Source organism: Gossypium arboreum, chromosome 12 (genome assembly GCF_025698485.1).
Source record: "Gossypium arboreum isolate Shixiya-1 chromosome 12, ASM2569848v2, whole genome shotgun sequence".
NCBI lineage: Eukaryota > Viridiplantae > Streptophyta > Magnoliopsida > Malvales > Malvaceae > Gossypium > Gossypium arboreum.
Genome location: NC_069081.1, coordinates 100,775,777 through 100,847,865, shown reverse-complemented (window position 1 = coordinate 100,847,865; position 72,089 = coordinate 100,775,777). Strand labels below are relative to the sequence as shown.

Below are 72,089 nucleotides of genomic sequence, written 5' to 3'. Positions count from 1 at the left end.
GCTAAATTTTTAATATACAAAGTGTATAGAAAATTAAAGCATATTTTAATTTTGAAATTCTAATTTTATAATTTAACATAAATAAATAATCAAGCTTAAACCTATGGAATTCCAAATTATCATCCAACTTGCTTCGTGAGGAAGTTTACAAAAAGGAAAAGAAATCAATCCAACAAAAAGTCAACAACCAGCTTCGATCCCTATTGATTTCGAGGACCAAGGTGCAGCCATGAATAAACCCTGCCCAAGGAATTAATTTGATGGAAATCTCAAAAACATATGCTTAGAACCTCCCACCAGCTTTTCCCGCTTCCTCGAAGGTCACAGAAACAATGTCGCCAAATGCCTATATTTAGCTTAAACCCTACCGATTCCAAGGGCATAGCTACTATCAATAGCACTCAAAGCAAGCTCAAGTTGGAGAGTTGCTCCAGTCTATCCCAAATTCATTCTCACTTAATTTAAAATGTTAGAATTTTAAGAAAATCAAAGCTCGAGACCGTTTTAATCCAAAAAAAGAAAATCAAATTTATAATTGAAAATGCATAATATAATTATATAATAATATTAAAATAAAATTAAAAAGAAATAAATCACAATTGTTATTTAACTTAAAAGCAAAAAAAAACACCCTTATAAAATAATGAAAAATCATTAAACCTCAATAAAAAATTACACCCAATTTAATACACATCATCACTCATTGAAATTATTATAAATACTGGTTCAATTCTCACTGTTATAGCCAATTTTGGCCTGGCCAACAAGAAATAAAAACCCAAATTAATTCCAAAATATAAAATTCCCAAAACAAAGTCCATTTTACAAAAAAGAAAAAAGAAAAAAACAGCAGGCCCAATTTCCTTCAGCCACCAACCTTCTCACGCGCATCACCACTGTTCGGGGCGCCAATCACCGGCCTTCCACGCCTCTGACACTCCCATGACCTGCAAACATTTGGAAAAGAGGAAAATGGCAGCAAGAAGCACAAGCGAAGAGAGAGAATAAAATAACAATATTTTAATATGGGAATCGGCTATAAAGCCGAAATGAAACTGATTGTAATGGGAGTGGACACAGACATTTGAATAAAAGAACAGAACAAAATTTAAAGGTTGATCTCGATTTACTTTTACTTTGTTTTCATTTCGTTCTTTCATCTCTTTAAATTTCTTTTGTTTATACTACAAAGAAAAAAAAAAAGAAAAGGGTAAAAATCAAAGAAGGGACTTACCGAATCAAAGTGACCGTCGTCAAGGTCGCCTCCTCCGCTGGTCGGATTCGACCAAGAGGTCGTAGAGGGTTCCTTCTTTGGATCTTCTTTGGTCGAGGAAGTTTTTGCTGCTAAGTTCGCCTTAACAGGGGCTTAAAAGCTCGGGTACACCCCAACCACCGCTGTGGTGGCGGCTGCAAGTGAAGGCGGCAATGAAGGTTCTAAGAACCCTAGCCGAAATGAGCAGAGAGGGAAAGAGGGTAAAGGCCCTCTGTTTTCTTTTTTTTGAAATAGAAGCTGAAATGAAAAAGGGAGAAAGAATGGCTTAAATGGCCAGGAAAACAGCAGCAGTTTTTTTTAAGGCTAAAATGGGATATTTTTTTCACGGTCCCTCTTATTTTCCTGCACCATTTGATTTAGTCCTTTTGCATTTTCTTTTTTTAATTTCGCCCACTTATTTCATTTCATTTCCGTTCTAGTCCTCGGCCTGAGTGGTTGAAATGCAGCGCATTTGAGACTTGGGATAATGTCCCATTTCGTCCTCATAACTTTGAATGCATTTTGATGTAGTCCATGGCACTTACTGTTATTATAATTTGTACCTTTTCTTTCATTTTGATTTTAATTTAATCATTTCCTCTTTATTTCAAACTATTCCATTATATTTTATTATATGCTCATTTGCGATTTATTTAAATATTATTTTATTTAGTTTCAAACTTTATATGGTATTTGTATATTCGTCCTTTTTATTTAAAAAAACTGTTTTATATTTATTTACTTTAAGGTTTTTTACATATTAATTATCTTAATGCATACATATATTACATGTTTTGTCTTCATTTTTATTAGACTATTTGTTTTTTATGTTCCATTATTGTGCATATTCATTCTTAAATCTTTCACATTATGTTTTAAACCTTTTATTGATCTGTTTTGGGTCTTTTATACTATTTTACCTCACATTAAGATCCTTATTCATATTAGTTATTATAGATTGCTACGTTTTACTCCAAAGTACCATTTTTATTTTAAATCGTTCCATGTACTATTTATTTAAAATTATTGGGTTATCTTAAACCTTTTATTCATTTATTTTAGTATTCTATGTATTATAAGTTTTGTATTACCCATTTTTAAACTTTATGTACTCATGTCTATATTATTTGTCATAAAATTTATGTATATATACCATTTATTTTAAGTTTCTATATGTTTGCTATTATTCCCAAAACTGTTTTTGCCATATATCTATTTCAAATTATTACGTTGTTTGTTCTTTAGTTATTATGAATTATGTATTTCTATTAATTTTTATATATCATATCTAAAGCGTTATTATAAAGTATATTTATATTGTCTATTTTAAATCCTTTTACGTATTATACATTTTAAACTTCATATTTATAATTTTAAATTAACTTATATATTATTTAGTTCAAAGTTATTTTACACCTTATTTTAAAACCATTCTACTTATTCTATGTTATCTATTTTACACTTTTAATTATATATATATCACCCATTTTAAAATTATTCATATGAATCTTTTGTAACTTGCTTTATAATATAGGTTTTAAAATTCTCTTACATCATTCATTTCATAAACTTGCTTTATGTGTCATTCATTTTAAATTGTTTTATTATTTATTGTAAAATTTTATATATGCTATCAATTTCAAATCATTATATCTATTTTATATATATACTAATTTTTTCTTTGACGTATTGTATCTTATCTATTTTAAATTTTCTTTTACATATATTCTTTTTGTACATTATCGATTTTTTTTCTTTTCTTCACATCATTTATTTTAAATTCATTTCTTACCATCATAAAATTTGTTTTATACTTTATTCATTTTAATTTGCTTTATTTTTTAAAAAAAATGGTTATATCTTATTTAATTCATTTGTCTTTGATTACTAGTGATTAATGCCTAAGTGATATATGTTATGTGAATGTTACCATTGTATGTATTATATTTGGTTTATTCGTTTATTTATTTTCATTATTGTCATTTGCTTGTATAAACATTGTATTTCATGTTGTATTAGCTTCACTATTGTTTCGATATATCTTTGTTTTATCTAGCCTAAGTCGTCATCATTCATTAAGCCCAATACATTTATCCAATAAATCATTTTATTTCAACCTAACAAATACGATTTCGTATTAAATATCGTATTAACTTACTGGTATTCAAAATGAAATTTTCCAAATAAGGCAATGTTTTGCATTTTAGAGCATCAAGGAATCGTGTCCTAACTTACGGGTTTCGATTTGTCTTATTGTTTCTAAATGGCAAAATATCCTTTTCAAGTTTTAAAACACATGAAATTCTCATTCAAATTAGGGGACAACTTTATGCTCGGAATTCATGGTATTGTGTCCTAACTTACGGGATGTGATACTCTGATATCTCGAGACAAGGAAATCTCTAAACAATCGATTCAAGCTAACTCAAGCATTTTTAAAATCGACGTCAATAAAAAGGATTGAATTTTAAAATCCATTCCCGATTTTCGACTTTCAACATTAAGACATTAACTAATCAATTCGGTACCAATTTTTGGGCGTGTCGAGGGTGCTAATCCTTCCTCGCACGTAATTGACTCCCGAACCCATCCTCTCAAGTTTCGTAGACCAAAGGCACTATTTTAGTAAACTAAAATTGATTTATTAAAACAAAGGTGATCCGATCACACCTAATAAAGATCGGTGGCGACTCCCGTTTTAATTTCGCTTTCAAAACCAAAGTCGATTCCCAGTTTTTTTCAAAAAAATGGTTTCGACAGCTTGGCGACTCCACTGGGAATTCGAGAGTCAAGCCTTAAATTGGTTAATTTTTGTTTTTTCGAAAATTGAAAATCGGTTTTAAATTATCTGCATTGCATATTGTTTGTTATTTTCGTGGCCTTCTTCATAATACGCTTGATTTAAGTAGTTTAGTTCTATGATGTTTCTTTGCATATTGCATCGCATTATTGGTCAATTTCACCGTCTTAAGTGAAAGTGAGAAACTACTCCTTCGTGAGGTCTTCACCTCCGTATAGGATAGTGGATCGCCGGGATACATCCGTATTCTGCGTCTTCGTGAGGTTTTCATCTCAGATAGCCGTAGGGAAATGTATTCCCGAATCGAACTCGGTTCGCATGAGCCTATAATGGGCGAGGGTCGAGGAATCACTTTGGTTCGTGTACCTTTACCTTAGAACCGAACTACATGTAATGAGCCCTAGGAGCCTACTCCTAGGTAGAACCACACCGAACCCTAGTGGTTACCCTATTAGGCGTTTATTTACTCCTTATTTGTTTTGAATTCTATTCTTTGTACTAACTTGTTGTGTTTTGATTGTTTTCGCATGGCATTTCATCATAAAAGGGTGTTGATTTACGTTCGATTACTAAATAGAAGAATTTAGCATGGAAAAAGGATTTCTTGATAGAGTGGAGGATAATGCGGCCGTCCGAGTGTGGTCTGAGAGAACGCAACAAGAGAAAGGAGATAGTTTGACCGAGGGATATGAATCGGAGTTGTGGGATTTCACTCGCATCAGTGTGACTCAAAATAACCTGCAAGAGTTAAAGGATATATGGAATAGTTGGAATGGTGAAGTCAAGCAACTCTTTTACTGTAACTATGGCGATTTACCCTATTTGCTCGATGTAAAGGTGGATAAGTACTTGTTAGGGCTCTCGCAGCTTTTGGAACCTCACATAGCTTGCTTCACCTTGGAGAAGTTGATTTAGTACCTCTGTTGAGGAATACATGGCGTTACTTAATTGCCCAAAGATTCAGGCTGACACGGCCTATTCAAGACATGTCAACATCCCTCCCTTTTTGAAGAAGTTGATGAATGTAACGGGGATGAGCGAGCAATGGGTTGCAGCCCGCATCAAGCAAAAAGGGGATAGTAAATGTATTCCTTGGAGGAATTTGAGGGACTTGATTCTTGCGCACCCGGATTCGAAGAAAAAGGTTGATGTTTTTGCCTTAAGCCTCTACGGTTTGATCATCTTTCCCAATGCGCTAGGACACATAGATGAAGCGGTCTCAGATCTATTCGACCGGCTTGATAAAGGTACTACACCTGTCCCAAAGCAATACTAGCGAAACTTTCGGATCCTTGAATGCATGCTGGGAGAGCGGGCGAGGAAGATTTATTGGTTGTGCTCACTTTTTTAGCTTGGTTCCACGACCATTTCGGAAGGTGGAGAAGGTCTCCTATCGGGTCTTCTAAGGATTATTCCCCATTAAGGAATTCGTGGCCACACCGAGGCGAGACGACATCTCGTAAGAGAAATGGATAACTATTCTCCAGAATTTGCGGGCCGAAGACGTTGAATGGAGAGCTCCGTAGTTGATTCCTGATGAGATCTTATATAGGTGCGGCGATTTTGACTGGGTCCCTCTGGCCGGAATATGGGGAGCCATTGGATACGCCCCACTGATGGTGTTAAGGCAATATCGATCAAGGCAATTTATACCGGTGACACAGGGTTTGGCACAATGTGAGTTCTCCTATAAAGACAATAATTATAAAAAGAGGGTTTACGAGATATCGATGCATAGAACCAAGCTCAAGAATGAAAGGATTTACCACAGGCCGATGACCACCCCGAGTATGAATGGTGGTGGGGTAAGAGAGTCAACGACAACATTCCTAAACCGAATCAAGGAACACTCAACCGATAGAAGAGCATTTACGAGTTATCCCATCCGAGTTAGAGATCATTAAACAAGACTTTGAGAAAAGGAACTCGAGTTGGAAGGAAGATAGAGCGACTAGAAGAAGAAAAATGAAATTGGGATTAGACGTCGATATCCACAAGCTAGAGGCTGAAAAGTTAAGGAAAGGAAAGAACAAAGCCGAGGAAGGTTTGGATAGTTTGAAAACCGATTATAAGAAGTCTGCAGATGTCAATAAGAACTACCGGTTTAGGCAAAACGTCGAGCAATGGCGCCAAGAGATCAAAGTGGAAAAGACTAGAGCCGACCATTGGGAGAAAAGGTTTCAAGATGTCGAATACGAGAGGACACTCGAAAAAGAGTTTGTTAGAAAGCCAAAACGAAAAGGAGAAGTTACGAGCTCGGTGGTTGAATTAGAAAGATCACTTCATCAACATCGTAACCGTAATTCCGTAATTGAATTGAAAGTTAGTCTAAGTAGGATCGAAGAGTTGAAAGAGGAAAGTAGAAGAACTCGAGACCGCATTACAAGATAGTAAAATTCGAGTGGAACTGCTTAAGGCAAACAACGACCATTGCAGGGAACAGCTTCACCACTCTCAGAACCAGATTAGAGATAGAGATTACGTCATGGGCGAAGCTGTGGCTCAGGTTCGAGAGGTAGCCGATCACTTGCAAACCTTGGCAGTCCAAGCTGATGTATTAAGCCTAATATACGAGTCGGAATCAAATCGAGGCCGAAAACTAGCTTGGCTCCTTAGAAAAATTAAGGCTTTGGGCATTAGGGCAAAGTCGTATATGTAATCATCCGTTCTATGTAAAGAAATTTTTCTTCTAGTGAAGTTCTTCTAATGAAATTGAATTAGAATCAACGCCTTTTCTTTGCATTCATTCATTTGCATTACATTTCATCATGTGCATTAAATTTCGCGAAAAGACCCTGATTAAACAAAATTATTTCAGTTAATCTGGAAACCAACGAGAATCAACCAACCGAACACAGCTACTATACCCGCCATAAAACCAAGGCAATGGATCAGAGATTAGAGAGAATAGAACAAATGCAAAGGGAAATGCAAGAGCAATTACAAGCACAGATGCAAGAGCAACTGGCTAAGATACAACAAGATATGAAGGAAAAAATGGAAGAATCCCAAAATAATCTAATAGGCCAGTTGGCGCAGTTGCTGGCTAGAGAACGCGAGAAAGGGAAGAGCACCATGGGGAACGATAATGAAGACCCTATCTATCCTCCAGGCTTTGCTTCGATAAACACTCAACCACAATCGGAGGTGCATCCACGAATGGTATCCATCACTATTAAGCCCCAGCAATACCAGGCCAATGCCTCGACACCAATAAACATTCCTATAGGATCAGGCTCTAATCCCGGGGATAATCCAACTAATCCATTTGTCCCGGACCTTGATGACATAGCAGAAATGGAGAAAGGAAAAGTAGATATGGCAAAACAACTCGATAATCGGTGCAAATGGCTTGAGGAAAAATTCAAAGCAATGGAAGTGGCGACATCGTGTGGCGGGATAGATGCTAAGGACTTAAGCTTAGTCCCGATCTGGTCTTCCCACCAAAATTTAAAATCCGGAGTTCGAAAAATATAACGGACGAGCTGCCTGAAGCTCATATTACGATGTTCGTCAAGGATGACAGGTATGTTAACAATGATCAGCTGTTGATCCACTGTTTCCAGGTCTGATCGGATCTGCGACCAAGTGGTATAACCAGCTCAGCCGTGCCCAAATTGGTTCGTGGAAAGACTTGGCTCAAGCTTTCATGAAACAATACGGTCACGTGACGGACATAGCACCTGACTGAATTACCCTACAAAACATGGAAAAGAAGTCGAGTGAAACCTTCAAACAGTATGCACAACGGTGGAGGAAATAGCGATGCAAGTTCACCACCCTCTTGGAGAAGGAAACGACCATGTTATTTATCAACACTCTAAAGGCCCCATTTATTAACCACATGTTAGGAAGTGCTACCAAAAGCTTCTCAGACATAGTAATGTCCGGGGAGATGATAGAAAATGCGGTGAGATGTGGGAAAATTGAGGTGGGAGAAAGTGCCAAAAGATCGGTTCCTAGAAGGAAAGAAAGTGAAGTAAACAATGCAAGCATATACAATAAAAGTTATTCCAAGCCAGTCACAGTGAGCCAACCAAGGGCAGTGACTACTAGCCATCAGGGCCCTACAAGGCAGGATTCCAACCCAAGGCCTAACACAGAAAGAGTTCAATTCACGCCAATTCCAATGACGTATAAGGAGCTTTACAAGAACCTGTTCGACGCACATGTAGTGTCCCCATTTTACCTAAAACCCATGCAACCTCCATTCCCTAAGTGGTATGACGCAAATGCTCAATGCGAATACCATGCAGGAATCTCGGGACACACAATTGAAAACTGCACGGCCTTCAAGAAATTGGTCGAAAGGTTCATAAAGATGGGCATTGTGAAGTTCGATGATCCCACAGGACCTAATGTGGCGGGAAATCCGTTACCCAGTCATTCAGATGAAGGGGTAAACGCGATAGTCGAAAATGAAGGGAGGAGAACCAAGATAGATATATCAGAGGTAAAGACTCCATTGAAGTGGGTTTGGAAGAAAATGGTAGAAGAAGGTTTACTTACACAGGGTTTAGGGGAGAAGCCCAAAGGAGCAAAATACTACTGTGAATATCACAACGAAGAGGGTCATGAGATCCAGGAGTGCAATGAATTCAGGGCAATGGTACAGATATTGATGGAAAATAAAGAGATTGAATTCTTTGAGTATACTGAGGGCCCCGAGGGAGAAGATGTGTGCACGTCAGAGCAAGGGCCAACCAACAATGTCCGAGGGGTCAATCACCCGGTCATAATTATATCCCGACCAAGTGTCGGTGAAGTCGAGTACCAATTGCGCCTAAAGGTCATAATTCAAAAGCCCATTGCTTTCCTTATAAGGATAGCAAAGGGTTCCGTGGAATTACGACGCAATGTAACGATCCCGGGAAGGGAGAATCCAATTGTCGCTTTTGAGAAAGGTCAAGACGAAGGTTTCTATACACGCAGCGGAAGGCGTTATACTCCGAACACCAAGGAAGAATCAGCTAAAGGAAAATCCGTGGTCATTGAACAAGAAAAGGAAAAGACGACCAGACCCGAATCACCCGTCAATGAGCCTGTAACTGAAAAAGAGGCTAAGAAATTCTTAAAATTCTTAAAACACAGCGAGTACAGCGTTGTGGAACAATTGCACAAACAGCCAGCTCGTATATCCGTACTAGCCTTGCTCTTGAGTTCAAATACTTATCGAAGGGCATTGATGAAGGTTTTAAATGAAACATATGTTGCGGATGACATCTCTGTCAACAAACTCGATCGCCTAGTCAATAACATCAGCGCGGATAATTTTATTTTCTTTAATGATGATGAAATACCATCGGGAGGCATGGGATCTACAAAGGCCCTACACATTACCACTCGCTGCAAAGGATACACATTGCCGGGGGTATTGATTGATAATGGATCGGCATTGAATGTCATGCCCTTGTCCACATTAAATAGGTTGCCAGTGGATAACTCTCACATGAAGACATGTCAAAACGTCGTGAGAGCATTCGATGGTACGAAAAGGAGAGTAATGGGAAGAATCGAGATACCTCTCTTGATTGGCCCAAATACATACGAGGTGGACTTTTTAGTAATGGACATCAAGCCCTCATACAATTGCCTGTTAGGGAGACCGTGGATTCACTCGGCGAGGGGAAGTGTGTCATCCTCTACACCAAAAGTTGAAGTTGGTAATCGAGGTAGGTTGGTAACGATAAACGCGGAGGAAGATATCATTGCATCTCTCACCAGTGGACGCACCGTACGTGGGTATAGACGATGAGGCGATAGAATGTTCTTTTCGATCACTAGAATTTGTCAATGCTACATTCATCGTCGAAGGAAACAAGATCCCAGCACCTAGAATATCCAAAACTACAAGGATGGGCCTACGATTAACTGTTGGCAAAGGAGCTTTGCCAGGGAAAAGACTGGGAAGATGCCTCCAAGGAAGGATCGAGGTACCAGTATTGAAGGAAAAACGAGACTGCTTTGGCTTAGGATTTAAGCCAGATGCGAAGCAAAAGAAGAAAAAGAGCTGGAGAAAAGGCAAGAGATGAGGAGAGCGCGTTTGTGTGGTGATGAGGTCAAGTGGGAGCCGATAACCTTCCCTCATCTATCCAAAACATTCGTCTCAGGAGGGACTATTCACTCTAAAGAAAGATCGACAAGGAAAGAGCCCGCCGAAGAAATATTGAACAGTTTGAGCATTAACGCCATATCCAAGGGGAAAACTGAAGAAAATTTAGCTGGAATTCGCCCTTACATCCCTGGAAGTGTTTTGAACAATTGGACCGTGGAGGAGATCCCTGTAACTTTTAGGGTTAACTCAGAGTAATGTTCAAAACAAGCTTATTGCTCTAAGCCTAGGGGCAATAAGAATCCTTTTATGAAATAGGCATATGTCCAAATATCGTTATTTCAATAAAAAATGCATTTTTGCGCATCATCTTGAGTGAATATTCTTTTATTCTTTCCAATTCATTCATAGTCATACCATACAAATAAAATATTCTTAGATTCATTGTTCTTTGGATTTCTTTCTTCATCCATAACAGGTTCCCAGATATCAATGATATGAGCGATATTGCCAAGGACTCAGAAATTCCTTTCGAACAAGACTTGTGTATAGAGGACACGGAGGATTTTGAAGATGACCAAAATTATGGCCTATCTCCTGATTTGTTAAGAATGGTAGAACAAGAGGAGAAACAAATCTTACATCACAAAGAGTCGGTAGAAATTGTGAGCTTAGGAGAAGGAAAAGAGGTGAAAATTAGAGCTAGTATCGCTGCAAAAACAAAGCGAGACCTCATCGAGTTACTCTGGGAATTCAAGGATGTCTTCGCCTGGTCATATAAAGACATGCCCGGATTGAATACCGATATCGTGATACATCGACTCCCTATAAAGGAAGAATGCAAGCCAGTTCAACAGAAACTCCGAAGGATGAGTCCCGATGTTTTGTTGAAAATAAAAGAAGAGGTCAAGAAGCAGTTCGACGCCAGTTTCTTACAAGTGGTCAAGTACTCAGAATGGGTGGCCAATATAGTCCCAGTTCCTAAGAAAGATGGAAAGGTACGGATGTGCGTAGATTATCGAGATCTAAACAAAGCCAGCCCAAAAGATAACTTTCCGTTGCCTCACATTGATAAATTAGTGGATAACACGGCGGGTTACTCACTTTTCTCGTTCATGAACGGCTTCTTGGGATACAACCAGATAAAGATGCATCCGGAAGACATGGAAAAGACCACATTCGTAACCATGTGGGGAACATTTTGTTATAAAGTTATGCCATTTGGGCTAAAAAATGCGGGAGCAACATATCAGAGAGCCATGGTAACTTTATTCCATGATATGATGCACAAGGAGATCGAAGTTTACGTCGATGACATGATTGCAAAATCCAGAACAGAAATGAGCATGTGCAGGTCCTGAAGAAACTATTCTTAAGGTTAAGGAAGTTCCAACTAAAACTCAACCCCGCAAAGTGTACATTCGGAGCCCAGTCAGGAAAACTGTTGGGATTTGTGGTCAGTGAAAAAGGAATTGAGATCGACCCAGATAAAGTCAGGGCTAGACAAGAATTACCTCCACCACGTACTCAAAAAGAAGTTCGAGGTTTCCTAGGAAGGCTGAATTACATCGCTCGGTTCATCTCACAACTGACAGAAAAATGCGATCCGATATTTCGTCTCCTTAGGAAGCATAATCCAGGTGTTTGGGATGAGGAGTGCCAGAGAACTTTTGACAAGGTCAAGCATTACCTATCCAATGCCCCAGTACTGATGCCACCTTGTTCGGATAAACCACTGATATTGTACTTGACGGTGTTCGAGAATTCCATGGGATGCGTGCTAGGCCAACATGACGAGACTGGAAGAAAAGAAAGAGCAATATACTATCTCAGCAAGAAATTCACGGAATGTGAAACGAGATATTTGCCGATCGAGAAGTTGTGTTGTGCTTTGATTTGGACAACCCGAAGACTGAGGCAATATATGTTGTACTACACAACTTGGCTCATCTCAAAACTAGACCCTTTGAAATACATGATGGAATCAAACGCTTTGAACGGAAGAATGGCTCGTTGGCAAATTCTACTTTTTGAGTTCGACATAGTCTACGTGAATCAAAAGGCTGTAAAGGGGAGTGCAATAGCAGACTTTCTGGCCAGTAGAGCTCTAGAAGATTATGAGCCATTGAGCTTTGATTTTCCGAATGAAGATCTAATGTATGTTGCAACCACGTAAGAAGACTCTCAAGAAGGCCACCCTTGGAAGTGAATTTTGACGAGCTTCAAATGTCAGAGGTAATGGAATCGGGCGATCTTGGTATCCCCAAACGGAGATCATTATCCTTTTGCCAAGAAATTAGATTTTGACCGCACAAACAACATGGCGGAATACGAGGCATGCATCATGGGCATCCGTGCACCATAGAACGTAAAATAAAAGTATTAGAGGTATACGGAGATTCTGCGCTAGTGATCTATCGACTTAAAGGTGAATGGGAGACAAGAGATCCCAAGTCGATCGCTTATCGAAGACCGGTTCTTGAGTTAATCGAGGAGTTTGACGATATCACTTTCGCTATCTCCTCGAGATGAAAACCAAATGGTCGATGCCTTGGCAACTTTAGCTTCTATGATCAAAGTGAACAAGCAAGAGGATATGAAGCCTATCCAAATGAGCATTTATGAGGCTCCGGCTCATTGCTGCAACGTCGAAGAAGAAGAAGAGAAAGATGACCATCCTTGGTATCAGGATATCTTATGATATGTGAAGAGTCGTGAATACCCAGACCAAGCGACTGAGAATGACAAGAGGATATTAAGAAGGTTGGCCAGTGACTATGTCTTGGATGGAGAAATCCTGTATAAAAGAAGAAAAGACCAAGTGCTCCTAAGATGTGTTGACGCTGTCGAGGCTAAGCAAATCCTAGAAGAGGTTCATGAGGGTGTCTGTGGAACCTATGCTAATGGTTTCACCATGGCCAGACAGATCATGAGATTCGGATATTATTGGTCTACTATGGAAGGAGATTGCATCAACTATGCCAAGAAGTGCCATAAATGCCAAATCTATGGAGATAAAATTCATGTACCTCATTCACCCCTTCACGCCATGACTTCTCCATGGCCTTTCTCCATGTGGGGCATGGATGTCATTGGGCCAATCTCACCAAAGGCGTCTAATGGACATCGTTTCATCTTTGTGGTTATAGATTACTTCACCAAATGGGTGGAGGCCACTTCTTACGCCAACGTCACAAAGTCGGTAGTCAGTAAGTTCTTGAAGAAAGAAATCATATGTCGATATGGGATGCCTGAGCGAATCATATCGGACAATGCACTGAACTTGAATAATAGCACGATAGCAGAGGTCTGTAGCCAGTTCAAGATTAAACATCATAACTCGTCACCGTACGCCCAAAGATGAATGGTGCAGAGAAGCGCCAATAAAAATATAAAGAAAATCATAGGAAAATGATCGAGACCTATAAAGATTGGCACGAGAAGTTACCATTTGCCTCAGATGCCCACCGGACGTCGGTCGAGAACATCTACCGGGCAACACCATTCTCTTTAGTTTATGGAATGGAGGCGGTTCTACCTATTGAGGTCGAGATTCCTTCTTTACGTGTGCTTTCAGAACTAAAGTTAGATGAAGCAGAATGGATCCAGTCTCGATACGACCAGTTGAACTTGATTGAGGAAAAGAGGCTAAAGGCTATCCGTCATGGTCAAATGTATCAAAAGAGAATGATGCGGGCTTACAATAAGAAGGTTCGCCTAGAGAATTCCATGAAGGAGACCTCGATTGAAAAAGATCCTTCCCATACAAAAGGACTTCAGAGGAAAATGGATGCGAATTGGGAGGGACCTTATGTGGTAAAGAAGGCTTTCTCGAGAGGGCTTTGATTTTAACCGAGATGGATGGTAAAAGCTTGCCTAATCCCGTGAATTCAGATTCGGTCAAGAGGTATTTTACCTAAAAAAAAAAAAAAAGAGGCCAAGGCGAAAACCCGTAAAAGGGCGCTTTGAGACCAAAGGGGTTTTGAGTTGAAAACCCAGAAAGGGGCGATTCAAATCGAAGTTGGGGGCATGCAGTGGCCCTGTTTCCTCTGAATTGACAAGAAGGAGGGATGCTACATCTTGGGGCATCGACAAAATACTCTTGATCTTCTAATGCATACCGAGTTCAAAAAGTCCTCGAGAAGTTTGTGCAACGAAGCTCATACTGCGATATCTGGGGCACCTATTCTTATCTTATTCATTTTGTTTAGCAGAATGCGCCACCTTAATTAATTCGTAGGTTCACATTTTGTACCTTAGCAAATGTGCTATCTTAATTACCTTGTTCATCTTGAGCTTCGCTCTTAATAAAATTCTATCTCGCCTATTGCGATAATCTTTTTCAAGCGTTTTTCATTGAAATGATGATTAATGGACTAATAATATTCACAGAAGAGTTTTGCATATTACTCTGAAAAGCTTCTAAATGATACAAGGACCTAAAACGAGGCTAATTAGTTTGAATCGCCCAAATTCAAAGATTGGAAAAGTTGAAAAAATGGCCCGGATTGCGATTATCCTTCGGGTATTCTGCCAGAGATACCAGTCAAGAAAAAGACAGAATAATACGTCAATAATAAAATCTTGATGAACAACGAGTGATTAAAAGGGGGACATTTTGCATTCATACATCATTCATAACACATCTAGCTAGGAGCATTTGATTCATTTCGATCATGACATCCTAATCATTTGGCATAAATAGGTCCATGACACGAATTCAAAGGTCATGTTCCCAAAGAATGGTTCAGATCGAATCGAAGAACCTTAAACCCCTAATTAGGGTAACAGGTTGAATCACATCTCATCTCCCGAGCAATAGTGGAGCGGATCATAGCATCCTAATCCTTAAACATAAGCCTAGGGTAACAAGTTGATTGCAGATCTCATCTCCCGAGCAATAGTAGCGGATCACGAAGAACCTTAACCCCTAAGCAAGTAGGGTAACAAGTTGAATTATAGATCTCATCCCCCGAGCAATAGGGAAGCGGATCGAAGGCGAAGAACCTTAAACCCCTAGCAAGAGGGTAACAGTTGAATTGCGATCCTATCCCCCGAGCAATAGGGGAGCGGATCGAAGACAAAGAACCTTAAACCCCTAAGCAAGAGGGTAATAAGTTGAATTGCAGATCCTATCCCCTAAGCAATAGGGTAATAGGTTGAAAACCTTAAACAAGATCTTGCCTCCGTGAAGTTGAATTGGAGTCTTAGATCAAGAGGGAGAACAGATCGAATAAAAGCCTTAACAAGTTGCAAGAGGGAAATGATTGAATTTACAAATCTTAACCCCTAAGTAGTAGGGTAATAGGCTGAAAATCAAATATCTTCTTTCCTCGAGTTGCGTTGGAGCAGCTAAAAGCCAATCAGATCTCCTTGAAGTTGCGAGATTGAAAAGCCAGATCTCATCTCCTTGAAATTACATTGAAGAGATCCAAACAAACCTTATCTTCCTAAAGTTACATGCGAGCGGGTCAAAATAGCAAGACTTATCTAGTTATAGTGGAGCATAATAAAGCTACCGAAGAATAATGAGCACCAAAGAAGTCGAGTTAGACTAGGGCAAATTGGTCTATTCGAAAGTCTTTGCTCCATTCTCATTACATGACAATGAACAAAGAGGGCATTGTATATAGCCAATTATGCCCGGCCAACTAAAAGACCAAACCCAACTAAATACAAACCCTAAATTCCCAAATAATAGTCCATTTTACAAAAAAATTACAGCAGCCACCAAAGTTGTCAGCCGTATGCCTTCAGCCGCCAGCCTTCCCATGTGCGCCACCACCACTCGGGGCGCCAGTCACTGGCCTTCCACGCGTCTGACACTCCCATGACCTGCAAACATTTGGAAAAGAGGAAAATGGCAGCAAGAAGCACAAGCAGTAGCAGAGAATAAAACAACAATATTTTAATATGGGAATCGGCTATAAAGCCGAAATGAAACTGATTGTAACGAGGGGGGGAACAAAAAAAAACATTTTTTGAATCAAAGAACAGAACAAATTTAAAGGTTGATCTCTGATTTATTTCTTTGTTTTCATTTTGTTTTTTCATCTCTTTAAATCTCTTTTATTTATACTACAAGTAAAAAAAAGAGGATAAAATCAAAGAAGGGGACTTACCCGAATCAAAGTGACCGTCGTCGGAGATCGCCCTTCCGCCGTCGGATTCGACCCGAAGAGGTCGTGGGGGGGTTCCTTCTTTGGATCTTCTTTGGTCGAGGGAGTTTTCGCTGTTGAGTTCGCCTCGAACAGGGGCTTGAGAGCTCGATTTACACCCCAACCACCGCCGGTGGTGGCGCTGCGGTGAAGGCGGCAATGAAGGTTCTAAGAACCCTAGCCGAAATGAGCAGAGAGGGAAAGAGGGTAAAGGCCCTCTGTTTTCTTTTTTTTGAAATAGAAGCTGAAATGAAAAAGGGAGAAAGAATGGCTTAAATGGCCAGGAAAACAGCAGCAGTTTTTTTTTAGGCTAAAATGGGATATTTTTGTTCACGATCCCTCTTATTTTCCTGCGCCATTTGATTTAGTCCCTTTTGCATTTTCTTTTTTAAAAATTTCGCCCACTTATTTCATTTCATTTCCGTTCTAATCCTCGGCCTGAGTGGTTGAAATGCAACGCATTTGAGACTTGGGATAATGTCCCATTTCATCCTCATAACTTTTGAATGCATGTTGATGTAGTCCATGGCACTTATCTGTTATTATAATTTGTACCTTTTCTTTCATTTTGATTTTAATTTAATCATTTCCTCTTTATTTCAAACTATTCCATTATATTTTATTATATACCCCATTTGCGATTTATTTAGATATTATTTTATTTAGTTTCAAACTTTATACGGTATTTGTATATTCGTCTTTTTATTAAAAAATATTGTTTTATATTTATTTACTTTAAGGTTTTTACATATTAATTATCTTAATGCATACATATATTACATATTTTGTCTTCATTTTTTATTAGGCTATTTGTTCTTTTTATGTTCCATTATTGTGTATATTCGTTCTTAAATCTTTCACATGATGTTTTAAATCTTTTATTGATCTGCTTTTGGGTCTTTTATACTATTTTGCCTTACATTAAGATCCTTATTCATATTAGTTATTATAGATTGCTACGTTTTACTCCAAAGTACCATTTTATCGTTTCATGTATTATTTATTTAAAAATTATTTCGTTATTTTAAACCTTTTATTATTTTCTATAGTATTCTATGTATTACAAGTTTTTGTATTACCCATTTTTAAACTTTATGTACTCATGTCTATATTATTTGTTATAAAATTTATGTATATATACCATTTATTTTGAGTTTCTATATGTTTGCTTTTATTCCCAAAACTGTTTTTGCCATATATCTATTTCAAATTATTACGTTGTTTATTCTTTAGTTATTATGAATTATGTATTTCTAATAATTTTTTTATATATCATATCTAAAGCATTATTATAAGATATATTTATATTGTCTATTTTAAATCCTTTTACGTATTATACATTTTAAACTTCATATTTATAATTTTAAATTAACTTATATATTATTTAGTTCAAAGTTATTTTATACCTTATTTTAAACCCATTCTACTTATTCTATGTAATCTATTTCACACTTTTAATTATGTATATCACCCATTTTAAAATTATTCATATGAATCTTTTGTAACTTGCTTTATAATATAGGTTTTAAAATTCTCTTACATCATTCATTTTATAAACTTGCTTTATGTGTCATTCATTTTAAATTGTTTTATTATTTATTGTAAAATTTTATATATGCTATCAATTTCAAATCGTTATATCTATTTTTATATATATACTAATTATTTTTTTGACGTATTATATCTTATCTATTTTAAATTTTCTTTTACATATATTCTTTTTGTACATTATCGACATTAATCCTTTTTTACATCATTTATCTTAAATTCATTTCTTACCATCATAAAATTTGTTTTATATTTTATTCATCTTAATTTGCTTTATTTATTTATTTATTTTTAATGGTTATATTTTATTTAATTCATTTGTCTTGGATTATTAGTGATTAATGCCTAAATGATATGTGTTATGTGAATGTTACCATTGTATGTATTATATTTGGTTTATTCGTATTTTCATTATTGTCATTTGCTTGTATAAACATTAAGCCCAATACATTTATCCAATAAATCATTTTATTTCAACCTAACAAATACACGCCGTTTAAATATCGATTCGTTATTATTCAAAATGAAATTTTCCAAATAAGGCAATGTTTTGCATTTTAGAACATCAAGGAATCGTGCCCTAACTTACGGGTTTCGATTTCCTTATTGTTTCTAAATGGCAAAATATCCTTTTCAAGTTTTAAAACACATGAAATTCTCATTCAAATTAGGGACAACTTTATGCTCGGAATTCATGGTATTGTGTCCTAACTTACGGATGTGATACTGATATCTCGAGACAAGGAAATCTCTAAACAATCGATTCAAGCTAACTCAAGCATTTTTAAAATCGACGTCAATAAAAGGATTGTATTTTAAAATCCATTCCCGATTTTCGACTTTCGACATTAAGACATTAACTAATCAATTCGGTACTAATTTTTGGGCGTGTCGAGGGTGCTAATCCTTCCTCGCACGTAATCGACTCCCGAACCCATCCTCTCAAGTTTCGTAGACCAAAGGCACTGTTTTAGTAAACTAAAATTGATTTATTAAAACAAAGGTGATCCGATCACACCTAATAAAGATCGGTGGCGACTCCCGTTTTAATTTCGCTTTCAAAACCAAAGTCGATTCCCAGTTTTTTTCAAAAAAATGGTTTCGACACTCACATCACAATTAGAACTGATTATGGGCCAAATTAAAGTAAAATTCTAGGCCTGTTTTTTAAGCTTGAGTCTAGCCTAGAAAATGGGCTTAAAATATTATCCAAGCTCAATCTAAATAAATATGTTAAAACTCAAGTTTAGCCTGCCCATATTAATTTTTTATATTATTTTTATGTGAAAATAAAATTAAAAGATATAATACATCAAATACACTAAAAACATTGAAATAAATATTTCCCAATAAATTTTAAATAAAATTATACTTAGATAATACTAAGAAAAGTAAAACTTAGTAAACAAAAGGCTCTAAAATAGTAGTAAAATTAATCATAAAGCAATAACAACAAATTAGTAGTAATATAATAACGAAATGACAATAAAACAGTGACAAAACAACAATATTTTTCTTTTTGTAAATTCGGATCAAGCAAAAAAAAATACCAGAGGACCAATCCGTTTAGAAAACAAACATTATTTTTCATCCAATCTCATTTTTTAAGTCTACATTTTTATCCAAACTCTCTCACTTTTTAAACAGACCTTTGGATCGAGCCAAATAACCTGACCCATGATCAGATGTATTCACAATTCATATATCATATTCACATATAAATATAAATGTTGTTTGAAAAATTTATTATTTTCATTTTTCTTGTTGTTTAGGTGATCATATCATTTTCTGATATAAAACATATCATTGGTCAAGAATAAATCTTAACCTCATATTGTACACATCATCTAAGTCACACGGTTATCCTCTTATTGATACAATAACATATAATAATACTTATCATTTCCATGAATATCAAATTCTAGTCGGTTCATCCACAATGCTTTCCAACCATTTTGCTAACATGTACAAGATCAGTAATTCTTTTTTCCATTGTTTAAGCAAATATAATTATTACAAGACACTTTCCTTTTTAACTTATGCCATTTCCAATATCTCAATTATTTTACTTCACTTTATCGCTTTATACTAACATGTTTATTTTAACTACATTTCACATATCCAAATCTATTAAATACACTTCACAATTTCTATCTTTTAAGGCACTTATCATAGGGTAACAAAAGTTGTTTGAGTACTTATATCTTTTGAACAATATGGCCCTAGATTACTATGGAATAAGCTTTAAACTGGCTTCTTTAGTTGCCTTAGAGTAAGACATGCGTGGATTTGATTTGAGAGACAAGCTAGAAAAAGGGAATTCTTCTTTCCCTTCTTCAAAGGGGGAGAGAAGATGACAAAAAATGCTCATATTTTCTTCCTTATTTCCTTTTAAAATTGTCAGTCAAATTCAACTTAAACTATGGTTGACTTAAACTATGGTCTACATTAATTCCCTTCCTTTCTATTCAACTCTTATCACCACAATTGCCCTCCAACGTCCAACATATCTTCATTTAAAAATTCAAAATATAATCTCATAAGTATAAATTACATTGTTATGGTATAATTGCACTATAATCCCTATACCTTTCAATTTTATTTAATTTAGTTCATGAATGAGTTTCCAACAATACATTTTTCCATGTCTCAAACAAATAATAATGGCTAGACCACCTTTATCCTTCATAATGATCAATTTGTACGTTAGTCCTCATATTTTCACCAAGTTTTCAATTTTGAATTTTTTTTTGAAATCCCAAATTCACATTTATTCTTACTAATTTCCTTTCCCAATAACTATTAATTCCTTTAAAAGAAATCATTTACTAAACTCATTCCAATTTCTCAAAAATTCCTCTATTTACATCTTCAGAGCAATACCATTTATACAAAAAAAAATTGGGATCTACATATCTATTGGATAATATTCTTGAAGAGAAAAGAAGAGATTTCAGCATGATGGACTGTATTCTTATCTCTCAAAGAGTTTGAAGTTGATGGAAACTTTATTTATTAGAGACAAATTCAATTGTGATAATCTCAACTTAAATTTGAAGGAGATGCTTATCTCCAATTCGATTTGGATGATCAAAGGTAATACCTATAAATAGGTTGTCGGCATCACATATTGAAGGGCTTTTTCAGTGTCATAGTTGATCACTTTTGCTTTGTTTTTCAATATATTTTTGACACTATTTATTGGAGAGTTTACATTGATTGTAAATGAGGTTATTTAAGAAAGTGATTGTAACAACTTGAATTCCATTTTGGGGCTACAATTATTTATTGTAAGAGAGCAGATTGGACTTAAGTTAATAATTATATCGAGTTAATTGTTAAGTAAAATCATTTTTTAAGAGAGGCTCATAAAGGTAGGATAAATGAATCTGAACTACGCTACCAAATATTGTATGATGATATTTCTTCTTGCCTTAGTCTCATTGCAGAACTGTATTATTGCATTTCATTGTCCTAACACATATTCAAACAACTATCCGAACCATAACTTAGAACAAGTGCAAATCGATATTGTTTCAATTGGAATTAGAGCAGGCTTCAAACATACTTGAAAAGGATCCTTAGTTCGATTTGTATTAAAGATCATGAAAAAAGATCGCTCTATCTCATGTCCATCTTTGTTGATTGAAGCACCAGATTCAGACAACGATAGTGATGTTTCTTTTGGTAGTACAGAAGAAGCTTACAAGTCAATAATGGATAATTAGATTTGGATATGTCAATTGAATCAAACTTTGAAGAATGAAAATGCCAGACTCAAATGAGAAAATATGAAACTTGTAGAGGCATCATAGAAAAAGACATGCTTGTCGAGACTATTAAGGAAAAGGATGAGATGATTGTTAACAATGATGTAATTTTGAAAACAAGTGAGCAACAACTAAATGATGCCAAAGTTATTCTTAAGAAAATGAAAGCCAAAGTAAGAAATTTGATAAGATCTTAGTTATTGAAAGGTATGAACCTGGTCGTAGTGAACTTGCTTAAACTCCGACGATTTTTTGTTAAATCTAAAGAGATGATTGCTAATTTTTTTCTTTAAGATAAGTAAAAAGAAGAATAAAAACCTGATAGTTATCGTTGTGGAAAGGTAGAACATATTAGATCAAGTTGATGAAACAAAAAAAATGGAGAAAGGAATATTCAATCTGATATTACAACATTTGATAGAATAATACCTAAACAACATATATGTAACAAGAAGAAATAAAAACTCGTATGCTACTATTGTGGTTTTTTTGGTCATATCAAACCTCACAGGTATAGAATGATGTAACGGCCTAATTTTCAGTAGTGTTGGATAAAGTGATTTGAGAACACTAAATCCGACAAGTGAGTTTGAAATTTTAATAAATTACTATTTATTAATCAAGTGAAATTTTAGAAAAAAATTTTGAATTAGTGAATTTTGTGAATTAAAAGAATTTATTAGGTAAATTGGGTCGAAAACGAGGTATTGAGACCTCGATTTCATAAACTGAGCCATATTTACGGATAGTGAATAAGTATTAAAGTTTCATTAGAAAATTTTAATGTTTTGATAGTTAATTAATTAAAAAGAACTAAATTTCTAAAATGTGCAAAACTTGTTAATTAAAGAAATAGTGACTAAATAGCTCAAATAGGAAATAAGAGGGATTTAAAGGAAAATTAGGCCTAAATCACATAGGTTGGACAGTAGAGATATGGAAATTAGCAAGGAAGTAATGTGAACTAAGGGCAAAATTGGAAATTTTGCAAATTAACTAAATAAAATAATGACTAAATTGAAATTCTAGACAAATCTTCATATTTCTTCAGCCAAAAAAAGCCATTGAAGAGTTCTTCTAATCTGGTTTTTCATATTTTTGCTACATGTAAGTCCAATTCTTGTTCTTTTCTTGAAATTTTTGTGTTCTTGAGACTTTTACAACTAGGTCCAACTATTGAATTCATTAGTTTTTGGTTCTATGAGTGATTTTGAAAGTTTCCATGGATAAGTGCTGAAAGTTTATGATGAATTAACATGGATTTGAAGCTCTAAGTTTATTATATGATAATTTTATTAAGTGATTTTGATAGAAATTGATTTTAGGACCTAATTGTGAAAAAGTTAAGAATTAGAGTTTGGTGCTGAAATTCTAAATATCAAAGGTTGTGTAGTAGTTTATAATGATGGAATAAAGTTTTAATTGAGAAAAATTAGTTACATTGATGGGTTAATTGATTAGGGATTAAAGTGTAAAAACTATAAAATTTACGGTGAATGTGTAATTTCAAAATTGAAGGGTATAAATTGTGAAATGGAATGAGGCTGAAACATATGTGCTAATGAATGAATAATTTTATATTATAGATCAAGAGTCCAAAGAAAATCGATGAAAAGAGAAATTATCCGAATAGTTCCTGAGCTACAATAAATTTTGCAAACTAGTCCAGGTAAGTTCGTATGGTTAAATTTTTAATGTTATTTGTTAAATTGATGAATGGTAATAAGTACTTATTCATATTAATTTTTGAAAATAAAATTATTGGAAAAAAAATATGAAATGAAGTCAAGTATTCGAAGTGAATGGAACACAGGATTGAGTACAGTCGTTTTGTGCAAAAGAAGAATTGACGGTAAATTACCCAAGTAAACTGAGGTTCAGCATTCATTTTGGACTCTCGTGTTTACTTTCCATTTAGCTCTCATGAGCTTCAGTTAACTCATATGAGTTTTAGTTAACCCTAATGGGTTTCAGTTCAACTCTTACGAGTTTTTATTTAACCTTACTGGGTTTTCGTTCAGCTCTTATAAGCTTATGTTCAACCCTTATGGGTTTTCGTTAGCACTTATGTAACACCTCTAACCCTTACTCGTTGCTAAAATAGGGTTTTGAAGTATTACTAGAACATCTAGAACATTTTTCAATTCATTCATGCAAATCACTATTTATTAACCAAGATTATTCGTAATGTCCCTTAATCAGACCCTAAAGGTCCAATACGAGCATTAGAATCCATTCAGGACTTAATCAGGACCCCTAAGAATTTTTCGCGAAATTACAAAAAAAAAAAATTCAAGGTGCAGGGCTTACACACCAGAATGACTCTAAGACACGCCGGTGCTAGAGGCCGTGTTTGACCCCGTGTAACTCTCTGACTTGCACACACAGCCATGTCACACGCCTGTGTGCTAGGCCATGTGGTTAATTAATTTAATTCGAATTAGGTGCAGATTTCACAAGGCTAGGACACACGCCATGTTACTAGGCCGTGTGGCACACACGGCTAAGACACACACCCATTTCTTTGCCCATGTGCCCAATTCTGAGCATTCTGTTTCTCAAAATTTAGGTGCAGGGGACACACAGCCTAATCACACACCCGTGTTACCAGGCCGTGTGTCACACACGGTTTAGACACACGCCCATGTGTCTACTCGTGTGGACAAAATAAAGTCATTTCCTAACTTTATTTCTCACCCAAAATCACCCAAAAACCTGCACATAAAACACTCAACCAATTCCAAACAGTTCAAGTATTTAAAGTAAGCAATTTCATCATTTAAACAAGGCATACCATTTCATGCATTAATAGTTACCAACTCACCTTATTTTAAATTAAACATTCATAACATTGGATCACATGAATTTAGCATAACACATGTGGATATATATATCATAATAGTTTACTAAATCATATCCCAAAATGAACCACCACTAGCCATTCCAATGGATATGTTACAACATGACACTTAAAGCCACTATTGGCCAAGTTTCCCTATACATGTCATTACACCAAAATGATTTCACTAAATATACCCAAAATGCTAGGTTGATAGTGTGACGATGCTCCAACAATCTTCTAACCTTCACGAGCTTCCGAGCACTATAAAACAGGGGAAAAATAAAAAGAGTAAGCATTACATGCTTAGTAAGTTTGTATAACAAAAACTAAACTTACCAATCTTGTTTAATAAATCTAAGCATACATATCATGTTTTCCATCCATTTGGCTAAATTGCCTAAACACATACAATCAATCAAACATGTTAGTCACCAAAATCTTCATATCAATCAAGTAATATAGATGAGCTCATCAAGTAATGTTCTTTCAAGTCATTCTTATTTTATCTCAAGATTTTTATGCCAAATCAAGAGTTATATGTCCATTGAATTATTGAAATCCCGATGAAGGCTCAAGTAGTACACTCGAGGTGTACGATTCATTAATCCGTCAATTCTTATCGAGGGTACCCCTTAGGGTACTTAACCAAGGAACACACTCACAAGTCACATGTTGTATAATAGGATTACCAGTCCAGGCTAAATCCTTTAAATAACGTATGCTCACAAGAGCTCGATTAGGATTACCAGTCTAGGCTAAACCCTAATCCTAACGAGTGTTTGAGAGGTATTATATCGGGATTACCCATCTAGGCTAAATCCTTTATATAACAAATTTATTGGGATTACTCATCTGAGCTAAATGCCGTCCACAACAAATGCAGGACTTTATTAGTTTCGGGAAAGCATATACATTTATTGGAATTCAATATTCAATCAAAACTTAATCCTTTATTACCATTTCAAGCATGTATAATTTTCCATCATAACATACAAGTAAGGCACATTAACATAAATCACATTACATACAATGCAACATTCAATTTACATTATTACATATCCGATTAAGTTATACGAACTTACCTCGACACTTGTTCCCGTAAAAATCTACTAATCCGAAATCTTTTCCTTTCCTCGATCTAACCTTGAGTTTGTGTTTTCCGGATCTATATAAATGAATTTAATCATTAATTTCATAAATTTCATTCTTAGACAAACTCAATTTATGTCTTAGGCAAAATTACCATTTTGCTCTTAGCTTTTCCAAAAATTTCGATCTTGTCCCTAGACCCGAAAAATGAAACTTGTATAAATTACTCCCTATTCCAAGCCTAACCAAAGCCCCATTACAAATTTTCCAGCACATGTTTAAACAAAATTTCAAAATTTTTCATCAAATTTTACAAGTTTACTTTTTAGTCTTTAAATCAAGTTTTCATAAAAAATCACCTTGCAAAAGTTATTTATCTATCAATAATCTTCATTTTCTACCATAAATTTCTAATTTCTAGCATAATACATCCATGAACCATTTTCATACCTTGATAAAATTTTAAATGAATCCCTTAAATAGAGAGATTAAGCTATCCTAGTTCCAAAAATACCAAAATTACTAAAAATGAGACAAGGGAACTTACCCAATTAGGCCTTGAAAGCTTATTTTCTCTCTCCTAGGGTCTTCATGTGGTTTTAAGGTTGAAGATGACAAAATAAGATGATATAATTCTATTCATTTTTTTAATTAATCATGTATTTTGGTATTTCCAATTTAGTCCCTTGTCTTTTTCTATAATTCCATGGATGAGTCACTATAAAAAATCTACATACTTTTATTAATGGCCTAATTATCTTATAAGAACCTTAAGTTTTAAATTCCATAGCTATTTTCTCCTCATAGCTACTAGAATTCAACTTTCGTATTTTTTTTAGATTTAGTCCTTCTCGTAATTAGGCACTAAATTGATAAAAATTTTATATAAAAATTTTCACATGTCATTTCAATCATATTATAGGCCATATGGTAAAATAAAAATAAAATTTATTTTGGATCGGATTTGGGGTCCCTAAACCACTGTTCCGATTTCACTGAAAAATGGGTTGTTACAACTTATGTGCTTCTGTTCAACCCTCGGGCTTCAGTTACGATGTACTCATATCCGTAAGACATTCATTAGTTTGATAAAGGTTGATAATTCAGTAAGTGACATTTGATACTAATGGTCAAAGACTCAATGATATTGTTGATTTTGATATGAAATAAGTGAATTCATCAATTGAAGTTGTGATTGGTAGGAAATGTATATTGAAAGCTTTATTTAAATGAGTTGTTTTAGTATGTTTGGTAAGATTTATGTTTAAATTCAACGAACTTACTAAGCTTCATTAAGCTTACTTTAGTTGTTAAATGTTTTTTGTAGACTTTCGAGAAGTTTGGAAGATCAGATAAACACTTCGGTTCACACTATCCAGATAACTCCGGTAGATTTGTTATGCATCTTAAGGTTTATATGGCATGTATAGAGTTAAATTGAAAAGAAGTAAACTTGTAATATGGTTGAGAGTGGTACAAATACATATATGTATGTTTGTATGCATGTACTTAGTAATAGCTTATAGTAATCAATGAATGGAGTTAATGTGGTAAGTTTATGAAAATGAGTTGTGTGATGATATATTGGTTCTAAAACTTGATTTTTGGTTTGTATTGGTTGCTCGATTGGGTTATATTGGTATATAAGAGTGTTGTATGCAGGTGAATTGTGAAAAGAGTGAGAAAAGTGGCCTTTAAATGACCTATTTTCGTCCACACGGGCAGAGACACAGGCATGTGTGACACACGACCTTACACATGGGCGTGTAGTCTGGCTATGTGTCCCCTGCATCTTAAAATTTAGAAAAAGAATGCTCAGAATTGAGCATACAGTCAGAGACACAGACTTGTGTCTCAACCGTGTGAGGCACATGGTCTAGCACACAGGTGTGTGGCTTTGCCGTGTGAAAATTGCACCTAATTTTAGGAAAATAAATTGGCCACACAGTCTAACACACGGGCGTGTGGTTGTTCGTGTGACCCAAGTCAGGGAGTTACACGGGGTAAGACACGGCCTGAAGTATAGGCATGTCATAGGACCAGACGGGTGTCTCCCTTAGCCACACGGGCGTGTAACCCCTGTACCTAGGAATAATTTTTAAATTTTGCGAAAATTTTTTTGAATTATCGATTTAGTCCCGACTTGCTTATAATATTTAAATTAGGCCTCAAGGGTCTATTTAAGGGACAACATGATTAGTCTCGATTATATATAATAAATGACAAGAATTATGTGTAACTATTCTGTAAACTTCGATAATACTCTGTAACCCTATTTCGGCAACAGATACGAGTTACGGGTGTAATAACCCGAATTTTACCGTTACCAAAACAGTGTATTTTCGGGTCTCCGTTTCTGAAAAACGGATTCATAAATATTTATTAAAAATATTTTAAGTAAAATGAGTGGTTAATTAGAGTTTAATTAAGTAAATTTAGCTTAATTAAGAGTAATTAGGAAAAATGTCTAAATTGAATAAAGGATGAGAGTTGAATTGTAGATTAAAAGAAAATGAAGAGGACCAAAATGGCAATTATGCCATTTGTCCTAAGTGAATGGTATAAACATAAAAATCTGAGATTTTATGTGTTAAAATATATATTAAATTATTATTATTTATTATAGTTTTATATTTAATTATTATTGTTATTGTTATTATTATTTAAATTGATATTATATTATAAAATGAATAAAAGTAAGACAAGTGTGTGGTAAAAAAAAAAAATTATATGTGTACCAATGATATACATACACTTGTAATACACATATATGTTTGCTTATTATATAAGTATATTATATATTATTAAAAGTAAAGTAAATAAAAAGGAAATAAAGGAAAGGAACAGAATGAAAAGAAACAGAATGTGGAAACGAAACAGAGAAGAAACAGGGGAGAAAGAAAGAAAGAAAAAGAAAAAGGAAAATTTGGGGTTTCAAGGTTCAAAGTTAATTTGGTTTAGTAAAGATAGAACGTTGAATCAGCATCCCAGTTCGATCCAGAATTCACTAAGGTAAAGTGTGTTAATTATTGGTAATAGCATGTACCTAGGATGTCTTATGTGTGTGTCATTTTGAAATTGTAAATGTAAGGATGAAATGATATTGTATGGATTTAGTGAATAATAGTGGTAAATGAATAAATATGGCCTTCAGTAGTGTAACTTTTGAAATTCACCATAAATTGTGGAAATTGAATTAAGGGCTGAATAAAATGTGAGATTAAAGCCTGATGAGTCTAGTTTCATATAGAGGAAACGGTGCATGCAATTGGATTTTATGTTATGAGATATTTAAATTGTTGTGAGACAGAGTCTGAATGACTTAAAGATCCTCTATTCTGATTTTAAAAAATCATTATAAATTATACAAAAATAATTATGAGTTTTAATTTATATAGTTAAAATCCTTATCGAGTCTATTTTCAAGAGGGATAGATGGGAACATCATTCGAGTCTCGAATTATGAGATAAATAATTTTTAGTGAAGAGAGGTCAGAACTATTAGACAGTGAAACAGGGTAAACTTTTAGAAATAAACTATACTAATTGGCTAAATCAAAAATTATGAAAATTTTATGGTAGAAAGGTATATGAGTCTAGTTTTAAGGAAAATTAACAGAACTTAATTTGGAGTTTCGTAGCTCTAGATATAATTATTTTAGTGACTGTTGCTCAAGAAGACAGTTTTGACATGAACATAAGAAAATAATGGAATTATGTGTACTTAGTCTGTAAACTCCGGTAATGCTCCATAACCCTCTTCCGGGATGGTTTGGGGTTAGAGGGTGTTACAATTATTGGTATCAGAGCTATTCAGGTTTAGCCGATTCTCGGGCTAAATCGAGCTCGGAATTGAGTCTAGAGGTACATGCCATAATTGAGTCGAAATTGAGTTGGGATCGGATGTTGATATATTTGTTTGGTACTGTTTTATAGTGAAAATCTTAGACAAAAATATCGATGGTATTGATTATGAAATGTGTACTGGAGACGAATAGTCTCGTGAATTAGATGAAAACTGAATCAACAACACTGGGTATAAACTCAATGGGTAATTAATTACTGAATGATGACTAATGAAATAATAGAAAAAAAATGATACATAATTATTTAGAATTATAACTGATGTTCTTCAGTAAATAGAAGAAATTGTATTTGTTATGATATCTGCCCCTCCTGTTTCTTAATCGGTTCCCGAAGTGGTTCAAGGTATAGAGCTTGTCTGAACGGGTAAGTTATCTGCTGTTAATGATCTGGACATGTATATATATGGTGTGGATGAATTGAGAATTACAGTTGAGAATGATCTTGAAAGAACTGAAATCTGGTTAGAGAATATTATCGGGATTGTAAATGAATTGTTCTGATCACCGATTAAATATTAGAAGGGTATAATATTCCTGTTAAAAGATTCAGCTTACCAGTGGTAGAAAACATTGATTATGTTGTGATTAAAAAAGGGTTATTTGAAAGTTTTCTGAGATGAGTTCTGAAAGAAAAATATATATATTAGTCAGAGATTTCTTGATAAAAAACGTACAGAATTTTTGAAGCTTAAACAGGATCATATAACTGCAACTGTGTATGAAAGGAATTTGTTTGATTAAATAAATATATCAGAGGGTATATTCCGATAGAAACTGTATGATACAAGTGGTTTGAAGATGGTTTAAAATGAAAATATAAAGTCGAAGAATGTAGAATAAAGAGCAGAATATGAGTTAGATATGATTCTTCTGATCATTATCTTAGTGATTGATTGAAGAGAGTTGAAAAGATATTATTTAAATTTCAAGACGAATACTACGTTATTAGAGGTAGATTACTCAGAACCCGTAAATGCGAGTGGTAGTCGAAGTGTGATAAAGGATTTCACTATAAAATCGGAGAATGAATATCGGTCGGGGCATATGTTAATTGTATATAAGAAGATGTTTTCACCGGATATCATTACAGGTATTTCCTTCTTTATCGACACTAAAATGATTAATTTAAATTGATATTGGTTTGACTATTCCTAAGATTACATAAGTTCAGTATCTATTAAAAATTTGCCTGTTGGGTTTGCTGAAATTTTTGGGTTGAAGCATTAAATTTTTCAAATTAGTATTTATAGGCTGATAAGATCTGCAGGAACTGTTTGATAATGATACTACTGTTTTCTGATCGATTTGATGTTCTTACTGTTTGATATAATCTCAATAATGGAATGGTTAATTCTGCATGATATGGTGGTAAATTATAAGCAAAAGTATATTATACTGCAAGGATAGAATAATGAAATGTTTTGTTGAATCAGAGAAGATTGAGCTAATTGTCTATTGTGATATTGAACATGCCAACACAGATATATGCCGGAAAGGGGTCATAATATTTACCTTATTTATGTATTGAATATTAAAGTATTTAAGTTAAGGTTTAAATCAGTGGCAATAGTGCAAGAGAATTCTAATGTGTTTCCAGAAGAATTGCCCGAACTACTGTTGATTGAAGAAGTTGAATGTGCTATAGATTTTGTAACTGAAATGATAGTGAAAATATATTTGAAATCAGAAGTTTTCTAAAACTAGTCGGTTATTACAGAAAGATGTGGAATTGGAATGATCTAATAGACGTTAGCAAGGTTTTGATTAGTTGAAAGCTCAGTTAACTGAAGTATTAGTTCTGGTTTAGTCTGAAATCCGGTGAAGAAACTTGTGATTTACAGGGATAGCAGTGTTTTGATGCAAGAAAGAAAACTAATGAATCATGTTTTGGAGAGTTAGAATTACATGAGAAGAATTATTTGATACATGTTGTCTTTGCACTAAGAGATCATGATTTGATAATTGAATATCATCCAGGAAAAAGCAAATGGAGTTATGAATACTCAGCATTGAAAGTTTTGCTTTGTGTTATGAACTATGAACACTCTATTATCATTATCTGATGATCGCTCAATTCTAGTCGAAATAAAGGTTAAACTTACTTCTCTACAGCAGGTCTGCAAAGTTCAGAAATGTGGTAATGAGTTATCGGTTAAATGGATATAGTATACAGATGATTTCTGATTAAAAACATTTTGGACTGGATATGATAGTTGTTTGCTATTTAGAAATAAAAGCTGAACAGAGAGATTCAGAACATATACAGGATAATTTGCATGAAATTATAGTAGTACTATGTCTATGCATTCTGGAAGAATAAGATGTACAGTGATTTGAGACAGATGTATTGAAGACTGGGAAAAGAAAAGCAATACTTTGAATTTACATATAAATGTTTATATCAGATACAGATATCTTCAGAACTGTTACAGCTAGAAAGGATATCAGAATGGAAGTGGGATATAATTTCTATGGGTTTGAATTGGAATTATCTCGATCTTTAAAAAAAGAAAGACGGTATTTGAATAATCGTCGAAGGTATGGTAAAGTCTGCAAATTCTATTCAGGTATGAATAAATTTCTTAATAATTGTCTGAAATATAGGTTTCTGAGATTATCAGATTTCATGGTATGGTGGTTTCTATTATTTTTTTTATTGAGATACGTGGTTTATACTCTGATTATAGAACAAGTACAAAAAGTTCTGGGTACGTAATAACAGTTTTCAGCACTGTATGAAGTTCTGAATGATTAAGATGTAAAACTGCATGAGATCTGATTAAATACAGTGAGAAAAAGAATATGCGGAATTGTTTAATTTGTGAAATTGAAGAAAAGTGGAAGTGATTCGAGATAGATTGAAAGCAGTTTTGAGTTTTGACAGACAGGAATTATATGTGGACTTGAAATGTTAGGATATCGAGTATTTTGTTAGTGATATGATATTTCTTAAAGATTCAGTTTGGAAGAAAATTTTGAAGATCGGGTTGAAAAAGAAGTTGAGTTCTTGTTCTGTTGGGCCATGTAAAATTTCAAAAAAAAAAAGAGTCAGTTGAGATATTAGCTTGAATGGTAAAGTCATATCATCGAGGAAGCAACATGGGAACCGAAAGAAACAGTGAGATCACTAAACCCCCACATCTCTTTTAGGCAAATTTCGAGGACAAAATTTCTTAAGGGGGAGAGAATTGTAATAACTCGAATTTTACCGTTACCGAAACAGTGTATTTTCGGGTCTCCATTTCTCAAAAACGGATTCGTAAATATTTATTAAAAATATTTATGAAGTAAAATGAGTGGTTAATTAGAGTTTAATTAAGTAAATTTAGCTTAATTAAGAGTAATTAGGAAAAATGTCTAAATTGAATAAATGATGAAAGTTGAATTGTAGATTAAAAGAAAATGAAGAGGGCCAAAATGGCAATTATGCCATTTGTCCTAAGTGAGGCGGTATAAACATAAAAATCTGAGATTTTTATGTGTTAAAATATATATTAAATTATTATTATTATTTATTATAGTTTTCTATTTAATTATTATTGTTATTGTTATTGTTATTTAAATTGATATTATATTATAAAATGAATAAAAGTAAGACAAGTGTGTGGTAAAAAAAAAAAATTATATGTGTACCAATGATATACATACACTTGTAATACACATATATGTTTGCTTATTATATAAGTATATTATATATTATTAAAAGTAAAGTAAATAAAAAGGAAATAAAGGAAAGGAACAGAATGAAAAGAAACAGAATGTGGAAATGAAACAGAGAAGAAACAGGGGAGAAAGAAAGAAAGAAAAAGAAAAAGGAAAATTTAGGGTTTCAAGGTTCAAAGTTAATTTGGTTTAGTAAAGATAGAACGTTGAATCAGCATCCCAGTTCGATCCCAAATTCATTAAGATAAAGTATGTTAATTATTGGTAATGTCATGTACCTAGGATGTCTTATGTGTGTGTCATTTTGAAATTGTAAATGTAAGGATGAAATGATATTGTATGGATTTAGTGAATAATAGTGATAAATGAATAAATATGGCCTTCAGTAGTGTAACTTTTGAAATTCACCATAAATTGTGGAAATTGAATTAAGGGCTGAATAAAATATGAGATTAAAGCTTGATGAGTCTAGTTTCATATAGAGGAAACAGTGCATGCAATTGGATTTTATGTTATGAGATATTTAAATTGTTGTGAGACAGAGTCTGAATGACTTCGAGATCCTCTATTCTGATTTTAGAAAATCATTAGAAATTATACAAAAATAATTATGAGTTTTAATTTATATAGTTAAAATCCTTATCGAGTCTATTTTCAAGAGGGATAGATAGGAATATCATCCGAGTCCCGAATTATGAGATAAATAATTTTTAGTGAAGAGAGGTCAGAACTATTAGACAGCAAAACAGGGTAAAATTTTAGAAATAAAATGTACTAATTGGCTAAATCAAAAATTCTGAAAATTTTATGGTAGAAAGGTATATGAGTCTAGTTTTAAGGAAAATTAACAGAACTTAATTTGGAGTTTCGTAGCTCCAGATATAATTATTTTAGTGAATGTTGCTCAAGAAGACAGTTTTGACATGAACATAAGAAAATAATAGAATTATGTGAAATTATTCTGTAAACTCCGGTAATGCTTCATAACCTTCTTCCGGGATGGTTTGGGGTTAGGGGGTGTTACAAGGGGTATAACAAATGATGCGTAATTGGAAGAAACTCAAGGCTGTTGCAAACCTGTTACAACAACAAGTGTTTGCAATTGGCAAAATGTGATAAAAAGCATATTTGGGTGAGAAAAGTCCAAACACATTTTACTTTTGAAGACCAACAATTTATTGATGCTCAAGTGAGACATAAGGTTGCATCTCATGTAGATTATATTGAAGATATGCCAAAGATCAAACATACCACATCTAGATTTCATAGAAAAAAAATACTTCTAATTATGGAAGATGTATCACCTTGAGACAATTGTGTAAGGGGAGAATAGAGTAAGAAGGAGCAAAAGAATGGAGTAGAGGGAGTAATTATGATATTGATTCTTTGTTTACTTTTAATTTTCTACTTTTACATTGATGGTGTTGTTGCTATTTACCTTTTAATTGCATTTTATTTCAAATTTGGTGTTGATTTTTATTTGGAGATGTTTTTATTGAAGAAAGAAAGTCATGGGTGTGATGGAGGTAGTGAAGAAGCTGAAGGCCAAGCAAAAGAAAGTGTGAATGTTCAGAATTCTGTTGTAATAGGAAGTGGAACAGAGCAAGGTGAAGCTAAGAAGTAGCTTTTGATGGAGAAAATCTGACTCTGCCAATTCAGTTGCAGGCCATTAATGGAGACTTTCAGAGGAGATAGAAAAATAAATTCTAGAGATGGAACTAAAGGAATCAATCTTCAACCTGATGTTGAAACTTCATATCCGAGAACCCATATTGTTTATTTTTTAAACAATTAAAGGAAGGCTAAATTTGCTAAGATGATTGGTGTCTTGGCGAAGACCATATGGTGAGGGGTGTCCCTTTTGCATCTTTGCTAAAAAAGGGGGAGGAGAAGTGGTAACTGGGAACAAGTGAGGCTTTTTCATAATTGAACAGCAAACCAAACGTTAAATACTTCCAAAATCTTCCCCCATCCATTATGTAATAATCACGATCCGTCTCCCATAATAGATACGGAAAAATATGTATATATGCAAACCTGAAATGAAAACATGCTTCAACAACAACAAAATTAAAGCTTTGACATAAACAATACAGGCACTACTTAATCCTCTTTACAAGCTTTTTGGGTTATTAACATATGCAAGCAATTCCTCATCACAATCAAATTTCGCCATTTCTTCTTCATTTAAGGTAACCCAAGCCTCTATTCCATCACCATTTATGGCGTCCGTTAAAGTAGTTACATTCTTTATTTGTCGATCTGCAGAGCCAGCCCATATGGGTTTCCCCCAACCAAAATCAGCTTCGTACATAGGAAACCTGCATAAACTTGTGAACGTTAAGGTAACCATCTCGCCTTTGCCATAACTTGTTGCCATATCCCTAAGATATTCCTGGTGAGTATATCCATTTTTTAGTTTCATCACGTACTCCTTGTTCACTGTTTTTATGGAGTCTCTTATTTGGGTAACGATGTTACTGTCCATGGATGGGATAGTCATTGCTAAGCCAGAAAGGTTTCCAAATAAAGAACCCGGCATTGGAGGCTCAATTCTCGCACGTAAATTTACCAAGTGAACAATTGCGCAAAGCGTATCTGGTCTTGATCTTGCACCAAAGGCAGTAAGGAAACGCTCCCATATGAAAGCTGATAAGGCCTCAACACGAGTCGGGCGTGTTTGGTTAGTATTCTCAGCATATTTTCTTCTAATTTCCTCCACTTTGGTGGCACAAAACACGAATCTCTTGGTTATTGTTTGTCCTTTTTTTATTAAACTAGCTCCTGGCGTGTATCCCCAAAGGTCTCGTGGTGGGAAAAGCGAGGCTGATTTGAATTCGGGGGCAATCAAATTCGTCTCTCCACGAGCAATGGCTGCCCACATATTCACAAACGAGAAAAATGAAAGGGCGTCTCCAATTTTGTGGGAAATACAAACACCAACCGCTATCCCCCCACAGTCGAAAACGTTGAATTGGATTCCAAGGGGAACTTTTTTAGCACCATGGAAATCAAAAGGAAGCAACTTGTTGAGTTCTTTGGGAATTGGATTGTTTAAAACATCTGAAAGTTGGCACTTCACTCCAACTTCCAAAAAGGGTATCCCCTCATCGTTGCAATCAACAAACAACTGGTCATCCGTTATCCGACCAGCCAGTGGGTAAAAATAGGTAAGGGCATTGGAAATGGAGTGTTTCAACCGATTGGAAACTGTGATTTTGTTGGCTTCAGTATCGCATATTTTTGGGTAGAAATAGACCAAAGCATTATAGAACGAGGCATTTAATTGATCTAGGAACGATAGTTGGTATCGACGCAGTCTATCGGCAGTCGGAGATGATGGCTTTACAATCTCTTCGGAAATCACTTGGACCTTAAGCAGCATGTTGTCCCTGTAAACAATGAATGATTAGATTTGTAATTAAGAATGAGAATTTTGTGTAACCTAATGGCTAGTTAAGTTACACTTTATATATAGTTGGCATGAGAAAGGATAGCATGAACTATAATTTTACGTCATTTTTATTTCCTAAACGAGACAAAACAAAAATCAAATGGATTTAGAAGAGACAAAAATTATGACGCCGATTGCAATTGACGCTAACCATTTGCTAGAAACGTACAAAATCAATGCTAACTAATTAATTATCAAATATTAATTCATATTTGTCTTTATGCATGTGAAAGGATAATAATTGTTCTTTTTGGTAAAAAGTCTACATCTAATTACGTTCAAATAGATATTAACTATATTATCTTTTGTTAGAAAGTATACATCTAATTATATATTAATTAAGGAGGAATCAGTGTAAAATTAACATTAATTTTTATACTATTAATATTTTAACAATTTAGTCTCATATTTTATACTCTATTTATATATCATGCATATCAAATTTAACGAGTTATTTGTTTTATGCAAAAAAATAGTCTATTGAATGAATATTTATATATACACTTTTTAGATTGTTATAATAGAGAATGGTTTGAAATTTTACATGCAATGATAAGTACAATTATATCAATAAATTCAATAATTGAATCATTAAAATATTAATCTACAAAACTTACGAAAATGTATAAAACCATTTTAATTTTATTCTAGTGTAGTGAATTCCTTCTAGAGATCATGTCCATGGGTTAGGTCGAGTCGGGCCTTGATAAAATTTTAGACTCAAGCCCGACTTGGTCCAAAAAAATGGGTTTAAATTTTTGTTCAAACTCGATCCAGATAAAAATGCTAATACTCAGGCTTGGCCCATATTAATTTTTTAAATTTTATTTTTTATATAAAAATTTTAAAAAAATATAACACACCAAATGCGCTAAAAATATTAAAATAAATGTTTCCCTACAAATTAAAAATAAATTAAAAATAGTCTTTATACTTAAATAGCACTAAGATAAGCACAACTTAACAAGCAAATACCTCTAAACCAGTAGCAAAATTAACAATAAAACAAGAGTTATACAATATCCAAACATTAACAACAAAATAGTAACAACATAATAATGAAACGGTAGAGACAAAAATTGGGAAAACAACAACAAAAATAGTATGGGGTTTTTATTAAAAACTTGAGTTTAGTCGGGCTCGGACCAAAAAACCTTCCTGAGGTCCAACCTGTTTTTTAAACAAGCTTTGTTTTCTGCCAAAATTAGTTTTCGAGCATATATTCTTACACAAACCCTCCTATTTTTCGAGCCCAACCCAGCTCATGGACAACTTTAATCCCTTTCATATTAATTATATTTTTTTGGGTAGAAAACTTACATCAAGTTATGTTTAAATAGATATTAATTATATTATTTTTGTTATATCCATAATACAAAGTTAAGGATTAAAACCATGCTATGTATGAAAAATTTTAAAATTTTAAAATAATATTTTATAAGACACGAAAAATTAATTATTATTTGCTCCAAAAGAAAGATGGAAATACCCAAATTTAGCTTCATTTAACTAAGCATAGAACCCATCAACAATTTTCGTGTCTGTTAAGTATATCTTGTATTTAGAAATTGTTAATTCTATCACTATAAGAATAAAATGAACGGAGAGAGAGGACACGTGAGACCGACGTGAAAGCAAATTAGACGACGGGATACCTCTCAACTCTCTCCTCATCATTCAAATTAACACATTGAAAGGAATTGGAAGAATTTAAATTTGATTCCAATTGAGAAGTTTAGATTATTGTTTTTAGAATTGGATTAATTAGTTGAATTAGTTAAATTGAAAATTGATTGAAGTATCCATTTAAAATAAGAAGTTGGACTTGTTGATCTGTGAATTAGTTGAATTGATTAGATAGAATAGTTGAATCGACTTTCTTTACTTTTTAAATACTTTATTTAATTGAACTAGCCGAATTGAGAATTAGTGGTCTACAAGTTCAACTTGCTTAGTTTTGAAAACCTTGATTTGGATAATTTATGGAATACAAGTTAAAAAAGCGATGTTTGCTTGAAACCGATTTTATTTTATTTAATTTATAATTAATTTTAAATTTATGATATAAAATAAATTTTACCATAAAAATACTTTATATTTAAAATAATGAAAATAACTTAAAATTCTATATAAAATTATTTTTTAATCAAATAAAAGTTATGATTATTTTTATTTACTTAAAAATAGGTAATTTACCAAAAAAAAGCCCTTTTATATCATTATTTACCAAAATGACTCGAATTTTTGATTATTTACTTGGAAAGGGCTATTTTCCCTAAAAGCGACGTGTCAACAAAACGCCCCTCTGAAAGCATTTTGCCCCAACGGTCACAAGACGGTTTGAACTCCAACGGTCAATATATATATATAAAAGGCCCCTCCCCCCTTCAAATAATTTTTTTTGTAATTTTAAAAAATTGATATATCTTTTTAAATATATACTTATTTTTAATATTTTACCATACTAATTAATTTTTTAATTATAATTATAATTTAATTTTCATCACCGATGAATCTTGATAAATTTATTTTAGATGTATTTTGACTAGATAGATAATGTATTTAAACATAGTATATAATTATGTTAAATAAGTTTTTTATAGAAATATATAATATACATAAAATATAATAATTATTTTTCATATTTTTATATCTAGATTAAATTACATTAGTAGCACTTAACTATGATTTTTAGCTATCGAATTATAAAAACTTACAAAATGATCACTCAACTATTAGTAATTTTTAAATATTTATTTTTAATATTTTACCATACTCATTTTATATTTTATAATTTTTTACTTATAAAGTTTAAAATTTTTTGTCGCCCTTCAACATCTTTAGGTATGGTTGGAATAGGCTCCAGTTCAGAAAATAATTCAACTTCTGCACCATCGAGGCCAAGCTCTTGACGTGGATCCACATCGGACTCATCATCCGACCCACTATCATCTGCAATGAACGAGGTCCCCTCGCCGATGGATGTCGTAGGAAGTACATCATTCCTTTTTCTAGATGTTTCATAACGTCTCCAATCCGATGTGGATTGCCAACCACTAGAAGTTGATGTCATTCCCCAGTACATATTTCCAGTATCAAACATCGACCCACCGAGGTGAATGTCTCATCCACCAACGGAGTGTCGTGCAGGGGTTGCGTATTCCATACTGCTACCAAACACGGGCACTTCCGTGTTTTGCCACCCACTAATGGAGTGTCGGGCAGGGGTCGTGTATTCCTCTCGAACAACATTAGATGTTGAAGTCGCAAATGCATCATTTGGCGATTAAAATTGTACATATAACTCAAGATAAGGTGATCTACTAGCAAGATGAGTCTGCACCATTGCCTCCAAGCTACGAGGAACTTTGATGTCGAATGAGTCATATCTCACGGGATCAACCGAAGTAAAAAATCGATAACTTAATAGATAAAACTTTCATTGGAATCGTTCCAAAGATTTTACGCCTAATTCTTTTACGAAGTTCTGTCAAATCTATGTTCTGGTTAAAAACCAGTCGCGCTGTGTTCTCCGATAAAAAAACAACGCCGTTCTTGGTGTCACGGACCTCGCCATCATATTAAATAACAGCACTAATACGTTCACTTATCTTCAGTTTTGATTTTACTTTAGCCTTAATTTCTCTTGATGTAACTTATGCAACCTAAAAATGAAATTTGGCTCGTTTATAGTCTAAGGCTTTTTCAGATACTACTGTAGCAAAAGACGGTCCACGTAGGAGCTTTTTTCCGTAATTTTGCTGACAGTGCATCCTTCTTGAAGCGTTTTTGACACTATTTGTTCAGAAACATCTTCTCAAAAATTATTTTTTCCGATACTACTGTAGCAAAAGAGCATCCACGTGGGAGCTTTTTTTCCATACTTTTGCTGACAATGCATCCTTCTTGAAGCGTTTTTGACATTATTTATTTAGAAACATCTTCTTAAAATTATTTTTCAGATATTACTGTAGCAAAAGAGTGTCCACGTGGGAGCTTTTTTTCGTAATTAATAGTTAATTTAATAATAAACCCTAAAAACCCTAAACTCTAATTTAATTGATTTTTTTAATTTCATAGTTAATTTAATTAATTAACCCTCAACTCTAATTTAATTAATTTTTCCCTTAAAAAATACTAAAACCTTAAACTCTAAAAACCCTAAACCACTAAACCCTAACCCTAAACCAATCAAAAACCCTAACCTTTAAAAAAGGGGCAAAACACTTCCCTAGGGGAGCATTTTGCTGACACGTCCCCTGACTTCGCGCTGACGTGGACGCGCTTTCGAAGAAAATGACCCTTTCCGGTAAATAATCAAAAAGTCGGGCCATTTCGATAAATAATGACATAAAAAGGGCTTTTTTTTAGTAAATTGCCCTTAAAATTATATTTTTAAAAATATTTTGAAATTTTATCAAATAATATTTAAAAGTCATAAAACGAAATTCATTTTGCCAAAATAAATCTAAATTTTAAAAAATTTAATATAAAAATTGCCAAATTATAATAAATAGTTTGAAAAATCCAAAATTTTAACCCAACCAAACTAATATCACCCTTTATTAAAACATCAAACAAGCAATTAAGGTACCAAATTTAATTGTAAGGCCAAAATTGATACCTTATTAAATACATTTATAAATTAAACAACTAAAATCTTGATATTTAATTACGATACAATGCTTTATACAATAAAATTATAAGCAAAATAAAATGATCTAAAAGATTTTTATAGAAAATGAAAAAAATTCTTGCACCATTCCATAAAATAGCCAAGGTTCGAGAACATTTTATTCATTTAGAAAACATTTTTATTCACCCAATTTTGAAAAGTAGGTTTCTTTAGATGACTTCATATGTCGAGCTTAATTTATAACAGACTTAAGTATGATAATATATTTTATCCTTATTCAAGTTTGTGCTGATTTAAAATATGGGATAAAATTTTTGCTAAAGTCCATTCATATTTTTTTTATAAATAGTTGACACAAATTTATTTTAGGTCTGTTCATATTTTTACATTGTTTTTGAAAAATTGTATTATTTTTAATTTGGTATTTAATAATATATTTTCATTTATTAAAATATTATATATAGGTAAAAATTTTTGAACAATTTCATTATAGGTTCGATTATATCTCGCTCTTTTTGAAACAATACTTATAACTACCAATAGCCCCTCCCCAATCCATAGATAAGATGATAACGCGCTTTAGCGCACTCGGACCCACATTCTGCATTATTGTCAATGCTCATGGCAATCGAACTAAGACTCAATAGACTTATATATAATAATTTAATAATTTGCTAATGTTTATTTATAGTACTATATATTACTATAGATTTAATTTTATGTGTTATAACTTACATAATATATATAAATAGCATAATTTAATGTATTACAAATTAATTTAGAAAATAGGTCGGGCTTGGATCTTGAATGTCCATATTTTAAACGAGCCTAACTTTTTTCCCAAACTTATTTTCCATTAGGTTCTTCAATTTATTCATAAAAGTATTTTTATCCAAATTCTCTCAAATTTCAAGTGAGTTTTCGAACTTGAGTCGATAGTTTTTCGTTTGAACAATCTCCTCTAATATTTTATAACTAAGGATCTTATCTTTCAGCATAATTTGAGAATATATATTTACTATTACTTTTAAAAGAATCAATTGAATACATTTTCTTTGAAAAAATGAGATGAATATGGCAAATTCCAACAAAATAATGATACTAAAGCAAAGTTTTAGCTTATAAATTGGCAGCTAAACTGTATTCTTTTTCTTACGTTGATGTTTAAACTTTTTTTTAAGTTTTTTTTTCTCTGAAATGGTACCTAAACTATTTCTCAAGCTTATAAATGCAACTAGTTTCTAAACCGTGACATTATTTTTGTTTTATTTTTATTTTTTACTTTTTCATTTCTTTACTTTATTTTCTTTTCTCTTTTTTTTTCCTTCCCCCTCTCTTTTTCTCCCAAAAACTCCAGCACCACTATTGTTGCCCCAATTTCACATGGATCCTCCACCAAACCATGAGAGGAATCGTGTTTAGAAACCAGTTGCATCATCTTAAACTCTAGTAGCTTTTGCATTGCTTCATTTGCGGCATCTTTAGCTCATCCATCCATCCATCACCATTAAACTCTCTGAAAAAAACACACGAGTTTAAAAGATTACAACTTCATTCAAAGAATAACTAAGTGAAAAATACAATGAGCGAAATGGCTTTTAATTACTCTATAAACATTCTATGTCAAACAACCATATTTACCAAAAGAAGTATGTCGCAGAAAAAGCTCATTGTTACGTGCAATAGAAGCAATATAACATATAAAAGGAATGAAAAATGCCAACAAATCTAACCTAAACATTAAAGATGTACATGGGTGAGTGGGAAAGTGAAGGGATAGAAGGAAGGAGTAGAAAAGTGAAAAGAAATAAACTTTGAATGTGATTGGTAGGGAGAAATGTGAGAGGAAAGAAAACACGGGGAGGTCATTTTACATCCTAATGAGAGGAGAGAAAACGAGAGAGAAGTATATGTTAGTTCAAATTATACATTTTCCAAATGTTTCATTTTCTTTCTTTACATTTTTCAACTCTACAAAACAGTGGATGAAAAGCAAATTATTTTTTCTTTCTATTTTTCTATCATTCCTACCAAACACACCTATGGAAAGAAATATATTTCCCCTCTTTCTACTTTTTTCACCCCATCAATTTTCTATCCTTCCAATTTTCCTTTCCCTCTACTGAGCAAAGCTTAAGGCTATATTTGGTTAGGTGGAAAAGTGGAAGGAAGGCAATGGTGGAGCCACTAAGAGGCTTAGGGGGTCATGCCCCCTTAAAATGGTAAAATTTCAATTTAGGCCCTTTATAATTTATGAAACTTTAAATCAATAATGATAAAATTACACTTTAACCCTCAAAAAATGATAAAAATTTAATTTAACCATTTAAAAATATAAATATATAGACTGTTAAAATGATGAATTTACATTTTTAATATCGTAAAAATATACAATTTAATTCCGCCCTACAAGAAAAAATTTGGCTCCGTCACTAAAAGAGGGAATGAAAAAAGAGAAAGAAAATAAATTTTAAGTGTACTTGGTAAGGAAGAAAAATGAGGAAAAAAAAGTAAGACTATTATTTCATATCCTAATGCATAAAAATCAATTCTTCCGAGATGAAAATGAGGTAAAAAATGAAAAGAGGTTTATATTAGTTAAAAATTATGCACTTTTCAACTCTACCCAACAATGAAGAGATACATATGAATTCAAGAAATGGTAAATGTAGTGGGCCTATTTTGCCTGGGCCCAAACCAGAAACTCAAAATACAAAAATATAAAACCAAAATAAAATAAATAAATAATATTAATGGTCCAATGTCAAAGTCCAGTCCATTTACAAATACAAATAGCCCAAATACAAAAAAAACCCTAATGACCCAACAAGCCCAAAACCTAAACTATTTTCAGCAAAGAAGAAGAAGAAGAAGAAACCCTAGCCGCATGTCTGTACCGCGCCGCCTCTCCGCGTGCAATCTGACACCCCTCTGCCACCACTGTCGACTCGCCTTCTGCCACTGTCACCTGCAAAGAAAAACGAACACGCAAGGCAGTAGAGAACAACAAAGAAAAAAATAAAAGAGTAGTAGCAAACAAAAGCAAAAAACAAAAGGAATCTTGTAATTTTGGCTATAAAAGAGGCCATAACAGACCATGTTTCTTTTTTACACGCACTAAAGAATAAAAAAACAGAAAATAAAATTTCAAAGGTGATTTTTTCTTTTTTAATCTGTTATTTATTTTTTATTTTTTAAGAAAAAGAAGAAATATATAAAGAAGATCAAATACAAAAATATATAGCAATCGCATATAGATTCAAAAAAAAGGGTGATTCTTTTATGGTTTTAATATTTTAAATCCGTTATTATATATATAATAAAATAAAAAAAAAGAACTTACCTAGGAGGCTTTGTCTCTCTCCGTCATCGGAAGTTCTCCTCGGCGCCAAAAACCTAGAATCGATTAGGGTTCAATTTGGGGTTCGTTGGAACGGATGACGCGATGGTTAAAAGAATCAAAGGTTTTTTTGTTGTTGTTTTTTAGACTTTTTTGAGAGGAGAAGGCTTTTCCTTCGAAAGAGGGTCAGAATCAGAGCTTTTGGGCTCTCCGGCCACCGTGGACGGTGGCGCTGTCATCGGCGACCAGTGGCCACCACAATGGCCTGACAACCAGACCTAGAGGGTGAAAGAGTAAGGAGAGAGCTCTCAAATTTTATTTTTTTTTTAGAAATGGTGCAGAATGATTTTTTTTTAAAAAAAAAATAGCTTTTATAGGCCTTGTGAAACGACGTCGATTAGGGGCTGATTCCAATAGCCCCAAAACGACGTCGTTTTGGCCAACCCACATCTGACTTGACCCAAAGCCTCAAGGTCCGCATGTTTTTGGACTAGGGTATAATTTCAACCCTAGTCCTTTCGCCTTTCGAATAGTTTACAATTGGGTCCAGATCCTTTTCTTTTAATTTTTAGAAATTTTACCGCATGTTTTCTATGCATTTCAATTTGGTCATTGGTTAGCTGGTCTCCAGGAGAAGGGATGTGTGTCTGAAGGATCGTGTTATTTGCCCGTTTGGTCCTTGCTGGTTTTCGCGCTTTTCATTTTAGTTCGATATTTATTTATTTTATTTTATTTTATCCTGTTAATTTGATTTGAGTGACAATTGAGTCCTTTATTCATTTTAATTCCTTATGTATTTACTTGTTAGCCTATTACTTATTTATTTATTTATTATTATTATTATTTAAAACTGTTCTCTTATTTTCTTTTTATTGGGTATCTATTTGTTTATTTTATTTTGTCATCCATTATTATATATTCATGTACTTTATTACAAATTGCACTCCAAATTTCATTTACATTTTAATTTGGTCCTTTATTTTCAATATTTTATAAACTATTTTCCTCAATATTCATTTATGTATTTATTTGTCTTTATTATATTTAAAATTGGTATTGTCATTTCATGAGCACATTTTGTCATTATTATTATTATTATTATCATTATTATTATTTATTTTATTTTTCTTTGATTGTTTATATTAGTGTTAAAATAGTATATATTATATGATTATCGACATTATGTGCATTATGAAATGTTTTATTAGTAATTTATATTATTGACGCGACATTTCATTCGTATATCATCGCTCCATTTTTACATCACCATTTTATCTCATTTCGTTAAAATCACGTCAAAAATCGTGTTTAAACATATTTATTCATAATAAGCCATTTTATATTATACCCCGAATAAGAGAAATACACCTCATTTAAATATTACACTTGTTATTATTCAAAAAAATTTCAAAATAAGGCAATATTCCATATTTGGAGATTTGAGAAGTCGTATCCTAACTTACAGGGTTTCAATTTTTCTAGTTGAGCCTAAGTGACCAAATATCCTTTTAAAATTAAAATACATGAGATTTAAATAAAAAAATAAAAGACAACATTATTCTTAAAGATTCAAGGTGTCGTGTCCTAACTTATGGGATGTGACATTTTGTTATCTTAAGATGAGAGGGTCTTTAATATTCATTTTGATTTATTCAAGAATTTTTTAAGTAAAATTAACATTAATACAAAAATGGATCGTATTTTAAACTCTTCCCAAGTTTTTAACTTTCGACACTGAGACATTAATTAATCAATTAAGTATCAATTTTGGGCGTTACGAGTGTGCTAGTCCTTCCTCGTATGTAACCGACTCTCGAACTCGTTTTCCTAAATTTTGTAGACCAAAATTGTTATTTTAGTAAATCGAAACCATTTATTAAAGCGATCAAATTACGAGATGACCCAATCACACCTTATAAAAATGATTGGTGGCGACTCCTATTTTTATATTTATTTTTTTAAATAAAAAGTCGATTTCAAAAATAATTTTGACAATAGACATTAAATTAGTTAAAGATATAATATGACCAAAGGTTCAAAGCAAAGTGCCCTTGAGGATTACAACAAGATAGAACTACATTGCAGCCTCATTGTGTCATTTGCCAGCAACGACCACACCGCATGCACTGGATTTAAATATCTTTGCACAACAACACTTTTCTCCCTTGGAAGTCTTTGCCTGCTACTTTATTACAATCTCTTGGTGCGTAACTAAGTTGAATAAACCATTGTCGTTGAAGCAGGCTAGCGAGCATATATTCACATCCTTATTAGGGAATCGTACTACAATCACTTTCAATAATTCCATATGCCTATAACCCACAAATTTTCCGTAACTTATAACTATATAAATTGAGTAGCATACTCATAAGAATCTTCCAACATAATTGAATGCAACCATTTATTAAAAAAGAACAAGAACAAGAGTTTTCTTTATTCACTATAATTTTTATTAAAGATTTAAAAACCATAAACTAAGATGTTCCTATGTCAGTACCGTAAAAGGACAAGGAGAAAATTGTAATTTACTTTTAAATACATTTACTTATTTGTACCTTTTTTAATTTATTTATTAACCATCAATAATGCATGAGACTCATATATTTACCATACATTAAATATAATTTCTAATTATTATTAATACTATTAAATATTAAATTTTTGAAGTGAATCTTTTAGGTGTCTTTACTAACCATAGTTGAAGCAAAAATACTCGACAAAACCGATAATATTAATAATAATTAAACACCAATTACAGCTAAACCACTCATTTACAACGTAAATTGTTTGCGGAAGATAAAAGCATGATTTTTTTTTAATGTAACAGATAAGAGATGATTAGTGTTACGCAAATGCTCTGTTTTCTTCAATTTTTTAAATTCATTATTTCTAAATAAAATATATCATAAACCTGAAGCTCGATTCAGATTTGGAGTCCATTATTTTTTTTTATAATTTAAAGGCAATTGCCTAATATATAGATAATTGTTTTATCATAATTTGACGGTAGTTATTTCGGTAATCAATGTGTCATTCTATAATTCAAACTTGACAATTGAGTCGAGCAAGGGATATTACAAAGTATATTAGAGACTGACAATCTCATTTCTTTTAGGTTTACCTTATTTTTTTTATATATATTATAATATAATGACCAAATTTCAATTTTGACTCATTAGCATGCTGAAACTTGAAATTTAATTTATATACTTTAATTTTTTTACATAGTTTCATCATTCTACATTAAAATCTTAAAATCTTAAATACCTCAACTTCATCATTAAAAGAAACCTTTAACTCTAACAAATCATTCATTATACCTCATTATGAATGGTTCTTTTATATTAAAAGTGTAAGAACTTACGATTTGCTCCCTATTTAGTTTGATGTTCAGTCTAATGTTTAGACTGTAATTGTTGTTTGAGCACGAGTTTAAATAGAACACAAGTGATAAGCAAAATAAGGAATGAGAGAAACAAACACAAGATTTGTTAATGGAGTTTTGATTCACCAATCTTATACTATGGAGCATTATTCAGAGAATGATTCTTACTCAACAAATTTCCAGATCACCCATTAATTTAAACCCAATCTACCTTTAGACAAAGAAGTAATTGCAGCTACAACACCAACTCCAATTGTTACAAACCACCCACCCAAAATCCTCACTTATATCAAGTATAAACTCTTTGACAAAAGTCTAGGCAAGAATACAAAAATACCAAGTAAAAGAAACACAAATAACCATACAAAAAGCACTCTAAAAGCACACCCATATATAGCACAACAGCCTATATGTAGGTTAAATTCTATATCTTCTCCAAGTAGTCTTTATAGGATAAAATTTCAATTATAATTTGAATATATCTTATTGAAATTTCTCCAATAATTATTTTAAAATAAAACTTTTTAAACCAAGTAAAATCATTAGATAAATCACCAAATAAATAGTTTAACAGATAAGAATAAACCTTATAGAACAAGGCATATCAATCTCATAGGTCCTTCATTCATCCAAATTCGACCACAATTGTTTGATACGAAATTTAATACGTTTTGAGACTTATTTATTTATAGAAAAACACTTATGAAGTCTCAAATTAAAAAACCTAACAAATAAAATTAACTAAATTGTCTCAAAATCTTGATTGATTAAGTATTTAAATAGGTGAAGATAATGATTAGACATCGAATCTTTAATTGTTTGAAATGATTAATTAACCAAATAATTAAAAAAAAAGAATGCCGCAAAGATTATAATATGATGATATAAATAATAAAGAAAACAGCTGTACTGATTATGATAATAATTCTAGTCTGATTATATATACTTTTTATGAAATAATCTGATTAACATTATTAACAAATAAATAAAGTCATGACGGATTTAAAAAAAAAAAGATAAAGAAAGATGGCAAGAAAAGCAACTTTTAAGATAAGAACAAAAGAAATAAATGTGAAATCATCATAAAATAATAACACAATTTCTTAGACGTATAAATGTAATATTCTTTGTCTAATCATACAAATTTAATCAACAAGTTCAAATACCAAATAAAACCCAAACCCAAATCCAAACCCAAACCCAAACCCAAACCCAAACTCAAACCCAAACCCAAACCCAATTATTATTTTTATTTTTATTTTCTTGTTGTATGATTATTAGCGGCATGGTTTTCTTTATAATGAGAAAAGGATAAAAAAGAGTAGGTTAAGGCAAGAGAGAAGAAAAGTCTCTTTTCTTGTTCAGTTTTCTTATACTTTCTGTTGTCTTCTGGGGGATTGGGTTCTTAGAAAGGGAAAACCCAGTTCTCTTACACTTTCTGTTGTTCATCTTTGTAGATTCTTGTATCTTGTCTAGGTTTCTTTGTTTTCTCTGTTTTTTAAAGAGATGGGGATGATGTATTATCAGTTGTCAAAGTCTTCTTATCAGGATTTTCTGAAAATACTAAAGGCTGACATACAACATGCAAATGCTTTGTAAGTTTTCTTTTCTTGGGTGTTTAATTTTCTTAAAAAATTAGTATTTTCTTTTACCTCACCATCCTTTTGAAGTTGATTGCTGACTTGTTCTTGTTGTTTCTGTTTATTAGTTGCTTGATTGGGTTGCTTTTGATGATAATGATTAAAAAGCTTAGTTTTTTAGCTGCTCTGCTAGTTGTTAAAAGAAATTATTAAAAAAAAACCGAAAAACATTCGGTTTGGAAGTTTATCTGATTCTTTTCTCTTTTATGATAATCTTTCGTTAGCTTTATGATATTATTGAATAACCAATTGCAAATTTTTTGTATATGGTTTAGTATTGTAAATTTTCAGCCTAACAATTCTTATACCAGCTAAAATCTCTCTGCCTATTTGCTGAGCTGTTGGTCGTTTGATGTTTCTCTAGCTGAAACAGCTCAAAAAGATTTCATTTGTTTGTGGTAGCATATTAATATTTGTATGTTTATGATAGGGTTTTACTTCCTTATCGTCATTCTTCTTCTGAGAGTGTTTGTCTGAACTTGATGATAGTTTGATGTTTCTTTAGCAGATAGCAACTTAAGAAGTTTCATTCATTTAATGGTAGTATGCTAATATTTGCATATTTATTAAAGGATTTTGGTCATTGTGATGCTTAATGATTGGCTTAGAATATATTGTGTCTCCATTTTAGTTCTTCTAAGAATGTGTTCTTGGGGGTTTTAGGGCTGCTGCAATTCCAAGGGCCAAGAGTGGTGCTCACCTTCAAATGAAATTGGTGTATAATCATTTGGCTCCCCTCTTTCTATTTTTGTTACAGTGGATGGATAGTTCCTGCATGTGTCTACTCCCTAGATTTCTAAACCTCTTTCACATTCTCGTATACAAGGTTCATTATAACGGCTTATTTTGTTCCCCTCTTTTACATTTATTTTCATACATATTCATATGCACCATTTGTTCATTTCCACATTGTTAGCTAAAGGTCTATACAGATGGGAGATCAAATATATCTAGACGTGGAAGGAAGGCAACAATTAGAGAGTTTTACGGTATGCATATAATCTTAGTTTGAGTGTGTTTTTTTTTTTTTCCTATAATGATTCATTCACCTTGTCATTGTCTCTCTTTGCTAATTAACTAATTTTAGGTGTTATATTACCATCTCTTCAAAGGCTCCATGGTAACTTGGGGGAGTTGGATGATGATAAGGAGGCCGGTGGGAGTTCTGCCAAGAAAAGAGTCGACTTAGATAATAGACTTGGGAATATTGATTTTGAGAGGGAAGATGAATGTGGGATTTGCTTGGAGCCTTGCACGAAAATGGTCTTACCTAATTGTTGTCATGCAATGTGCATCAAATGCTATCGCAATTGGTAACTTGAAATCTCTTGTTATTCCTCTCCAGTTTCAGTGCTTTGCAGCTTCACTCTTAACATTTTCCTTTACAAATTACAGGAACACAAAATCTGAGTCCTGTCCGTTCTGTCGAGGTAGTTTGAAAAGGGTCAACTCTGAAGATTTATGGGTGCTTACTTGCAACGATGATGTGGTTGACAATAAAACTGTCTCACAGGAGGACTTGTTGCGTTTTTACCTCTACATCAACAGCCTTCCAAAAGATTTCCCAGATGCACTTTTCTTGGTATACTACGAGTACTTAATTTGATTTGAAGTCATTGAGAAATATGGTGTACAGATAGAAAAACACGGACCATCAAATGTAAATAGAGTCTGGTAAGGAAATTCTCTCCGCTTCTTACTAGAAAGACTCAGTCCCATTTTTATGCTTTTCAGATATTAATGAACATCAGTGTAAGAAATCCCCAATTATTAATGGAAGTTGTAATTTCTGAAACCTCAAGTCTGCTATTCCTTCTTGTTGAAACTAATAGGACATGAAATGGACTAATTTCTTAGCCAAAGCCATCTTGAATCTACTTTGGTCTTTCTTTTTGAAGAGTTTGATGACTGGTTGAGAAGTACGTGTGACACAGGTGGCTATTTTTAAGGTTGTATTGCAGGACATAGATAATACAGAGGGAGAGCAAATTTGAATGTATTTCTATGCAATTAGTGACACAATTGAGCCTCACGTAAATAGAAAATAGAACAAAGAGGGCAAGAGATGTACCGCCATATTATCTAATGGTGTGGTGGTGGTGCTTCTTAAAAACGAAATATATGATTGTTGTTGATTAAGGTTTCAATGAATGGAAATTATTGATTGATCAACAAAATACGCTTTTGTTCCATGTAAGAAAGAGAAGTGGGCTTTTGTTCCATGTAAGAAAGAGAAGTGGGTGGGAGAAGAGAGCTTGAATTGAATGCTCCAAAGTCTTTTTATCTATGTTCATATATTTTAGCACTTGATTCATTGAAGTTAATTATCATAGTTTTTTACATGCTTGAATTCAAGGCATTGCTTCTGCAAATAACTTTGAGACTGGGATCTGTTAAAAACGTATGGATTAGATTTTCTATCGTTTGTACTTCTATATTTAAGTTGAGTTTTCGGCTTAATAAGAATTGATTTAGAGTTGAATGTTTCATGTGGTAGGCTTTTACTATTCTCGAATCTGTTTATGCATAAATATTTATCAATATTATAGAGCATCTTAATGTATCAATACCATAATATATGCATAAATAAATAGAGAGATGATACATTTCATGATATCATGTATCATATGATATGTGAATCGATAAAGCATATTAAGTCATTTATACATCCAGCCATCGACAACATGCAAAAGTGCATGTATTACAAATCTTTTTCTTTGGATGACTGTTAATTATGAATATACCTTATATCTAGTGAGACAAAAATTTTAGTTATATAAGAAGAGCATAATCTTCAATGGAAGTATCCCTTCAAATGTAATTAATTAAACAGTGTCATTAAGATAATGCATTCCAATATTACGATCGCATTTTCTTTTTTGAAGTAAATCCATTAGATTATGTTAATTTTAAAATATCAATGTTTTCTTTAAAAATTCACGTGTATGAATTAATTTTTTTTTATTTAATTCCATCACATGTCATGAAATTACTTTAGTTTTGTGAGGTGCACGTTTCATTATCCTCATGCAATCATTTCCCACATGCTTTCATATGGATATGAAATTTGGCTTCAGGCTAGGGATAAGGACAAAAAAACAAAAATCATATAATTGCTTCAGATAGGAGGAGAAGAAATACCATTCTCCAACTACAATTGGGGTGAAGATCCTACAAGTATTAAAACCTTAGCATAGTCTCTTTTTGCTGCCATTTACAACGACGAAGTGGCGTTGAAACTAATTGATATCTCATGTGATTTCAAGCGGTTTGGTGAGGATAGTGCTCCATATTTACGTCAACCCTTCTCCGAAATGAAAATATAAAGAGTTATTCGTAGATGTTATTGGAAATATACTATTGCAAAATAAAATAGTTAGTACTGGCATAATAAATTGAGTGTAAATTAATAAAATAATCACTTTGTCGTAGAAAAATTACTGCCTTAGAAGCAAATTCATCTTGATATGTGTAATCGTGTAGTGAATGTCGCCCCCCAAGATTAACACAATATTTTAATATCCGTACACCCGAATAAAGAAGGTAAAACGCAATTGGTATTGCTCTTCTCAAAAGTATTCGAAAAAATAGACGGCAAGCTAAAGCTGAAAGCTTGGTCAAAAATTCAATCGAAAAAGTTTTGTGAACAGAAAATAGACGAGCTATGAAAGACAGAGAAAAGATTGTTGTTTGCTTCTTGTTGTAAAAATTGAGGAGAATGATCAGCTATTTATACTATTTTCTGAAGGGGCAAATTGGTAAAATAGCATTGTCAGTTTTCAAAAATAGCAAAGGATTTTCCTCAATCAAAAATATTCTGCAACAGTTAGAACTTTTTCAAAAAAAAATATTCATGATAAAAGGAACATAAATTTTATCCAAAAGGAAACACACGCGATATGTGTCGTAGACACAAGCCGGGCGGCTGGCGACGGCGGCGCACGTATGTTGGGCCTTTAGCCCCTGTTACTCATTGAAGGTAAGAGGTAAGGTTGTATTTAAACCTTCTTAGAAGCATTTTCTCAACCAATGTGAGATTACCCACTTTGTATTACCAACATTCCCCTACTAATGCAAAGGAATTGGAAAATTTTGTAAACATGGGAAAGGTAAAACATGAGAAGAGCAAAAACGAAATTAGTCGCTTAAGCACTAGTATCTTGTAGATTTGAACTAGCACGTAGTGAAATAAGTGGTTATTCTCTTTAATAAGTGAACAAATCTTGAACTTGTTAAAATACGGGTTAACTTACGAAACAACTAATCTCAGATCCAATTGATGTTCCACAATAGATCAACAAGTTTTAGCCAATATATCTTAGGTTGCTGGTAAATGCTCTAGAAAGTCTACCCAATGTTTTTCATAGAAGGTGGCTAGTTCTTTACACTTACATAGGTGATTTCATCAAGTCTATCTCAATATAGACTATCTAAATTAGAACTATGAAATCATTAAGAACATTTATTAAACTCATCCTCTCAAATTTAAGTTTGATGGATTCATCAAGCCCGTCTTAAGAAGACCGCTCAACCTTTGAGATATAAATTCATTAAGAGTAAGAACTCAACCTTATGCATGTACATAGTTCGCCATAGAGATAAATGAAATGTACAATATGAGTCTTTTCATGGTTTTATTTTACCAACCTTATGCATGTACATAGTGCTCCATATTTACGTCAACCCTTCTCCGAAATGAAAATATAAAGAGTTATTCGTAGATGTTATTGGAAATATACTATTGCAAAATAAAATAGTTAGTACTGGCATAATAAATAAATTGAGTGTAAATTAATAAAATAATCACTTTGTCGTAGAAAAATTACTGCCTTAGAAGCAAATCCATCCTGATATGTGTAATCGTGTAGTGAATGTCGCCCCCCAAGGTTAACACAATATTTTAATATCCGTACACCCGAATAAAGAAGGTGAAACGCAATTGGTATTGCTCTTCTCAAAAGTATTCGAAAAAATAGACGGCAAACTAAAGCTGAAAGCTTGGTCAAAAATTCAATCGAAAAAGTTTTGTGAACAGAAAATAGACGAGCTATGAAAGACAGAGAAAAGATTGTTGTTTGCTTCTTGTTGTAAAAATTGAGGAGAATGATCAGCTATTTATACTATTTTCTGAAGGGGCAAATTGGTAAAATAGCATTGTCGGCTTTTCAAAAATAGCAAAGGATTTTCCTCAATCAAAAATATTCTGCAACAGTTAGAACTTTTTCAAAAAAAAATATTCATGATAAAAGGAACATAAATTTTATCCAAAAAGAAACACACGCGATATGTGTCGTAGACACAAGCGGCAAGGCACATGGCATGCAAGACGATATGTTGGGCCTTTAGCCCCTGTTACTCATTGAAGGTAAGAGGTAAGGTTGTATTTAAACCTTCTTAGAAGCATTTTCTCAACCAATGTGAGATTACCCAGTTTGTATTACCAACATTCCCCCACTAATGCAAAGGAATTGGAAAATTTTGTAAACATGGGAAAGGTAAAACATGAGAAGAGCAAAAACGAAATTAGTCGCTTAAGCACTAGTATCTTGTAGATTTGAACTAGCACGTAGTGAAATAAGTGGTTATTCTCTTTAATAAGTGAACAAATCTTGAACTTGTTAAAATAGGGGTTAACTTACGAAACAACTAATCTCAGATCCAATTGATGTTCCACAATAGATCAACAAGTTTTAGCCAATATATCTTAGGTTGCTGGTAAATGCTCTAGAAAGTCTACCCAATGTTTTTCATAGAAGGTGGCTAGTTCTTCACACTTACATAGGTGATTTCATCAAGTCTATCTCAATATAGACTATCTAAATTAGAACTATGAAATCATTAAGAGCATTTATTAAACTCATCCTCTCAAATTTAAGTTTGATGGATTCATCAAGCCCGTCTCAAGAAGACCGCTCAACCTTTGAGATATAAATTCATTAAGAGTAAGAACTCAACCTTATGCATGTACATAGTTTGCCATAGAGATAAATGAAATGTACAATATGAGTCTTTTCATGGTTTTATTTTACCAAATTGAACTTAAAAATTGAGTTGGGTATCCACCATGAATTCCTCAATCACTAGGCATAAGACCCATCCCTCTCGACAAATCAAAAACCATTTTCCTACTTAACCTTTTGGTTAGCTTATCAGCTAGGTTCCTTTCAGACCTCACGTACTCCAAAGTAAATACTTCATTCTTTATTAGATGTTTTTATAGATTTATGTCTTATTCGAATATGCCTCTTCTTACCATTGTAAGCTTAGCTCTTAGCAATGTGAATTACGGCTTGTGAGTTACATAATAGAGAAACGAAAGGTGTCAATTTTTCCCATAAAAGAATCTTTGCAAGTAAATGTTGGAAAACATCCAGTTTGAAAATGGTTTTCTTGTACAGTGAAAAATTACAAATTTGAAAACTGACTCGATTTGTAATATTTATAGCCATAAACCTTAACTGAATTCGTACTTGTGTTTTCGGCTTAGCAAACATTCTTTGTTCCATGCTTTCAACCAAATGACCTTTTTCACTATTTTCGTACCACAAACTGCTTCGAGTGTGGGCTCGAACCAATTGAATCGAAACACAAAACTGGAAAAAGTTTTCTCTCATTTTGAGGTGAAAACGAAAATTCAGTTAAGGTTTGTGGTACGAGAATTGTTATTCTGGAAAATATATGTAATAGTTGAGAATAAATTTTCTTCATTTTTCGGTAGAATAACAATCTCTCAAAGTTGTGTTAATAGTTCTACCGGTGCCATCTATTTATAGGAAGAAAAGGTAGAACCCTTGTTGAGTTGTAGTGGTTTATTTCAAATAGAAAAACGACATCCTACTTAGAATAGGACTAGGATGGACAAAAAACCCTAGTATTCCTACTAGGGTTGCTGCCTCCTTCATGTCCATGAGGGATTTTTGGGCCTCTCTCACATCGGGTCCAATTACGAGTACTTCATAGGCCTTTTTTTACCTAGTTGTAACACCACTAACCCGTATCCATTGCCAGATTAAGGTTAAAGGCGTTACTGGACAAATCAGAATATTTTACGAACAATTCATAAACTTCATCCAAAATTGTAATCATACATCACAAAAGAGTCCCTTGTATAGGTCATCGAGACATTAAACATGCATTAGAAATGGGTCGAGCCTAACCGAACTCATACAAAATTTTTCAAAACTTAAACAATTTTCAAAGTTGTTGTAACATCTCCTAACCCTATACCGTCGCCGGAACAGGGTTACGAGACATTACCAGTCAGTACGGTCCAATTCTGATCATTAATTAAAATAAATATTCATACTCATCCTAGTTTAAGATGTTGTCCCTTTAATGGGCCCTCACGGTCCAATAAGAATAGCAAATTCAATTCGGGACTAATTTAGAATCACTACGAATTTTTAGTAAATTTCAAAATTCATATTATATACCGTTGCCAACCATAATTTACTCATTTCATCAATACTTCTACAACCTAAATGACTCTCATAAAACATCCTAGGTACATGCCATTACCAATACTCAACATACTTTACCTCATTGAATTCGGGATCGGCCTGGGATGCTGATTCAACGGTCTAGTCTTAACTTAACCTGCGCACGAAAACAAACCATACGCTGAGTATACACTCAGTGGTATTTCTATAATCTGAACACTTAAACAATTATAAAACATATTAATTTATATATATTGAACTATTCAAACTCAATGAGAATTCAAACATTCACTTTCCAACCAATGTTTTGGTCTACTTTAAATTTCAAATCATTTATTATTTTTCAATAGCAATTAATCAATCAAGAATGTTCATTAACACTCGAATAATTATTTATTCAAGAATACCAATTGTTGGTAACAATCAATTATTCAATAATAAAACATTATTCAAGATCGATCAATTGATCGGTTATCCAAGAATATCAATTATTCAATAAAATCGATATTCAAGAACTATTAAGTTATTCAAGAGCGTCATTCATTCGGTGACAATCGTTATTCAAGAATGATCAATTATTCAAGAATATTCATTATTCAAGAATCTAATATCCAAGAAGATCAATTATCCGATAATATCAATTATTCAAGAATAATCAGTTATTTTATACCTTTATTTACCCTATTAACATGACTCGGACTCGAGACGGATACACGGATCCAACCAACACACCAAGACGGCACATAGTGCCTCATCGGCCGTTTTAACAAAGAATAAAGAAAGATAGAGGCGATGTACACGAGTACCTCATCGGAACAAATCGGAACAATAACAAGAATAGTAGCAGATTCAACACACAAGTGCTGAATCAAGAATGTAATAAAGAATAATATTTGACACACAAAGTGCCGAATCAGAACGGTAATAAGAATAATATTCGACACACACAAGGTCGAATCGAATGAAGAGTAATAATAATATTCGACACACAAAGTGCCGAATCGATACGAGAGTAATAATAATATTCGACACACAAAGTGCCGAATCGTAATATGAAAGATGGTAATAAAGAATTAGCACATAAGTGCCTAAAATACGGCACATAAAGTGCCCGATCGGTAAAGTCGATAAATCCCATATTCTTCCAATCCTATGGCATGCCAATTATATCCGACTAGCCCGACAAGTTAATAGGAAATTTAATTCTTATTCCAATTTTACTTAATATTCATATTTACCCCTATTAACAAGACTCAGACTTTGGCGGATATACGGATTCCAACCAAACACACCAGTATGGCACTCAGTGCCTGAACACTTCCAAATCCTATGGCATGCCAACTATATCCGACTCAGTCCGACTAGTTAATAGGGTACTCAAATCATTTTTCTATTTCAAATTCGCTTTCAATTCAATCACAATTTCTCATATTTCAATATCCAACCAATACACATTTCAATTAATCATAATTCCATTCCATTCAATTCAATTCAAATTTACTTTTCCACTTTCTAATCAGTATACAATTCAATACCAATATATATTTCAGATATTCACATATAATCATATTTCGGTTCAATTCCAACCACTTTTCAATCAATACACAATTCACATATTTACACATATTCATAATTTATTTTATTTTTATTCAATTCATATTTATTTATTTATTTATTGTCCAATCAAATTTAAAATCACTAATTTCTTTTCAATCAATATACATTTCAAATAATCACATTCAATTCAATTTGGTTCAATTCCATATCATCCAATCAAAGCCATTCCAATATTAACTTCTCATGCATTTTATTTGTTTCACTTTTCCAATCAATTTACATTTTAATTTCAATTTTAATTTCAATTTCAATTCAATAACAATTCACATATATTCATAAATCAACTCAATATAATCAATATCCAATCCAATTCATATAATCATCTCAAAACACCTACTACATATATATATACATTAAATAATAAATCCAACAATTTAAGTATTAAGTTCAGATTATAAAAATACAAACCGTAATTTTTAAGCTAACTCCCGTTGACTTTGTTTTGTCCTTTCTTAGCTGAGATTTCCGGTACCACATTAACTACGAAATTAATACAATTCATAATCATTAATACATTACTAATTTATATCTTCAGTTACAGAATTCTAAATTAAGATCTGCTAATTTCTCCTAAAACTAGACTCACAAATCTTCTTACCATAAAATTTTCAGAATTTTTCGTTCAGCAATTAAATACAGTTTATTCTTTAAATTCACCCCTATTCTGCTGTCTAACAGTTTCGACCATTCTTCACTAAAAATTAATTATCTCATAGTACAGAACTCGGATAATATTCCCGTTGATTTCTCCTGAAAATAGACTCATTACGGATTCTAAAAATATAAATTTAAGTCTCTAATTATTTTTCTTCAATTTTTGGTGATTTTCCAAAGTCAGAATAGGGGAACTCGAATTCATTCTGACCTTGTCTAACAAAACTCACTATATCTCATAATTTACAATTCAATTGCTTACACCATTTCTTCTATAAGAAATTAGACTCAATATGATTTAATTCAATATTTTATTCATCCTCTAATTCAATTTATACAATTTTTGGTGATTTTTCAAACTTAAACTACTACTGCTATCCCAAACAGTCATAATACAAAATGTTGATTTTCTACTTTAATTTCAATTTAATCCTAACTAAATTCACTTACTTTTCTATCTTAATTCATACTTTATTTCTACTCAATTTTTAACCAAACTTAGACATAATTATCTATTTTCATCATAAAACCATAATTTTGAAATTCTTTCAATTTAGTCCTTAAAGCATAAAACTTATGAATCACTTTACAATTCAATCCTTATTTCATTTCTAACTTGAATTTCTATCAATTTAGCCCTTAATTCATCTTTTTGTTCAACTTAATCGACACATAAAAATTCATTAACTTCCTAACTTTTGATATAATTCATGTAGTACTCTTCTCTAGAATTCCATAAACATCAAAATTATAAGAAAAAGGATCAAATTGACTTACCTAGTAAAGCTTAAGGCTTCAAAAACCTCAATTTTCCTTTTATTTTTCTTTCCTTCCTTTCTTTCCCCTGTTTCATCTCCTTCTCTGCTTCTTTTTCTTTCTCTCTTTTCTTTTTTTTTTACTTTATATATATATATATATATATATATATATATATAATAACAATAATAATAATGACTTTATTAAATATCTACTTAATATCAAATATTTATTTTACACTTGGGCACACATATATTATTACATTGTATTTCATCCTCACCGTACACTTGCCATTTTACATTTATTTATCATATAAATATATTATAATATAATTATTTATTTAATAAATATCTTTCACTAAATAATAAATATCCATTTAATATCAAATACATATATTACAAATGTATGTATTTTTTATTAATACATTTGTACTAAATCATTACCATACACTTGTCTTTATTTAATCTATTCATCATATAATATCAATTTAATAATAATAAATACATTAATTATTTACTTAAATAATAAGTAAATACATACATGTATTACAAATATATGTATAATACTTATTACACATGTATTTTATTTTTGCCATACACTTGGCACTCCTTTGGCTTATTTACTTATTTAGTCCTTTCAATTTCTTTATTCTATAATTAAACTTTCACACTTCATTCAATTTAATCCTTTTATCTAATTATCCTTTATTTAAGCTAATTTGCTTCATTAAACTTTAATTAATCACTCTCTTAACTTCGTAAATATTTTTAATAAATATTTACAAATCTATTTTTAGAAACGGAGACCAAAATGCACTTTTTCGATAACTGTAAAAATTGTGTCATTATAGGTTGCTGTGTCACACGCTTTGTGTAAACAGTAGTGTACCTCACACGGCTTTAGACATGCCTATGTGTCTAGGTCGTGTCAAAACAGGGCATACATACTGACTTAATCACACGGCCACAAAACATGCCCCTGTGCCTTGGCCGTGGTCGAAACTGACTTGGGTCACATGGCTAGCCACACGCCCATGTGTCTTGGCCGTGCTCAAGACCGACTTAAAATTGTAGGGTACCCCAGGGGACACACGACCGTGCAACAAGACTGTGTGTCGCACACGGCTGAGACACACGCCCGTGTCTCTGCCCGTATGGACAAGAATAGGTCATTTGAAAAGCCAATTTGCCACCCAATTTGGGTCAAACCTACAAGCATCAAACCAAGCACATTTGCACTATAATTTCAGCCAATTTCAATACCAAAACTTACATCATTCATGCCATATTATTATCAACCAAATTCAGGCTTATAATCTATATTCAATCATATCAAATCATAAGCCAAAGTCATATTAAATCATATGTTTCATAACTCCACTTCACCTCATCCATTCACATGCCAAAACCTTACCAAATTGACCATTTCACTAGGTCATTGAGGTACATCAAAACATACCATTTATGAACACAAGCATATACCAAATTCATTCATAATCTCATCCATAACCAAGCCATATCACATGGCTATATACACACATCACAAAATATAACCAAAATGCTTTAGTCTATACATGCCATACTACAATATATACATTTTTCAAAAGGTACCAAAATAGAGTTAAATAGTGTGGTGATGATCCTCGATGATTCTCGAGCTACTAGTAGCTATGATATCTATAAAACAATGCAAACACACAAAAAGTAAGCTTTCAAAAGATTAGTAAGCCATATACCAATAAACTTAACAAATAACATCAATTTATTCATAAAATTTAAGGCAAAATATATTCACTTAGCCATATATCTCTTATATTTCATTTGAACATAATTCACATATACATATCATAACTCATTCTCATAGTAACTCATACTTATATCATATATTCATTAAGGTACATATTCTTACCTTTCATTCTCAAACATGATATACGATTCAAACGTACCTGAGTCGGATACAAATTCACATAGTCATCTATTTTCTCGGAATGCCTGTTGAACCCTTTAGAATCATAAGGATACGCGGATATCTCGGAAAGCTCGTACAATGCCAACGTCCTATACGTGGTCGTATATATAATCAAATATCGATGCCATTGTCCCAGACAGGGTCTTACACGAAATCAAATACGATGCCAATGTCCCAAACATGGTCTTATACGTAAATCATAAGTCGATGCCAACGTTCGAGACATGGTCTTACATGTAAATCATAAGTCGATGCCAACGTCTCAGACGTGATCTTACATGCAAACCATAAGTCGATGCCAACGTCCTAGACGTGGTTTTACACGATAACACATATCGAATCTTATGTCATGACATATGTATCCTAACTATTCCTAAGGTTCGTACTGGGCTTTACGGACGTTTGAACTTTGTAGATACTTTCTTTGATATCTCATATTCAAGGCATAAAGCCATTCATCATTGTTCAATAACATATAATTATAAATAAACCATTTCAAATACATTTATCTGTATACAGACTTACCTCGTACGGATTCAGATAGACGAAATTGGCTATTCGATGACTTTCAACTTTCCCCAATCTAATTCCGTTTTCTTTAGTTCTTGATCTATATAAATTCAAATTTAACTCTTTTATTCACTAAATCATTCAATTCAATCCAAAAACACATATTTAGGCCATTTTACAAATTATCCCTCACATTTTCACGTTTTGACAATTTAGTCTCTAATTCATAAAATCACAAAATACACCAAATTTCTTTAAACATATACTTAGCCGAATATTCCTAGTGCTCATATAAACCCACATATTTCATTTATTTCACATTTTTGTCCCTTAAAATATCATTTTTACAATTTAGTCCAAATTACTCAAATTCATCAAAATTTCAAAGACAAAACATGTTAAACCAACATCAAGCTTTCACATACTATCATCAAACTTCATAAAACTCATAATTTCATCAATGGCATAACTTAAAATCATTAAAAAAAATCAGAAATTGAGACATGGGCTTGATAGAATACAGTGCAATGATTACAAAAACGTAGAAATTATCAAAAACGGATAAAAAACGAACCTTGAATCAAGCTTAGACCATGGCCGAATGCTTTAAAAACTTAAACACTATATTTTCTTTCTATTTTCGATGGAAGATGAATGAAAAATATGAGCATTTGATTTTGTTTTATTAATATTAACATAATATACTAAATACTAATTTTGCCCTTTTATTAAACCATTATATTAAGGCCATAATTGTCCACTTATGCTTTCAATGGTCTAACTGCATCATAAGGACCTCTCTTTTAATAATACAAATCAATTAAGCACTTTAACAAACAGCAGGCAACTTTTGCATTTTACGCGATTAGGTCATTTTATCAAATTAAGCACACAATTGATCGAATTTTCATACGAAACTTTCACACATGTCAATTCACATATTTTAAACACAGAAAATAATATTTAAAATATTTTTTTGACTCGAATTTATGGTCTCGAAACCATTATTCTGACTAAGGTCTAAACCGGACTGTTACAATTCTCCCCCTTAGAGATTTTTTTCCCCGAAAATCTTACTATTGAACAGATTCAGCTATTGCTGTCTTATAACATCTTCGAGCTCTCACGTAGCCTCTTAAACACCAAGTCAATGCCACATCACTTTAATTAATGAAATTTTCTTATTTCGCAATTCTTTAACCTCACGAGCTAAGATACAGATCGATTTTTCGTCTTAGGTCATATTAGAATGAATCTCAATCTCAAATGGATGAATTACATGTGAAGGATCAGAACTGTATCGTCGAAGCATCGATACGTGAAACACATTATGAATCTTTTCTAACTCTGGTGGCAACAATAAACGATAAGCAACTGACCCAATTTATTCAATAATCTCATACGACCTGATAAACCTCGGACTCAATTTTCCTTTTCTACCAAATCGGAGTACTTTCTTCCATGGTAAGACTTTCAAAAACGCTTTGTCTCCGATCTCAAATTCAATATCTTTTCATTTCAAATCTGCATATGATTTCTGACGATCGAAAGCTATTTTCAGACTATCTCAGATCACTTTTACTTTCTATTCAGTCTCTTTTATCAAATCGACTCTGTGTATCTTATTCTCACTAAGCTCAGTCTAATATAAAGGTGTACGACATTTGCGACCATACAAGGCTTCATATGGTGCCATTTTGATACTCGATTGAAAACTATTGTTATAAGCGAATTCAATCAATGGCAGACACTGTTCTCACGTACCTTCAAACTCAAGAATGCAATATCTTAACATATCCTCGAGAATCTGAATAATCCACTCGGATTGACCATCCGTTTGTGCATAAAAAGCAGTACTGAAATGCAACTTCGTATCTAAAGCCTCTTAAAGTTTCTTTCAAAACCGTGATGTGAATCTCGGATCTCTATCTGACATAATAGATAATGGTACATCGTGCAATCTCACAATATCAGAAATATATAACTCAGCTAATTTATCAAGTAAGTAATCGGATCATACTGGAATAAAATGAGTTGATTTCGTTAATCGATCAACTACAACCCAGATAGCATCTTTCTTCTGCGGAGATAGGGGCAAACCCGATATAAAATCCATCGTCACTCTATCCCACTTTCATTTCGAAATCATAATTGGCTGTAACAAACTAGATGGCATCTGATGTTCAGCTTTATCTTGTTTATAGATTAAACATTTAGAAACAAAGTCAGAGATATCTCTTTTCATTCCAGACCACCAGTAATGCTGTTTCAGATCATTATACATCTTTGTACTATCCGGATGAACAGATAAACGGCTGTTGTGAGCTTCATTCAAAATCATTTGAATCAATTCTGGATTTTTTGGAACATAAATTGATATCAGAATTTCAAACAATTATCTTTATCAACTCTGAATTCTGAATCAGAATCTAGATCACACTAAGTTCGTTTTGTTAAAATCTCATTATCAATTTTCTGAGCTTCTATAATCTATTGTAAAAACAATGGTCTCGCTTTCAATTTAGCTAAAATCAAACCATCATCAGACATACACAACTAAGCATTCATAGTACGTAATGGAAACAATGATTTCTGACTCAAAGCATCAATAACAACATTTGCTTTTCCCGGATGATAATCAATAACAAGCTCATAATCTCTTAGCAATTCTAACCACATTTTCTGTTGCAGATTCAGATCTTTCTGAGTCATCAGATATTTCAAACTCTTATGATCAAAATATACGTGACATTTCTCACCAAACAGACAGTGACACCAAATCTTCAAAGCAAATACGATCGTAGCTAACTCAAGACCGTGCATCGAATAGTTCTTTTCATGTGTCTTTATCTATCTCGAAGCATAAGCAATGACTTTTCCTTCCTGCATCAAAACACATCCCAGAACGTTCAATGAAGTATCACTATAGATCACAAATTCTTTACCCAATTCGGGTTGTACTAATATTAGATGTAACACCCCTTACCCGTGTCCAATGCCGGGACAGGATTCGAGGCATTTTCATACTTGAGTATACACTATTGTGTAAAATCAAGCTATAAAATTTCGTTTAAATTTAAAAATTATTCAAGAACATGCCTATCGTCCCTTATATGGGTATAGAAGGCCCAAAACATACATCAGGAGTGGTTCGAGACTAAACCGTGAACTTTAGAAAAATTCTCTTAAAATAGGGTCACAAACCCGTGTAGACACAAGGGCACACCCGTGTGCCCTTGACACGCCCGTGCCCCTAGGCTGTGTAACTCTGTGTTTATGACGTCAGCATAAATTTAATATCACACGGCCAAGTTACACGCCCGTGTACTAGGCCATGTGGCAGATTTAATTTTCACATTTAAGGTCCGGACTTCACAAGGCCTGGGTACACGCCCATGTCTTAAGGCCATGTCCTCTACACGGATGACTTGTAAACACAAGGACACACCCGTGTGCCCTTGACACGCCCGTGCCCCCAGGCCGTGTAACTCTGTGTTTACTACCATGCATACTGACTTGTAAAACTAGGGTGCAGGGGACACACGGCTGAACTACACGCCCATGGGGCTGGCCGTGTGTCACACACGGCCTAGACACATGCCCGTGTGTCTACCCATGTGGACAAGTTTGAGACTATTTTCCAAGCCCTCTTGTCACCCTTGACAACCCCAACACACACTCATATGCCAATGGTGGTTAACATGGAAAAAAGGGTTACTTAGACATCCATAGCCTAAACTCATGCATGATAAATTCATATCAAGTTTACCTAATTGGGACTCCTAGATTTGTTAAGTCCATTCACTACAATTCTTTACCTTTATTAATTTAGTGACCATACCAATTAACATCATTTATCCATCAAGCATAAATTCCACATTTTATCAATCATTTGGCACACACCACAAAAGTAATAACACATCTCATGCACATAATAATATTTAGGGATTTCAACCCAATAATCAATATGGGTCATATTTCACGGCCATATACAAAATAGAATAATATACCAAAAGGAGCCATCACTTTGGCTAACAAATATGACACAAATAACAAAAAACTAATTCCCTTATACATGTCACACTTAAAAGCATTTAACCAAATTTACCCGAAAGATTTGTTGATAGTGTGACTTGAGCTTCGACTTCCACAATCCCCGAGCTAGCTTGGCAATGCTAAAAGAAAAGGGAAAAGAGAGAAGGGTAAGCACAAGGCTTAGTAAGTTGCATGTAAATAATAAACAACATAAGTTAAGATATTCATGGATTAAACATATTATCAATTATCACCACAATATCATACTAAACACATGAACGTAGTCAAAATTGACATTAAATACCATTATACATCAAGCTTGTCTTACTCCTTTCTACTTATGTTAAATTTCCCATCATGAATCGAGTTCAATACTCATGAGGTTTACATACATACTTATACCGTACATTCTTACTCAAATCACTCAATTTCTTAACCCAACGTCTTGAATGGCCCGTTGAACCACCAGAATACTAAAGGACACTCGATATCGTCATACACCAATTAAAGTACCAATGCCATGTCCCCGACATGGTCTTACATTATCCACATATCATCGCCGATGGCATGTCCCAGACATGGTCTTACACAGACACATATATCATCACCAATGCTATGTCCCAAACATGGTCTTACACAGGCACATATATCATCACCGATGCCATGTCCCAGACACGGTCTTACACAGGCACACATATCATCACCGATGCCATGTCCCAGACATGGTCTTACACAAGCACATATATCATCTCCAATGCCATGTCCCAGACATGGTCTTACATAGGCACACATATCATCACCGATGCCATGTCCCAGACACGGTCTTACATAGGCACATATAGCACGGTGTCACGACATCCAAGTCCTAAGTATTCCTTTGGGTCACCCGGGCTTCTAAGACACGAGGCTATCACTAAACTTCCATTGGATCATCACAAGTCAATTTTATTAAAGCATACACACATGTATCATGTAATGTCAAATATTAAATACGTAATATTGGAGTTTTTGAATTACTTACACACAACTTACCTCGTTGCAAAATATGGCAAATTTGTGATTTAGTCCACAACCTTGCCTTTTCCTCTGTCAAGGTTTATCCCTCGTCCCTCTTGATCTATAACAGCACATTTAGCTTATTTAATACACACATTATTCATTTCAGTCCAAAAATCATGATGTGAAAAAATTACAATTTTACCCCCAAAATTTTACAAAATTACCCCTAGGTCGTAAAATGAAAAGTACCCATTTTTCTCATTATTCAAGCCTAGCCGAATTATTTTCCCTCTTATACCAACCCAAATTTCTCATTTATTCACACATTTACACATAGTTTCTACAACTTTTACAATTAGGTCCTTTTTATCAATTTCACCAAAAACCACCTAGTAAAAGTTGTTTATCACACCCCAAACCTTCATATTCTTCCATTAGACATCAAAACACAAGCATGTCATTCATGGGTATGTTTTTGAACATGAACCCGAGCTCAAATTAAAGGTAGAAATAGCTAAATCAAGCTACGAGGATTTTAAAAATATAAAGAACATTAAAAATGGGGCTAGAATGCACTTACTTTTGAGCTTGAAAGATAAAAGAAACCCTAGCTATGGCTTCTTGTGAAATTCGGCCAATGAGGATAAAGATGGACACAAATTTTGACTATTTTTCCCTTTTAATTCTTTTATTAATTAATGGACCAAAATGCCCTTCCATTAAAACTTTGATAACCTCCTATGCCCATTTTTGTCCATAATGACATATAATGGTCTAATTGCCAAATAAGAACTTCAATTTTCAAATCTCATCACAATTAAGCCCTTAAATCAACTAGAACACATGTTTTTCACTTATTGCAATTTAGTCCTAATGATTCAATTGTACACCTTATCGGTAAAATTTCTCATCGATATTTTCACACATTTATTTAATCACATAGTAGACCTTAAAAATTTATCGATATAAGTATTTATACTTCAGATTTATGGTTTCAAAACCACTGTTCCAACTAGGCCCTAATTCGATATGTTACACTAGAGCTTCAGTCAATAAGGCTTTCAACTGATCAAAGCTTTTCTAACACTTTTCGGACCATTCAAACTTCACATTTTTCTGAAGTAATTTCGTTAACGGAGTTGCAATCATAGAAAAGCCCCTTATGAATCTTCGGTAATAACCAGCAAGTCCCAGAAAACTGCGGACTTTAGAAACATTTCTCGAAGGCTTCTAGTCCATAATAGTTGAAATCTTGTTTGGATCAACTCGGATACCTGATGCTGATACAAAATGGCTCAGAAAACTGACTTCTCGTAACCAGAATTCACATTTGCTAAAATTTTCATATAATTGCTTATCACGTAAAGTCTATAGCACTATTCTCAGATGCTTGGCATGCTCGGATTCATCACGCGAATAAATCAATATGACATCAATGAATATGACAAAAAATCAATCTAAATACGGTCTGAAAATTCTTCTCATCAAATCCATAAAGATAACAGGTGCATTTGTTAATCCGAAAGGCATAACTAAAAATCCATAGTGGTCGTACCTAATTCTGAATGTAGTTTTCGAAATGTCTGAGTCTTTTATTCACAACTGATAATAGCCTGATCTCAAATCTATCTTCGAAAACATGGTAGCTACTTTTAATTGATCAAACAAATCATCAATTAGAGGCAGAGGATATTTATTCTTGATAGTCACATTGTTCAATTGACGATAATCAGTACACATTCTCATCGTGCCGTCTTTTTTTTCACAAACAGAAATGGTGCACCCCAAGGTGAGAAACTCGGTCTAGCAAACCCTCTGTCAGTTAACTCTTGCAACTGAGACTTTAATTCTTTTAGTTCGGTCGGAGCCATTCCAAATAGAGCTATCGAAATCAGAATAGTTCCCAGTACTAACTCAATGCCAAATTTAACTTCTTAAATCGGAGGTAATCCCGGAAGTTCTTAAGGAAACACATCAGGGAAATTACAGACAACAGACACTGATTCAACTCTCTTTTCTGACACTTTCGAATCAATCACATAGGAAAAATAAGTTTCATAACCTTTTCTCACAATACTCAGAGCTTTCATTGAAGATATCACAGCCGGTAACCCATTCAAATCACTAGATTCAATTCGAACTATTTTATCATTCTTGCATCTCAAATCAATAGTTTTCTATTTGCAATTCACAATAGCATCATGCAAAGTTAACCAATTCATACCCAAAATTATATCAAACCCGTCAAAGAGTAATAACATTAACGGATAGTTCTTGCACACTTTGTCAACTAAGATACTTTTACCTAGGGGGTTCGATACTTTAATCACGAATTTAGTAGACTCTACAGGCAAAGTCTTAGTGGATACTAAATTCATGTATATATACGAATGCATTGATCTAGGATCTATCAAAGCAATCACAAAAGTATCGTAAAGAGTAAATGTACCCGTAATCACATCTGGAGATGAAGCTTCCTCACGACCTCGAATGGTATAGGCTCTGGAAGATGCACGAGCCTCGGATCAAAAAATAGTGTCTTTAATCCCTCTCTGACTACCACTCACATTTTCCATATTTTTGGGAGGTCTACCATGAGATGCATTGCCACTTGCCCCTGAATTTTGTGAAATTTCTTGCTCGACAGACTCGGGACAATCACGGATGAAATGGTCTAATAATCTACATTTGAAACAAACCCGATCATACAATCTACAATTACCGAGATGTCTTTTACCATAGTATTTATACTTTGGTCAATCAGATCTAACATTTCCAACACTGGCAACAGATGTAACTGGATCTCTAAAGCTAAAATGTGATCTAGCACGATCTCTACTCGAATGTCCCACATTAGCCTTTAAACGGCTATAATCATCTCGAAACTTCTTTGATACAGATTGAAATGGCTTGCTCGATGGTCTCTTTCGCACTTCTCTAGCCTCTGAATCAGCTTTTCTTTTCTCTTTCCCGAGCTCTTCAGCTTTACTTGCTCGTTCAACAAGAAATACAAATTCTTTGATCTCAAAAATCCCGACTTACAAATGAATATCTTCATTTAGACCATCTTTAAATCTTTTCCATATTATTGCTTCAGTCGAGACAATTTTTTGTGCATATTGACTCGGCCTCACAAATTCTCGCTTGTATTCTGTAATAGACATACGGCCTTATTTAAGTTCAAGAAACTCTTTACATTTTTTATCGATAAATCTCTGACTGATGTATTTCTTTCGAAATTTAGCTTGAAAGAAATTTCAGGTGACTTACTCTCTCGGAACCACTGATATCAAAGTCTTCCACTAGTAATACGTCGTATCTCTCAGAAGTGAAACGGTACATTTTATGCATTTATCCAGATTCAAAGACAATTCATCGAATACTCGTATTGTATTTTCTAACCAGAACTCGACTCTCTCAGCATCATCACTAGTGGTAGCTCGGAACTCTTCTGCCATATATTTTCTAATTTTATCAACTAGAGGCTTATTCAACTGATTCGGATTAACTTGTGACATAACAGGACCTTGAGGAGTATTAGCCGGGGTTAGGGGTTGTTGCACAACTGGATTAGTTCTAATGTATTAGGTGAACCAATCAATCATCATTTGATAGAAGGCTTGTCTAGTCTCTCCATCATGGCTACTCGTAGCCGGTCTAGAGTAGAATGGCGCTGTCCGTTACGTGGGAGTAGGCGTATTGCTCTCGACATTGTCAACTACGGCTCGTTCAGGATCCATTTGCAATATAAAAAAACATTTTTATTGTCAGGATTCATTACACTATCACAGTTCATAAATATGGCATGTACAGTTAGACTCGCATACGCTACATTAGTCCTAAAATCGACTAAATTGTAGCTCTAATACCAACCAAATGTAAAACCTCTAACCCGTATCCGTTGCCAGATTAAAGTTAAAGGCGTTACAGGACAAATTAGAAGATTTTACGAACAATTCATAAACTTCATCCAAAATCATAATCATACATCACAAAAGAGTCCCTTATATAGGTCATCGAGACCTTAAACATGCATTAGAAAGGGGTCGGGACTAAGCCGAACTCATATAAAATTTTTCAAAACTTAAACAATTTTTAAAGTTGTACAGGTCACATGCCCATGTGAACAGGCCGTGTGCCTCACACAGCTTTAGACACCCCCTGTGTCAAGGCCGTGTCAAAACAGGGCATACATACTGACTTAATCACATGGCCACAAGACATGCCCGTGTGCTTTGCCGTGGTCGAAACTGACTTGGGTCACACGGCTATCCACACGCCCATGTGCCTCAAGACTGACTTAAAATCATAGGGTACCCCAAAGGACACATGATTGTGCAACATGACCGTGTGTCGCACATGGCTGGGACATACGCCCGTGTATCTGCCTGTGTGGGCAAAAATAGGCCACTTAAAAAGCCAATTTGCCACCCAATTTCGATTAAACCTACAAGTATCAAACCAAGCATATTTGCACTATAATTTCAACCAATTTCAATACCAAAACTTACATTATTCATGCCATATTATTATCAACCAAATTCAAGCTTATAACCTATACTCAATCATATCAAATCATAAGCCAAAGTCATATTAAATCATATGTTTCATAACTC

The 72,089-nt window shown here is 33.3% G+C and overlaps 3 protein-coding genes across 4 annotated transcripts; 2 read left to right on the top strand and 1 right to left on the bottom strand.

The window, feature by feature from the left end:
* Nucleotides 1-7,935: 7,935 nt before the first annotated feature.
* Nucleotides 7,936-9,807, top strand: LOC128285482 (uncharacterized). The gene has a single exon (XM_053022962.1). The coding sequence runs from the start codon at nucleotides 7,936-7,938 to the stop codon at nucleotides 9,805-9,807; it is 1,872 nt and encodes a 623-aa protein (XP_052878922.1).
* A 25,346-nt stretch (nucleotides 9,808-35,153) lies between these two features.
* On the bottom strand, nucleotides 35,154-39,597 carry LOC108478787 (stemmadenine O-acetyltransferase-like). The gene is made up of 2 exons (XM_053022961.1): nucleotides 39,323-39,597; nucleotides 35,154-36,432 (listed from the first exon to the last, which is right to left on the bottom strand). The coding sequence occupies exons 1-2, from the start codon at nucleotides 39,595-39,597 to the stop codon at nucleotides 35,154-35,156; spliced, it is 1,554 nt and encodes a 517-aa protein (XP_052878921.1).
* A 9,534-nt stretch (nucleotides 39,598-49,131) lies between these two features.
* Nucleotides 49,132-51,290, top strand: LOC108476808 (E3 ubiquitin-protein ligase AIRP2). 2 transcript variants are annotated; one of them, XM_053022541.1, is made up of 5 exons: nucleotides 49,132-49,450; nucleotides 50,159-50,210; nucleotides 50,412-50,484; nucleotides 50,583-50,808; nucleotides 50,891-51,290. In XM_053022541.1, the coding sequence occupies exons 1-5, from the start codon at nucleotides 49,362-49,364 to the stop codon at nucleotides 51,099-51,101; spliced, it is 651 nt and encodes a 216-aa protein (XP_052878501.1). In that variant the 5' UTR covers nucleotides 49,132-49,361; the 3' UTR covers nucleotides 51,102-51,290. The 2 variants fall into 2 exon arrangements, with proteins under 2 accessions (XP_052878501.1, XP_017634636.1); XM_017779147.2 differs by having other exon boundaries at nucleotides 50,159-50,321.
* Nucleotides 51,291-72,089: the final 20,799 nt, after the last annotated feature.

Excerpts from the sequence above, each read along its gene's own strand:
- LOC128285482 (XM_053022962.1), top strand. The coding sequence starts at position 7,936 with ATGTCCGGGGAGATGATAGAAAATGCGGTGAGATGTGGGAAAATTGAG.
- LOC108478787 (XM_053022961.1), bottom strand. The coding sequence starts at position 39,597 with ATGTTTGATACTGGAAATATGTACTGGGGAATGACATCAACTTCTAGT. Across the intron at positions 36,433-39,322 it reads ATACCTAAAGATGTTGAAGG|GGACAACATGCTGCTTAAGG; the intron begins GCGACAAAAAAT and ends CATTGTTTACAG.
- LOC108476808 (XM_017779147.2), top strand. The coding sequence starts at position 49,362 with ATGGGGATGATGTATTATCAGTTGTCAAAGTCTTCTTATCAGGATTTT. Across the intron at positions 50,322-50,411 it reads TTCACATTCTCGTATACAAG|CTAAAGGTCTATACAGATGG; the intron begins GTTCATTATAAC and ends CCACATTGTTAG. Across the intron at positions 50,485-50,582 it reads AACAATTAGAGAGTTTTACG|GTGTTATATTACCATCTCTT; the intron begins GTATGCATATAA and ends AACTAATTTTAG.